Genomic DNA, 72,089 nt, shown 5'->3' with positions numbered 1-72,089 from the left:
AAGCTCCATTCTTTTGATAAAATTGATAATTTCATCAGCAGCTTCACTCTTTTGCTTTAAAAAGAATACCCAGGTGTATCTGGAATATTCATCAACAATAACCAGTGTATACTTCTTCCCACTACAGCTGGCTGTAGTGACCCGAACTTTTCCATGTTTATATATATTAATTGAGATTGATATTTACATGATTAAATGTTTCCAACATGTTAAGCAATCAAACTTTTTAAGACTTGATTAATTGAAATATGTTTCATATAGACAATTGACCACCCAAGTTGACCGGTGATTCACGAACGTTAAAACTTGTAAAAACTATATGATGACATATATATGGATATATATATATAGTTAACATGATACTATGATAAGTAAACATATCATTAAGTATATTAACAATGAACTACATATGTAAAAACAAGACTACTAACTTAATGATTTTTAAACGAGACATATATGTAACGATTATCGTTGTAAAGACATTTAATGTATATATATCATATTAAGAGATATTCATACATGATAATATCATGATAATATAATAATTTAAAATCTCATTTGATATTATAAACATTGAGTTAACAACATTAAACAAGATCGTTAACCTAAAGGTTTCAAAACAACACTTACATGTAACGACTAACGATGACTTAACGACTCAGTTAAAATGTATATACATGTAGTGTTTTAATATGTATTTATAAAATTTTGAAAGACTTCAATACAATTATCAAAATACTTCTACTTAACAAAAATGCTTACAATTACATCCTCGTTCAGTTTCATCAACAATTCTACTCGTATGCACCCGTATTCGTACTCGTACAATACACAGCTTTTAGATGTATGTACTATTGGTATATACACTCCAATGATCAGCTCTTAGCAGCCCATGTGAGTCACCTAACACATGTGGGAACCATCATTTGGAAACTAGCATGAAATATCTCATAAAATTACAAAAATATGAGTAATCATTCATGACTTATTTACATGAAAACAAAATTACATATCCTTTATATCTAATCCATACACCAACGACCAAAAACACCTACAAACACTTTAATTCTTCAATTTTCTTCATCTAATTGATCTCTCTCAAGTTCTATCTTCAAGTTCTAAGTGTTCTTCATAAATTCTACAAGTTCTAGTTACATAAAATCAAGAATACTTTCAAGTTTGCTAGCTCACTTCCAATCTTGTAAGGTGATCATCCAACCTCAAGAAATCTTTGTTTCTTACAGTAGGTTATCATTCTAATACAAGGTAATAATCAAATTCAAACTTTGGTTCAATTTCTATAACTATAATAATCTTATTTCAAGTGATGATCTTACTTGAACTTGTTTTCGTGTCATGATTCTGCTTCAAGAACTTCGAGCCATCCAAGGATCCGTTGAAGCTAGATCCATTTTTCTCTTTTCTAGTAGGTTTATCCAAGGAACTTAAGGTAGTAATGATGTTCATAACATCATTCGATTCATACATATAAAGCTATCTTATTCGAAGGTTTAAACTTGTAATCACTAGAACATAGTTTAGTTAATTCTAAACTTGTTCGCAAACAAAAGTTGATCCTTCTAACTTGACTTTTAAAATCAATTAAACACATGTTCTATATCTATATGATATGCTAACTTAATGATTTAAAACCTGGAAACACGAAAAACACCGTACAACCGGATTTACGCCGTCGTAGTAACACCGCGGGCTGTTTTGGGTTAGTTAATTAAAAACTATGATAAACTTTGATTTAAAAGTTGTTATTCTTAGAAAATGATTTTTATTATGAACATGAAACTATATCCAAAAATTATGGTAAAACTCAAAGTGGAAGTATGTTTTCTAAAATGGTCATCTAGACGTCGTTCTTTCGACTGAAATGACTACCTTTACAAAAACGAATTGTAACTTATTTTTTGGACTATAAACCTATACATTTTCTGTTTAGATTCTTAAAATAGAGTTCAATATGAAACCATAGCAATTTGATTCACTCAAAACGGATTTAAAATGAAGAAGTTATGGGTAAAACAAGATTGGATAATTTTTCTCATTTTAGCTACGTGAAAATTGGTAACAAATCTATTCCAACCATAACTTAATCAACTTGTATTATATATTATGTAATCTTGAGATACCATAGACACGTATACAATATTTCGACCTATCATGTCGACACATCTATATATATTTCGAAACAACCATAGACACTCTATATGTGAATGTTGGAGTTAGCTATACAGGGTTGAGGTTGATTCCAATATATATATAGTTTGAGTTGTGATCAATACTGAGATACGTATACACTGGGTCGTGGATTGATTCAAGATAATATTTATCAATTTATTTCTGTACATCTAACTATGGACAACTAGTTGTAGGTTACTAACGAGGACAGCTGACTTAATAAACTTAAAACATCAAAATATATTAAAAGTGTTGTAAATATATTTTGAACATACTTTGATATATATGTATATATTGTTATAGGTTCGTGAATCAACCAGTGGCCAAGTCTTACTTCCTGACGAAGTAAAAATATGTGAAAGTGAGTTATAGTCCCACTTTTAAAATCTAATATTTTTGGGATGAGAATACATGCAGGTTTTATAAATGATTTACAAAATAGACACAAGTACGTGAAACTACATTCTATGGTCGAATTATCGAAATCGAATATGCCCCTTTTTATTAAGTCTGGTAATCTAAGAATTAGGGAACAGACACCCTAATTGACGCGAATCCTAAAGATAGATCTATTGGGCCTAACAAACCCCATCCAAAGTACCGGATGCTTTAGTACTTCAAAATTTATATCATATCCGAAGGGTGTCCCAGAATGATGGGGATATTCTTATATATGCATCTTGTTAATGTCGGTTACCAGGTGTTCACCATATGAATGATTTTTATCTCTATGTATGGGATGTGTATTGAAATATGAAATCTTGTGGTCTATTATTATGATTTGATATATATAGGTTAAACCTATAACTCACCAACATTTTTGTTGACGTTTTAAGCATGTTTATTCTCAGGTGATTATTAAGAGCTTCCGCGGTCGCATTCTTAAATAAGGACGAGATTTGGAGTCCATGCTTGTATGATATTGTGTAAAAACTGCATTCAAGAAACTTATTTTGTTGTAACAGATTTGTATTGTAAACCATTATGTAATGGTCGTGTGTAAACAGGATATTTTAGATTATCATTATTTGATAATCTACGTAAAGCTTTTTAAACCTTTATTGATGAAATAAAGGTTATGGTTTGTTTTAAAATGAATGTAGTCTTTGAAAAACGTCTCATATAGAGGTCAAAACCTCGCAACGAAATCAATTAATATGGAACGTTTTTAATCAATAAGAACGGGACATTTCAGTTGGTATCCGAGCGTTGGTCTTAGAGAACCAGAAAATTTGCATTAGTGTGTCTTATCGAGTTTGTTAGGATGCATTAGTGAGTCTGGACTTCGACCGTGTTTTCTTTAAAAATGATTGCTTAACATTTTTGTTGGAAACTATATATTATTAACATGTATATATTATGTGATATATTAATCTCTTAACGCGTTTGATATTATGTGATAGATGTCTACCTCTAGAACAAGTCCCATTGACTCACCTAATAATAATGAAGAGTCAAATGTAAATTGGAATGATTCGTGGACTGATTCACAAGTTCCCGAAGAGGAACCGGAAGAAGAGTCGGAACCGGAAGAAGAATAGGAACCGGATGAAGAAATAGAACCGGTGGAGGAAATAATAAAACGGTTAAGTAAAAGAAAATCCTCAACCAACTGACCAAGGTTAATTATGGTCAATGGTGTTTCCGCCAAGGAAGCAAAATATTGGGAGGATTACCAATTCTCCGATGAATCGGATTCCGACGAGAATTCCGATGATGTTATAGAAATTACCCCAACTGAATTTAAAAAGGCAAAAGAAAATAATAAGGGAAAGGGCATAAAAATAGAGAAATCTAATTCCAACCTCGATGAACTTTATATGTATCGTTAACCCCCGAAGTCCTTAAGTTGTAACAATGACCCGGGAACCTCTAAACCACCAGGTTTTTCTAAACCAATGTGGAAAACGACGGCTCGTATTAGGGGAACATCATATATCCCTAGAAACTTGGCAAAACGAACCAAAACCGAAGAAGAAGAAACAAGCGAGTCGGAATAAGATAGTTGTATTCGTGTGGTGTAATATATATAATATAGTGTGCTTATGCTTTATGATATATGTAAAAATTGCTTGTATTAATAAGTATTTTTTTTATGAATCTAACTCTTGTCTATTTTACAGTATAAAAACACAAAATGGATAGACAACCCAATATTTTAAGAGACCTACCCGGAGACATGATTGATGAAATCTTGTCTAGAGTCGGTCAGAATTCTTCGGCACAACTATTTAAGGCGAGATCAGTTTGTAAGACATTCGAAGAACGTTCCAAGAATGCCTTGGTTTATAAAAGGCTTTCGTTCGAAAGATGGGGGATATCACATTGGGAAATCCATAAGTTACGATGTGTTTACTTTGACGCATATATTGCGGGGAACCCAAATGCTATTTTACGCAATGGGTTAATAAATTATTTTGACTCAATATATCCGAATATTGGACTTCGTGATTTAGAAAAAGTGGCTAACATGCAACATAAAGAAACATGTTATGCTTACGGATTAGTAATGTTCGCTTCTCACCAAAGTGAGAACAAGAACATCGGGCTACAACTATTAAACAAAACGTTCCCACAAGTGACGGAGTCAGTAATTGGGGTAAGAAATGAGGTTTTTAGGTTATTACGAGACTGTTGGTCATTACGTAACCCTCGTCCCTTTGACGACGTTACAACACGCTGTCTTATCAACGGCCATAACGGTTATGTTCCATAAGACCAAGGATGGGAAGTAGTCCTAGTAAAACCAGAATGCATGACTTGTTTCTGGACGTATGAATTACGTGTCTTTATTGTCTTTGCTGAACGACTTGTGTACTAGCTAGAATTATCTTCACAACTATCTTGTATCAAAGTTATTGTGTGCTATATTTCATGCTTTATGTAAAATAAGCGGTATTGTAAGTTTGTAAAATATTGTATAAAAGTTTGAACACGAAATATTATTATAATCAGTTTTTCATATAGAATTGTAGTAGTTGAATTGTATATTAGCTACTAAGTATGAACTTAATGGGTAGGTACTACCCGAATTTAAACTTATAAAATGCTAATATGAAGAAAAAGCTTTTATAAATGAGTTCATATTATGCTACGAAATACTATTAACTACTCTTAATATTCTGTATGATTAACTTGTTCCATTTGACTATTTTGAAGGAAATGGCACCGACTACTCGACACACCGTGAATATGAATGAAGAGGAATTCTGTACTTTTCTAGCTTCAAACATAGCCGCAGTACAGGCTGCGCTACATACCAACAATAACCTTGGATCTAGCAGTACATGAAATCGTGTAGGATGCACCTACAAAGAATTCACTGCCTGCAAACCTTTGGAATTTGATGGAACCGAAGGACCGATCGGATTGAAACGGTGGACCGAGAAGGTCGAATCGGTGTTTGCCATAAGTAAGTGTACTGAAGAGGACAAAGTGAAGTACGCTACGCATACCTTCACAGGTTCTGCGTTAACATGGTGGAATACCTATCTAGAGTAAGTGGGACAAGATGATGCGTACGCACTACCGTGGTCAGTATTCAAGCACTTGATGAACGAGAAGTACCGTCCCAGAACCGAGGTCAATAAGCTCAAGACAGAACTTAGAGGGTTACGAACTCAAGGATTTGATATTACCACGTACGAAAGACGATTCACAGAATTGTGCCTATTGTGTCCGGGAGCGTTCGAAGATGAGGAAGAGAAGATCGACGCGTTTGTGAAAGGATTACCGGAAAGAATCCAAGAAGATATAAGTTCACACGAGCCCGCCTCCATACAACAGGCATGTAGAATGGCTCACAAACTAGTGAACCAGATTTAGGAAAGAATTAAAGAACAGACGGTTGAAGAGGCCAATGTGAAGCAAGTTAAAAGAAAGTGGGAGGAAAACGGTGATAAGAATCACCAATACAACAACAACAGCAATTACAATAATAATCGAAACAATTATCCCAACAATCGCAACATCAATCGCAACTACAACAAACGGCCCAACAACAACAACAACAACAACAAGAAGAACAACAACAACAACAACAACAACAACAACAACAACAACAATAACAACAATAACAACAGCAACTACAACAATCATCCCAACAACAATAACAACCGCAACAACAACAACAATCAGAAGCAGCTATGCCAAAGATGTGAAAAGTATCACTCGGGATTCTGCACCAAATTTTGCAACAAGTGTAAAAGAAATGGTCATAGCGCGGCGAAGTGTAATGTCTACGGACCAGGGGTTAACAGAACGAAAGGAACAAATGGTGTCGGAATGAGTAATGGCGGAGCAAGTAGTGTCGGAGCAAGTTATGCCAATGTAGTTTGTTATAAATGTGGAAAACTGAGCCACATTATTAGAAATTGCCCGAACCAGGAGAACACGAATGGACAAGGCCGCGGAAGAGTTTTCAATATTAATGCGGCAGAGGCACAGGAAGACCCGGAGATTATTACGGGTACGTTTCTTATTGACAATAAATCTGCTTACATTTTATTTGATTCGGGTGCGGATAGAAGCTATATGAGTAGATATTTTTGTGCTAAATTAAGTTGTCCATTGACGCCGTTGGATAGTAAATTTTTGCTCGAATTAGCAAACGGTAAATTAATTTCAGCAGATAATACATGCCGGAATCGAGAAATTAAACTGGGTAGCGAAATATTTAAGATTGATTTGATACCAGTAGAGTTAGGGAGTTTTGATGTAATAGTTGGCATGGACTGGCTGAAGAAGGTGAAAGCAGAGATCGTATGTTATAAAAATGCAATTCGCATTGTACGAGAAGAAGGAGAACCCTTAATGGTGTACGGAGAAAAGGGCAACACGAAGCTACATCTTATTAGTAATTTGAAGGCACAAAAACTAATAAGAAAAGGTTGCTATGTTGTTCTAGCATACGTCGAGAAAGTACAAACTAAAGAAAAGAGCATCAATGATGTTCCCATTGCAAAAGAATTTCCCGATGTATTTCCGAAAGAATTACCGGGATTACCCCCACATCGATCCGTTGAATTTCAAATAGACCTTGTACCAGGAGCTGCACCAATAGCTCGTGCTCCTTACAAACTCGCACCCAACGAGATGAAAGAACTGCAAAGCCAATTACAAGAACTTTTAGAGCGTGGTTTCATTCGACCAAGCACATCACCGTGGGGAGCTCCTGTTTTGTTTGTCAAGAAGAAAGATGGTACATTCAGGTTGTGTATCGACTACCAAGAGTTGAACAAACTTACCATCAAGAACCGCTACCCACTATCGAGAATCGATGACTTATTAGATCAACTACAAGGCTCGTCTGTTTATTCAAAGATTGGCTTACGTTCCGGGTATCATCAAATGCGGGTGAAAGAAGATGATATTCCAAAGACTGCTTTCAGAACACGTTACGGTCATTACGAGTTTATGGTCATGCCGTTTGGTTTAACTAATGCACCAGCTGTGTTCATGGACCTTATGAACCGAGTGTGTGGACCATACCTTGACAAGTTTGTCATTGTTTTCATTGATGACATACTTATTTACTCAAAGAATGATCAAGAACACGGTGAACATTTGAGAAAGGTGTTAGAAGTATTGAGGAAGGAAGAATTGTACGCTAAGTTTTCAAAGTGTGCATTTTGGTTGGAAGAAGTTCAATTCCTCGGTCACATAGTGAACAAAGAAGGTATTAAGGTGGATCCGGCAAAGATAGAAACTGTTGAAAAGTGGGAAACCCCGAAAACTTCGAAACACATACGCCAGTTTTTAGGACTAGCTGGTTACTACAGAAGGTTCATCCAAGACTTTTCCAGAATAGCAAAACCCTTGACTGCATTAACGCATAAAGGGAAGAAATTTGAATGGAATGATGAACAAGAGAAAGCATTTCAGTTATTGAAGAAAAAGCTAACTACGGCACCTATATTGTCATTGCCTGAAGGGAATGATGATTTTGTGATTTATTGTGACGCATCAAAGCAAGGTCTCGGTTGTGTATTAATGCAACGAACGAAGGTGATTGCTTATGCGTCTAGACAATTGAAGATTCACGAACAAAATTATACGACGCATGATTTGGAATTAGGCACGGTTGTTTTTGCATTAAAGACTTGGAGGCACTACTTATATGGGGTCAAAAGTATTATATATACCGACCACAAAAGTCTTCAACACATATTTAATCAGAAACAACTGAATATGAGGCAGCGTAGGTGGATTGAATTGTTGAATGATTACGACTTTGAGATTCGTTACCACCCGGGGAAGGCAAATGTGATAGCCGATGCCTTGAGCAGGAAGGACAGAGAACCCATTCGAGTAAAATCTATGAATATAATGATTCATAATAACCTTACTACTCAAATAAAGGAGGCGCAACAAGGAGTTTTAAAAGAGGGAAATTTAAAGGATGAAATACCCAAAGGATCGGAGAAGCATCTTAATATTCGGGAAGACGGAACCCGGTATAGGGCTGAAAGAATTTGGGTACCAAAATTTGGAGATATGAGAGAAATGGTACTTAGAGAAGCTCATAAAACCAGATACTCAATACATCCTGGAACGGGGAAGATGTACAAGGATCTCAAGAAACATTTTTGGTGGCCGGGTATGAAAGCCGATGTTGCTAAATATGTAGGAGAATGTTTGACGTGTTCTAAGGTCAAAGCTGAGCATCAGAAACCATCAGGTCTGCTTCAACAACCCGAAATCCCGGAATGGAAATGGGAAAACATTACCATGGATTTCATCACTAAATTGCCAAGGACTGCAAGTGGTTTTGATACTATTTGGGTAATAGTTGATCGTCTCACCAAATCAGCACACTTCCTACCAATAAGAGAAGATGACAAGATGGAGAAGTTAGCACGACTGTATTTGAAGGAAGTCGTCTCCAGACATGGAATACCAATCTCTATTATCTCTGATAGGGATGGCAGATTTATTTCAAGATTCTGGCAGACATTACAGCAAGCATTGGGAACTTGTCTAGACATGAGTACTACCTATCATCTACAAACTGATGGGCAGAGCGAAAGGATGATACAAACGCTTGAAGACATGCTACGAGCTTGTGTTATTGATTTCGGAAACAGTTGGGATCGACATCTACCGTTAGCAGAATTTTTCTACAACAACAGCTACCATTCAAGCATTGATATGGCGCCGTTTGAAGCACTTTATGGTAGAAAGTGCAGGTCTCCGATTTGTTGGAGTGAAGTGGGGGATAGATAGATTACGGGTCCGGAGATAATACAAGAAACTACCGAGAAAATCATCCAAATTCAACAAAGATTGAAAACCGCCCAGAGTCGACAAAAGAGCTACGCGGACAGTAAAAGAAAAGATATAGAGTTTGAAATTGGAGAAATGGTCATGCTTAAGGTTTCACCTTGGAAAGGCGTTGTTCGATTTGGTAAACGGGGGAAACTAAATCCAAGGTACATTGGACCATTCAAGATTATAGATCGTGTCGGACCAGTATCTTACCAACTGGAGCTACCTCAACAACTCGCGGCTGTACATAACACTTTCCACGTCTCAAATTTGAAGAAATGTTTTGCTAAAGAAGATCTCACTATTCCGTTGGACGAAATCCAAATCAATGAAAAACTTCAATTCATTGAAGAACCCGTCGAAATAATGAATCGTGAGGTTAAGAGACTTAAACAAAACAAGATACCGATTGTTAAGGTTCGATGGAATGCTCGTAGAGGACCCGAGTTCACCTGGGAGCATGAAGATCAGATGAAGAAGAAATACCCACATTTATTTCCAGAAGATACGTCAACACCTCTAACTGCTTAAAATTTCGGGACGAAATTTATTTAACGGGTAGGTACTGTAGTGACCCGAACTTTTCCATATTTATATATATTAATTGAGATTGATATTTACATGATTAAATGTTTCCAACATGTTAAGCAATCAAACTTGTTAAGACTTGATTAATTGAAATATGTTTCATATAGACAATTGACCACCCAAGTTGACCGGTGATTCACGAACGTTAAAACTTGTAAAAACTATATGATGACATATATATGGATATATATATATATATATATATATATATATATATATATATATATATATATATATATATATATATATATATATATATATATATATATATATATATATATATATATATATATATATATATATATATATATATATATATATATATATATATATATATATATAGTTAACATGATACTATGATAAGTAAACATATCATTAAGTATATTAACAATGAACTACATATGTAAAAACAAGACTACTAACTTAATGATTTTTTAACGAGACATATATGTAACGATTATCGTTGTAAAGACATTTAATGTATATATATCATATTAAGAGATATTCATACATGATAATATCATGATAATATAATAATTTAAAATCTCGTTTGATATTATAAACATTGGGTTAACAACATTTAACAAGATCGTTAACCTAAAGGTTTCAAAACAACACTTACATGTAATGACTAACGATGACTTAACGACTCAGTTAAAATGTATATACATGTAGTGTTTTAATATGTATTTATACACTTTTGAAAGACTTCAATACACTTATCAAAATACTTCTACTTAACAAAAATGCTTACAATTACATCCTCGTTCAGTTTCATCAACAATTCTACTCGTATGCACCCGTATTCGTACTCGTACAATACACAGCTTTTAGATGTATGTACTATTGGTATATACACTCCAATGATCAGCTCTTAGCAGCCCATGTGAGCCACCTAACATATGTGGGAACCATCATTTGGCAACTAGCATGAAATATCTCATAAAATTACAAAAATATGAGTAATCATTCATGACTTATTTACATGAAAACAAAATTACATATCCTTTATATCTAATCCATACACCAATGACCAAAAACACCTACAAAAACTTTCATTCTTCAATTTTCTTCATCTAATTGATCTCTCTCAAGTTCTATCTTCAAGTTCTATCTTCAAGTTCTAAGTGTTCTTCATAAATTCTACAAGTTCTAGTTACATAAAATCAAGAATACTTTCAAGTTTGCTAGCTCACTTCCAATCTTGTAAGGTGATCATCCAACCTCAAGAAATCTTTGTTTCTTACAGTAGGTTATCATTCTAATACAATTTAATAATCAAATTCAAACTTTGGTTCAATTTCTATAACTATAACAATCTTATTTCAAGTGATGATCTTACTTGAACTTGTTTTCGTGTCATGATTCTGCTTCAAGAACTTCGAGCCATCCAAGGATCCGTTGAAGCTAGATCCATTTTTCTCTTTTCCAGTAGGTTTATTCAAGGAACTTAAGGTAGTAATGATGTTCATAACATCATTCGATTCATACATATAAAGCTATCTTATTCGAAGGTTTAAACTAGTAATCACTAGAACATAGTTTAGTTAATTCTAAACTTGTTCGCAAACAAAAGTTAATCCTTCTAACTTGAATTTTAAAATCAACTAAAAACATGTTCTATATCTATATGATATGCTAACTTAATGATTTAAAACCTGGAAACACGAAAAACACCGTAAAACCGGATTTACGCCGTCGTAGTAACACCGCGGGCTGTTTTGGGTTAGTTAATTAAAAACTATCATAAACTTTGATTTAAAAGTTGTTATTCTGAGAAAATGATTTTTATTATGAACATGAAACTATATCCAAAAATTATGGTTAAACTCAAAGTGGAAGTATGTTTTCTAAAATGGTCATCTAGACGTCGTTCTTTCGACTGAAATGACTACCTTTACAAAAACGAATTGTAACTTATTTTTCTGACTATAAACCTATACTTTTTCTGTTTAGATTCATAAAATAGAGTTCAATATGAAACCATAGCAATTTGATTCACTCAAAACGGATTTAAAATGAAGAAGTTATGGGTAAAACAAGATTGGATAATTTTTCTCATTTTAGCTACGTGAAAATTGGTAACAAATCTATTCCAACCATAACTTAATCAACTTGTATTGTATATTATGTAATCTTGAGATACCATAGACACGTATACAATGTTTCGACCTATCATGTCGACACATCTATATATATTTCGGAACAACCATAGACACTCTATATGTGAATGTTGGAGTTAGCTATACAGGGTTGAGGTTGATTCCAAAATATATATAGTTTGAGTTGTGATCAATACTGAGATACGTATACACTGGGTCGTGGATTGATTCAAGATAATATTTATCGATTTATATCTGTACATCTAACTATGGACAACTAGTTGTAGGTTACTAACGAGGACAGCTGGCTTAATAAACTTAAAACATCAAAATATATTAAAAGTGTTGTAAATATATTTTGAACATACTTTGATATATATGTATATATTGTTATAGGTTCGTGAATCAACCAGTGGCCAAGTCTTACTTCCCGACGAAGTAAAAATCTGTGAAAGTGAGTTATAGTCCCACTTTTAAAATCTAATATTTTTGGGATGAGAATACATGCAGGTTTTATTAATGATTTACAAAATAGACACAAGTACGTGAAACTACATTCTATGGTTGAATTATCGAAATCGAATATGCCCCTTTTTATTAAGTCTGGTAATCTAAGAATTAGGGAACAGACACCCTAATTGACGCGAATCCTAAAGATAGATCTATTGGGCCTAACAAACCCCATCCAAAGTACCGGATGCTTTAGTACTTCGAAATTTATATCATATCCGAAGGGTGTCCCGGAATGATGGGGATATTCTTATATATGCATCTTGTTAATGTCGGTTACCAGGTGTTCACCATATGAATGATTTTTATCTCTATGTATGGGATGTGTATTGAAATATGAAATCTTGTGGTCTATTGTTACGATTTGATATATATAGGTTAAACCTATAACTCACCAACATTTTTGTTGACGTTTAAAGCATGTTTATTCTCAGGTGAATACTAAGAGCTTCCGCTGTTGCATATTAAAATAAGGACAAGATTTAGAGTCCATGTTTGTATGATATTGTGTAAAAACTGCATTCAAGAAACTGATTTCGATGTAACATATTTGTATTGTAAACCATTATGTAATGGTCGTGTGTAAACAGGATATTTTAGATTATCATTATTTGATAATCTACGTAAAGCTTTTTAAACCTTTATTTATGAAATAAAGGTTATGGTTTGTTTTAAAATGAATGCAGTCTTTGAAAAACGTCTCATATAGAGGTCAAAACCTCGCAACGAAATCAATTAATATGGAACGTTTTTAATCAATAAGAACGGGACATTTCAGTGGCTACATTAACAGGACCAAAAAGATCCATATGAAGTAAATGAAATGGTTTCTCAACAGATAAGATTTGCTTTGATTTGAATGAGGCATGGTGATGTTTTTCTTTTTCACAACCAGGACACAATCTGTCCTTTACATAAGACATAGTGGGTAGCCCAGACACCAAACTTCTACTGGATAATTTGTGAATATCTTTGAAGTTGAGATGTGAGAGTTTCTTGTGCCATAACCATTTCAAGTTGTCTGCTGCCTTCGAATAGAAACAAGTATCAGTTGTTGTGACAGTTGTGTTCATGTCAATTTGATACATGTTTTCATGACGTTTTGCAGTCAGCAGTGGCTTCCCTGTCTTATCAAAAATAGTGCCAATTTTCCTTCTGAATTGGACTATCTTATTCTTACTTGTCAGTTGGCTTATGCTGAGTAAATTATGTTTAAGTCCAACGACATATGCAACATTTAAGAATGTGACATTCCCATTAGTCAAAGTACCAAAACCCTTTGTGTAACCCAACGAATTATCTCCATACGAAACAACTGGATCTTTTTCTTAATAGTCCATCAGCTGGGACTTACATCCGGTCATATGTCTCGAACAACCACTATCGAGATACCAGATTTGCTTGTTTTGAAAACCCTGCACAGTAGCTAAGAGATTAGTTCTTTTTGGGAACCCATCTAAGGATGGGTTCTGGAAGGGTCATCTTTGATGATCTCTTCCTGTCTACTGGTTTGCTTGAAGAAGCAGCAGCAGACGGGGTTGGGGTAAAAGGACACCGGTTGGCTAAGTGAAATTTGCTGCCACATTTGTAGCATTTTCTCACATTTGGTATTGGTGACTGGTCATACACAGAGTAAAGGGGATCGGGACGATTTTTGGTTACTGCCTCAACTAGCTGGTCAAGCTTGACTGTCATAATCTCAGTGATAAACAGCTCTTTATTTGAGTCCACTTTTGCTTTTCCCTTAAGGGCAGCTTTCTTCTTGGAACCAGTACCATAGTCATGACGTATTGCTTTGCCTTTATCATTTGACGAGCCAGCGTGGGAAGTTACTGGCTTGTCTACTGAAGCTGATGAGCTAAAAGAAGTTTTTCCTGCTGCCTTAGACTTGCCAGTATTACGTTTGACTGGCTTGTCTGCAGCTACTGGTGGACCAGTAAGTTTGTCATCAGCTGGCTCAGCATAATTGGAACTCGAACACGAAGGGGAATCAGTTGGTTTAATTTTTCTAAGATTATTTTCAGTGATTTCCCTTTTGATACGTCTTTCTTTTGAAGTCATGTAGTAGATGCTTGAGGGGCCAGTAGTCTCATCAATTGAGGTACTGGCTTCTCTTGCTTTAACTTCATCCTCCAAAATCTCTTTCATGGCAGGTGGTGGGGACACAGTAGGTCTAACAAACTTATTTATCAAGACCTTTTTACCCTTAACTATCTTGGAAAAAGTATTTGGCAAGACAGCTTCAGGATCTGTTTCAAGAATTGGGTCCATGAAAGTAACTTCTACAATAGCAGCAGCAGCAGCAGCATAGTCACCAGCAAAGAAAGCTTCAACTTAGGCAGGCACCTGCTCGTTAACACACTTTGCTGTGCGTTAAGCAGATGTACACCACGAAGCGACAACCTTTTTAAGATTATCCAGCTGGTTCTTATCTTCTGCTGCCTCAACGTGAAGAGACCTTAAAGCAAAGTTTTGTTTTTCAAGTTTGGAAATATCATCTTTCAAGATTTTAATTTCATCATTTTTGCATTTAAGTTTCTCATTTAAAGATTTGTTGTCAGTTTTCAAAACTTTTCTTCACGTTTGCTGCCTCTACATAAGTCAACTCTTAGGTAGTCAAACATTTTGGCCTTTTCATCATCAGTATAAGTTCGAAAATTATCAACCTTATACATCAATTCAGTTTTCCATTGAGGAGAATCTCTTTTCTGATCAGCTTCCCTCATATCAGCCAAAAACTTGCTACCACTATCATCCTCATCAGACTCCTTGACCTCCTTGGCCATTAAACACAGCTTCTTTTCTGGAGCATAACCAGCACCATCATCATCAGTATCACTATCAGAGGAAGACGACGAGCTGGTTTCATCCTAATCATGATGCTCAGCAACTAGAACCTTTTTTTTGGCTTTTTACCCTTCTTATCAGTCTTAGCACTTTCCTTCATCTGAGCTTTCATAGCTTTGTACTTGTTCTTGTACTTGTCAGCTTTTGAGAAAGAGTTACCATGTGAAGTTGAAGGTTTCCTGGACATGCATTCAGCAGCAAAATGTCCAACCTTCCCACAATTATAACACTCAGATTTAGGACCCTTGACTGACTTGCTGCTATACCTAGCACTCGGTTTCTTACTCCCTTTGTATGACTTACTGGTTCTATTACGATTGAACCTTTTGAACTACCTAGCCAGCAAAGCCATACCTTCAGCAAACCCTTCTGCATCACTTTCATCATCACTGCTTTCTTCAGACCCAGTACTACTATCCACATCACTCTCAGCTGACTCTTCTTCTGCCAACAACTTTTGAACCAGTAAAGCCTTTTGAGCTTTCTTTTTAGCAGCAGCAATAAGAGCAGTATCATCTGTCTTAAAAGATTTTGAAGTGGAGGGGGCAGACCTAAAGTTTTCTTTCAAGTTAAGTTCAAATTTAGCCTCTGCCTTCTCATGGTTCCAAAGTGAACTGTAGAGAGAAGACATGTTAAAGTTCTTTAGGGTCTGAGTGGTTCTTAAAGGGTCAGTAACAGATTTCCATTTAGTAGGCAGTGAATCTATGAATTTGTTTACTTGTTCAAACTCAGTATAGGTGACCTTCAAAGTGATCAGGTCAGCAATCAAGGAGTTAAACCTACTGAAGGTTTGCTTAAGGGTTTCATTCTTGTAGGCAAAGAACATTTCATATTCTCATTTTAAAGCAATCATTCTGTTCTGCCTAACTTCTCTCATACCCTCATAGGTAACATCTAGATAGTTCAACATAAGCTTGGCATTTTCTTTTCCCTTAATTAGTTTGAACAGTGGGTTAGGCAAAGTTATAGCTAACAAGGTTCTGATTTTAGGGTCAAGTCCAACACGACGTTTATCCTCAACATCCCATCTAGAAGGGTGAGAATAACCTCTCTGCCAGGAATAGCAGGAGTGTCAGCTGTAGCTGGTGCACTACCAATAGTCTCAGTAGGTACAAATGGACCATCTGTGGCAATACCGAGCATGAGTGTGTCAATAGACTTAAGGTGAAGCATGAATCTTGCCTTCCAAGTTTCATACTCATCTTCATCAAATTTGGGTGGTCTATTGGATAAGCCATTTTCAAGGTAAGCTGTATTAGAATATGCAGCCATGAGAGAATTCAGATCCAAGATATTAATTATCAAGACTGAAGCTCTGACACCAGTTGTTGGTCCCTTGATAACAACAGGAGTATTGTAGAGGGGGGGTGAATACAATTTCTTTTAAAATAACTTAACAGTTAAACTCGATTAGTATTCAAGCATGCAAATAAATAGAGTCACAGGTAATTTTCAACAGTTATTCTTTATTGATTGAATCACAAAGAATCACAACTATCCTTGGCGGAATGATAGTTGGTTGATACAGATTACCTAGATTATAGCTAAGAGGTAAACTAACAGCTATTACACGTTTTAACTCTATAAAAATAAACCCACACCACTAGTTGTTACAATAGTGGATACAACAATTTATAGTAGTCCTATTATCCGTGTAATGGTTCTATTGTCCACTAGTACATAGGATGTCTGTACTTGTGGGGACAACTATATCAGAGAGCATGCTCCCCTCTTTCCTCTTTGGTAGCTATTTGCAGGAACACCCCAATTCGGTTTGGCACCACTATTTGATTATACAAATAGAATGTTGTGTTCTCTAGGTGTTGACAAAGTATAACCCATGTCTGCACATGCGTTAAACTTCTGCATTCCTACGTGGTCTTGTAAGGTCACTTGTCAGCCGCCGACGTGTGTCCTTTTCTGTTCAACTTTGTCTTAGACTTCTATTGAATAGTACCATAGATGTAGACCACTCAGGAAACTACTATGCTTATAATGGAGCATAGCTGTCTTGTGTATTAAGTTGCATTCCAGCTGTGCTGGTTCTTCATTGTTGAGCCACTTCATGTTCTTGATTTGCTGAGCACACATCCTGTGCTGATTGAAGAACACTGTCTACCTTGTGCTCATAGACTGAGCAGCAAACTAAACACTCGACACAGTAATATCTGCTGTCTATACATCAACAAACTTGTGCTGAATGCACATAACATTTTAGTGCAAATAAATTACAGTTTTGTAATAATTAAATCCTTAATTATTTTGGGGACTCAACAACGCCTTCTAAACTTAATCCTAATTTCAATCGGTAGACTCCAATCCCATCCACTCCTCCAAATACGACTATAACCATCGATCCTCCCAACCATCTGGATCCAAATACCCTAATGCAACAAACCTTAACTCATCATCCAACCTTATTTACAATCGATTCAAGCAGCGTGAACATGCTCCCAATCTGGTTAGACAAAACGATAAATCCAATTCCTATCCAACCTCGACCCGGATTGATAATAAACGAATCACCTCCTACATGTTTTATAATTTCCCATACAATTGGACATCGGTGGATTTTTGGGCCATCTTTAAGAAATATGGTGACATCAATGAAGTTTACATACCCAAAAGAACCCTAAAAATGGAAAAAGATTTGGATTCGTTAGGTTTATTGACGTCCCAGAATATCATAAAGAATCGATGGCTAGAAGGCTCAGTTTAATTATTGCTGGTGACAACCTTCTTAAAGTTTACAAAGCATGGGACAGAATGGAAACCAAAACAAGCCAGACTGTAGCGACCCGACAAAATCTCATTGACGGTGCCATTAACTTAGGTCCCGTTGCGTGGTCATAGACCCTATATGAGACGCGTTTGACCAAAATTATGTCGCATTCATTTGAAACGTACAAGACTTACAAAGTTTAGTTTACCAAATGGTTCGACAACAAGTTTAAGTTTACAAAAGTTGTAAAGTATAAATGAAATAACTTGCGACATAATAAGTTGAAAATCACGGTTGCTATAAATAGCGTAAGTATGTATGCTAAGTTTGAATCCAAAGGTGCTATCACTAGCGTATGCATGTATGCTTGACTTCAAGCAAGTAATCAAAGTGTATGCATGTATGCTTGACCCCAAGCAAGTATGAGTGTACGCGGAAGCATGTATCAAATAGCCATTCATGAACCTGAGAAACATAGAGAAAACTGTCAACGAAAAACGTTGGTGAAATCATAAGTGTATTAATAAACGTTGTTTTTGAACCACAAGATTTTGTATTTCCATAACGTTGATTATCCAAATCGTTTGTATTCCAAAAGTATGTTCGCGAGCACCCAATTATCAAGACTTAACTTTCCTTCCATATAACCCCATCACAATAGTGTTAGAATATACACTGTTTCTCGAAAATATATTTCATCCGCATAACGGTAGCGAACCGTCCGAATGAGGGTTTGTCAAACCCGTATGGCCATACAACATAATTTCTCGCTTACACTCGGCAAGTGTAACTAATGATAATCGAATTGAGGATTTTTGTTCAAACTCGCTGTGGAATGTTTGTTTCTTCGTACTTGTGTTCAAAGTATAAAGTATATAGTATAAAACCGTATATGTTTCTCATCCCATGATTTAAAAGTATAAAAGTTATTGAAAGATGGGACTATGATCTCACCTCGAGTGCACGAGTATAAATGTACTTCACAAAGTAAACGTGTGCATGAAAGTTGTTTAGCCTTGACCTAAACAAGTAAGTTGTATCAATTAACCGGTTATGACACACGGTCGGGCGAAATGTGTTCAATTAGTCCTATGGCTCGTTATGACTAGAATATCATAGCATGTGAATCACGTTGTCAAGTTTCATGTAAGAATCAAGTATAAAGGTACGTTAGAACGATCGCATAAGTGTTTTGTTAAGTTTAACTAAAACTCAAACTTGGTCAAAGTCAACGGGGTCGGGTCGGGTATCCGACAATTTTTCTTCAATTAGTAATCATATATAAACATGTTGGCCAAGTTTCATGTTAATCGGAGTTGCGAGTAAGCGGGGATGAATTTGTGAAAACACAAAATAAGTTGGTCTACATTTTCAGCACGGGAGCGGCGCACCAAAACCAGGAGCGGCGCTCTTGAGGACCAGAAGCGGCGCTCTTGTTTTCAGGAGCGGCGCTCCTGATATCTGATGAAAAACTCCACAAAAAGGCCTACCAGGAGCGGCGCTCTTAGTTCAGGAGCGTCGCTCCTATACCTGGGAAATGTTGTTTCTGAGTTTTATCAAGTGCACGAACCAAACTTCAAACAAGCATAACTCATGAACCGTAAACATTCAAAAAAAGTATCTTATATCGTTGGAAAGGTATTTTGACAAGGAACACAACTAAACATATTTCATCAAACAAGTTCATCATTTACCACAACAAAAACCTCGTTGAATGATCTTTAAATGTTCATAATCAAAGTTTCAAGTTCTAGAAAATACATTTCTTGACTCGGGAATCCAATTTACACATACGATATGCCGTTTTGAAGGTAATGAAACATACATTACAACTAAACACTTACTGATAACATTTCATGGCATTTAAAGCATCAAAAGTTCATTTTAAAGGCTATCAAACCCTAACCAAGAATCACAAAATCAATAATCATGTTAGTGATGTTTTCCAAATCAATCTACACATCAAATTGAAGCTAATGATGCTAGTAACACTTTTAATACATGAACTTTAGCATTTAAACAACATTTAATCATCCAAAATCCAAGATTAAGCAAACCCATTTCAAGTGTTCAAACTAGTTACTTAAAATAACAAATCGAGCAAACTAAACTCATATTCATATTAGACTTGAACCATAGACACTAATTAACACCATTTCAAGTATATAAAACGAATTTAGAGAAATCTAGTATTTTAGAAATGTTACCCAAATGTGATGAAATTGGTACCAAAATGTAGAGGATGAAGAGGGGATCACGAATATGTAATTTGTTTTGATGTTTCCTTCTTGATTCGGATTTGGATGATGAATTAATGAAATGGGTGTTTGAGTCCAAAAATGGAAGAGAGAAAAGAGAGAAGAGATGAGGAGGTTGAATGAGTGGTGGGGATGAATGGTTGACTAGTTGACCTAGTCAACTAGTTTGTCTCCTAGCCAGTTTTGGTCCCTCAAGTTTCAAAGCGAGTGCGGGAATTAACCAAACGAATATTTTAGATACGCGAGAGTAAACAAGAAATGTTGTAATCGAATAACGGAATTATCAAGAACATTAGTTAACGAAAGGCACAAATTTAGATAACAAAAGATATTATCTAAAAAAAAAGACGGTGTTAAAAATTAATTTAACGGAAAAACGCGGGATGTTACATTACCTACGCCTTAAAAGAAATTTCGTCCCGAAATTTAGTTGGAAGTAGTAGTCGTTGTTTCGTCCTCGAGATCTTGCGTTGCCAATTCTACGAATAGGTGAAGGTACTTCCTTGGGCATTTCAACTAACTTTGACAGTCGGGATTTTTACGTCGTTTTAAAGTTGGGTTTCATGATCCATAATTTCAACCGGTTCTCCTAGGAAGTGGAGTTCATCATCGATAGGAAGCTCGTCGAAGAGGATAACAAGTTCTTGTTTCGCAAGACACTTCTTCAAGTTTGATACACGGAATGTAGGATGAACGAAGCTCAAATGAGTCGGAAAATCTAAACGGCTAGCAATGGGTCCAATACGCCCCAAGATTTCAAAAGGATTAATGTATCGTGGATTTAGCTTTCTACGTTTCCCGAAACGGATTACGCCTTTTCAAGGTGCGACTTTTAACGTTACACAGTTACCTAAATGGAATTCGAAAGGTTTACGTCTAACATCGGCGTAGCTCCTTTGGCGACTATGGGCCGTCTTGAGTCTTTCTTGGATTTGAACAATTTCTCGGTTGTTCATGATAAATCTCAGGCCTGATGAATTGATCATCATTTACTTGGTTTGACAAAAGGAGAATGACGTTTCCGGTCACATAAGGTTTCAAAAGGTGTGACGTTAATATACTCGAATGAAACTCATTGTAGTAAAGGAATTCGGCTAAAGGCAAATACTTTTCTCAAGTAGATTTGAAGTCGATAACATTAACTCGTATTATGGTTTCCAAGGTTTGAATTGTATGTTTGTTTGGTCCTTCAGGTTGTGGTTGATGTGTTGTACTAATATCTAAACGTGGTCCCGAGGCTTTTTGTAAGGCACCCCGAAATTTAGAAGTGAAACGAGGATCTCGATCCGAAATGAGGTACAGTTCTTTTAGGATACATTTGAACAAGCTTGTTAGGACCTGAAAACATTTGTTGGAACAAGTTTCTGTTTCTCAAGAATTTCCCGTCGCAGAAGATTTATCGGTTTCTGAAAACGTTTGCTAGAGCAAGTTTCTTATCGGGTTCTGAAATCGTTCATTAGGACTACTCACCCTCGTGGTGAATACTAGTATAACCTGAAGAGTCTCTCTCTCCATTGAGAATTTAGAATAAAGATTTCCTTAAACGAAAGTACTAGTGTAATGCGAGAGAAGTTTCTGCCTCGAAGTGAGCATAACAAGCATATTGTAGTTCGTCGATAAAACTGTAAGAAAACGAGATAGTATACGCGTGTAACACATGTTTGAAGTTGAAAGAATTTGTCATTCATTCGGAAGCATAAATATGGTTCGACAATAATTGTAGGTGTATCCTTGGTTTGGTTGTTATCAATATTCTCGGAGTTTTCGGATGTCCAACAAGAAAAATAAAGTCATGTAACATGGCACATGGTGGTGATTAGGTTGATCGAGTCCAATCACCATCACGTGTCATTAGAACTTTGGTATGACTTACCGTAATATAACTACGTTGATCAAGTGACGTTATATTACGCTAACTTATACCTCCATTCCCACATCACTCCATAGATTCAAGTTCGTGTAATCGTGAAAATTTAAAATGAACAAAGTGCAACGACGTCTCAAACGTGACTCGTATTGGATAGAAAGAATTTGTGCAACTCTGTAGATGCGTTCCCCGAGGGAAGTGTATAAATGATTGTTCACGTCAATGCGGTTCAAGTCAGATAATAATGTCTTTAGGCACTAAAGAGTAACAAATTATGATAATAAATAGTACACAACCGTAGTGATAAGTAGTGATGACGATACTCATCTAAAGTAGTGGTGGAAATTTTACAACACTTGTGGATAGTAAACTGGGACTGTGACGAATAACAACCGAGGAGACAGAGTTCCCGAACTAGTGTGACTAATGAAGTCGTTGTCATCCTTACGCGTATGAATCTTGAATTTACGTGTGTTACCAGAAAGTGGTAGAATACGGATTCGTATGATGAAAGTTTGGTACCATTAAGAAGTTTACCTAAGAAAGGTTTAAGTATAATGCACTAGTAGTCAAGTAAGTGCTATCTATAGCAAATGCAAGTCAGGATTCAATGATTAACTATCCGGTTGTAGTCTAGATTCACTAATGCGTCCTAACGACTCTGTCAGACACACTAATGCACATCCTAGTTCCCTACAACCAACGCTCTGATACCATCTATAGCGACTCGACAAAATCGTCATTGACGGGCCGTTAACTTAGGTCCCGTTGCGTGGTCATAGTCTCTATATGAGACACGTTTGACCAAAATTATGTCGCATTCATTTGAAACGTACAAAACTTACAAAGTTTAGTTTACCAAACGGTTCGACAACAAGTTTAAGTTTACTAAAGTTGTAAAGTATAAATGAAATAACTTGCGACATAATTAGTTAAAAATCACGGTTGCTATAAATAGCGTAAGTATGTATGCTAAGTTTGAATCCAAAGGTGCTATCACTAGCGTATGCATGTATGCTTGACTCCAAGCAAGTAATCAAAGTGTATGCATGTATGCTTAACCCCAAGCAAGTATGAGTGTACGCGGAAACATGTATCAAATAGCCATTCATGAACCTGAAAAACATATAGAAAACTGTCAACGAAAAACGTTGGTGAAATCATAGGTGTACTAATAAACGTTGTTTTTGAACCACAAGATTTTGTATTTCCATAACGTTGATTATCCAAATCGTTTGCATTCCAAAAGTATGTTCGCGAGCACCCAATTATCAAGACTTAACTTTCCTTCCATAGAACCCCATCACAATAGCGTTAGAACATACACTATTTCTCAAAAATATATTTCATCCGCATAACGGTAGCGAACCGTCCAAATGAGGGTTTTTCAAACCCGTATGGCCATACAACATAAGTTCTCGCTTACACCCGGCAAGTGTAACTAATGATAATCGAATTGAGGATTTTTGTTCAAACTCGCTGTGGAATGTTTGTTTCTTTGTACTTGTGTTCAAAGTATAAAGTATATAGTATAAAACCGTATATGTTTCTCATCCCATGATTTAAAAGTATAAAAGTTGTTGAAAGATGGGACTATGATCTCACCTCGAGTGCACGAGTATAAATGTACTTCACAAAATAAACGTGTACATGAAAGTTGTTTAGCCTTGACCTAAACAAGTAAGTTGTATCAATTAACCGGTTACGACACACGGTCGGGCAAAATGTGTTCAATTAGTCCTATGGCTCGTTATGACTCGAATAGCATAGCATGTGAATCACGTTGTCAAGTTTCATGCAAGAATCAAGTATAAAGGTACGTTAGAACGATCGCATAAGTTTTTTGTTAAGTTTGACTAAAAGTCAAACTTGGTCAAAGTCAACGGGGTCGGGTCGGGTATCCGACAATTTTTCTTCAATTAGTAATCATATATAAATATGTTTGCCAAGTTTCATGTTAAACGAAGTTGCGAGTAAGCGGGGATGAATTTGTGAAAACACAAAATAAGTTGGTCTACGTTTTCAGCACAGGAGCGGCGCACCAAAACCAGGAGCGGCGCTCTTGTTTTCAGGAGCGGCGCTCCTGATGTCTAATGAAAAACTCCACAAAAAGGCCTACCAGGAGTGGCGCTCTTAGTTCAGGAGAGTCGCTCCTGTACCTGGGAAATGTTGTTTCTGAGTTTTATCAAGTGCACGAACCAAACTTCAAACAAGCATAACTCATGAACCGTAAACATTCAAAACAAGTATCTTATATTGTTGGAAAGGTATTTCGACAAGGAACACAACTAAACATATTTCATCAAACAAATTCATCATTTACCACAACAAAAACCTCGTCGAATGATCGTTAAATGTTCATAATCAAAGTTTCAAGTTCTAGAAAATGCATTTCTTGACTCGGTATCCAATTTACACATACGATACGCCGTTTTGAAGGTAATGAAACATACATTACAACTAAACACTTACTGATAACATTTCATGGCATTCAAAGCATCAAAAGTTCATTTTAAAGGCTATCAAACCCTAACCAAGAATCACAAAATCAATAATCATGTTAGTGATGTTTTCCAAATCAATCTACACATCAATTTGAAGCTAATGATGCTAGTAACACTTTTAATACATGAACTTTAGCATTTAAACAACATTTAATCATCCAAAATCCAAGATTAAGCAAACCCATTTCAAGTGTTCAAACTAGTTACTTAAAACAACAAATCGAGCAAACTAAACACATATTCATGTTAGACTTGAGCCATAGACACTAATTAACACCATTTCAAGTATATAAACCGAATTTAGAGTAATCTAGTGTTTTAGAAATGTTACCCAAATGTGATGAAATTGGTACCAAAATATAGAGGATGAAGAGAGGATCACGAATATGTAATTTGTTTTGATGTTTCCTTCTTGATTCGGATTTGGATGATGAATTAATGAAATGGGTGTTTGAGTCCAAAAATGGAAGTGAGAAAAGAGAGAAGAGATGAGGAGGTTGAATGAGTGGTGGGGATGAATGGTTGACTAGTTGACCTAGTCAACTAGTTTGTATCCTAGCCAATTTTGGTCCCTCAAGTTTCAAAGCGAGTGCGGGAATTAACCAAACGAATATTTTAGATACGCGAGAGTAAACGGGAAATGTTGTAATCGAATAACAGAATTATTAAGAACATTAGTTAACGAAAGGCACAAATTTAGATAACAAAAGATATTATCTAAAAAAAAGACGGTGTTAAAAATAAATTTAACGGAAAAACGCGGGATGTTACACAGACCACCAAACACCCTACCCATAACGACACCAACACGCTCCCTAAACCTATCTTGAACAAATTTGTTGATGAACGTTGTTTCGCTGATGTAATCCACAATAAACAGCCTGGTACTACACCGCCCTTGTCAGAATGCAATACTCCTACGATTAAGGTTAATACTAATGAAGCACTTATTGACTTGCTTGGGCATACTGTAATTGGTAAGGTCAAAGACCTAGAATATCTTGAATACTATAGTGAGATTTGTAACAGTGAAAACTTAAGCTGTTTTACTATCAAATATCTTGGCGGTCACGATCTTATGCTTATATACGACGATAAACGAATTGCTCTAGAGATGCTTAACAACTCACAACACCCGCTTTGGAATTGGTTAGAGGACATTAACCCATAGGACCCTGCTGAGTACACTTTGTCAAGTCGTCTTGCTTATATCAACATCTTTGGGGTCCCAACGACTTGTTGGTTGGAATCAACTTTTAAAGATATAGCTAGCAATTGGGGTTAGGTGATCGAAACTTTTAATTGCTCCATCACAGATGAGGACAATCAAGATTTATCACATGGGTCGGGCCTATTATCATCAAAATGAAAAGCTTTAACCCGATCAACACCCAAACTATTATCACTCACGAAGACTCCAAACAGGTCAAAAAATTTATCACGGAAGTCCACAATTTTTCTATGTTTAATTTTCATGAAGATTTCTCCTCCGAGTGGGATGTTGAATCACAATTAGAAGAAACTATCTCCGACAAAGAATCCCATATGGATGGAGAACAATCCGTTGAAGGTAACTGTTGGTCCCTTAATTAACAACAGTAGTATTGTATAGGGGGTGAATATAATTCTTTTAATTAACTTAAGTGTTATCACAGTTTAGTATTCAAACATACAATTTAAATAAGAGTCAAATGTAATTTTCAACGTTTATTCTTTATTGATATGAATCACAAAGAATCACAACTGTTCTTGGCGGAATAATAGTTGGTTGAATACATATTACACCTAGATTATAGCTATAGAGGATATCTTAACTATTACACGTTTTGGAATCTATTTAAATAAACCCACACCACTAGTTGTTACAATAGTGAATACTTCTATTTATAGCAATCCTTTTATCCGTGTAATTGATCTATTGTCCATTGGCACATAGGATGTCTGTACTTGTGGGGACAACTGCATCAGAGAGCGTGCTCTCTTCTTTCCTCTTTGGTAGGTATTTGCAGGAACACCCCAATTCAGTTTGGCACCCCTATTTGAATAAACAAATAGAATATTGGGTTCCCTAGGTGTTGAAAAAGTTTTACACATGTCTACACATGCATTAAACTTCTGCATTCCCACGTGGTCTTGTAAGGTCACTTGTCAGCTGCCGACACGTATCCTTTTCTGTTCAACTTTGTCTTCGACTTCTGTTGAATAGTACACTTGATGTAGACCACTCAAGAAACTACTATGCGTGTAATGGAGCATAGCTGTCTTGTGTTGTATGTTGCTACCAGCTATGTTGGTTCTTCTATACTGGTTCACTTGATCTTCATGATTTGATGGGTGCTCATCCTGTGCTCAATGAAGAATACTGCCTACCTTGTGCTGGTATACAAAGCAGCATACTAAAACACTCGACACGGCAACAATTGTTGTCTATACATAGATAAACCTATGATGGCTGCACATAACATTCTAGTGTACATAATTGTTGTTTTGTCATAATTAAATCCTTAACTATTTTGGAGACTCAACAATCTTCCCCTATTTGATGATGACAAAACCTATGACATATAAAGAAAATACTAAAGCCGGCACTAAGGGACCTAATGAAAATAAGCAGCAAAAAAAAATGTCCCTTTTAGGTTTGTTTTGGGATCTTTTTCTGAGTTATCTATATCTTATAAATTGATATGATTTTTGAAGATTAACTCATATCACATTCATTGTATGAAATATATAAAATAATTACAAACCAGTACAATGAAATATGAAATATTAAAAGATACATTTTCAATAACAGAAGGTTATCTGTCTTTATCTTTTTCCTTTTCCTTTTCTTCATCCGATAGCTCTTCTTCTTTTACCTTAACAGCTGCCCAGGCTTCAGGGAATAGCTCAGGCAAGTCTTCCATCTTGAATACTAGAATTTGAGAAGGAAAGATAATTGGATCTCTTCTGCGTGGGCCAGCACCAATAGATTTCTTACTTTTAGATTTTTGAGCCAGTACTTCTTCTACATTCACCACTGGTGCATTCCCATACTTGGCTGCTTTATTAAATAGATCTTGTAACTCAAGTTTCAGTGTATCTCTGAGATTACTTCGACCTTTACCAATGAAGTACTGCAGCATCTCCATCCATTCACTAAATCCAAAAGTTCTCATATTTGTGTACTCTACCTTTTCATAAACATTATTATCTCTACTGATACTGAAGGTCCTCTTTGTTCCTTTATGGCACTTGATAATCTTACCAGGGTTAGAACTTCTGGTCATCACATCTACATATTTGCTCCTGAAGAAATGATCAGTTAATTCTCTTGTTCTTTTAGTTTCTTGTGGAGCTTCTGTAGGTACCTTCTCAGTAGCCTCAAGTTTATCAAAGGTCTTGTCTTGAGCTTTAACTATGTCTTTAGCTAATCTAAGTGATTCAGCTTCCTGAGCTCTATCAGCAGCCAGTTTAGCTTCTTGTTCCCTAAGGCTCAATCTTTCAGCATATTCAGCATCATCCATTCGTTGTTGTTCTAGTTGAACGCTTGTAATATAATCATTGATTGTAATGTTCAGGAATTTTGCTACTGCTATCAATTGCCTGCCCTCATCAGTAACCATAGCATTACAATGTTGTTGTAAATCCATACCCAGTTGCACAGCCTCATAAAAGAGTGTCTTTTCCTCATCATTGTGGAGTCTTTGGCTGCTATTCGTTAAAAATACACCAATATCAATGTTGAAATCCATAGCATCAATGTAGAATTGTTGGTCAAGAGGATGATACATCATTCTAATTTGGCAAATTCTCTCTGTCCTCCCTGCTGCATGTATGCTTAGCAGCTCATCAACAGAAATTTCAAGCCTATAAGCCTCCCTTTCATCTGGATTCATCTTTCTAGGATCAGGCTTCTTGTGTGCAACTGGTTCAAGTAGTATGTTTATCATTTTTTTTTTGAGAAAGATGGAGGATATTGATATGGTAGTTCTACTATACCAGAAGGACCCACTAGTTCATAGAAATGGAGATCACCTAGTGTCCTATCAAAATGAGTACGAATGTCTGCTGGTAGTGGAGATAGCACAAAGGTTGAGTTGCCACTACCCCAGACAGTAAAGTCAGCAACAGTAGAATCATCAGCAATGTTAACTCCCAGCTCATCCTCCTTTGATGGATCTTCAATTCTTCTATCACCCAGCAGCAGACTACTGGCTAGGTCTTCTATCACATCACTCCTTGTTGTGTCTTCGTTACCAGGTGACTGATTAGTATCAGCTGGTACAACAACTGCCACATTACCTTCATCAGCTGCCTCGAATAAGGGCTCTTTCCTTAGGGGTTGGTTATCCCTAGGGGCAGATTTTACCATTTATTTATCAATTGGCTTGGGTTCAGCTGATGGTTGTTGTGTTGATACTGGTTCTTGTGTAGGCAATAGGGGAGTTATAACATGGTACTCCCCCTCAGTAGCAGACAGATCTGTCTCCACTGGCTTCTCTTCATCATCATCGTCATCGAGATGAACAACTTCTACTAGCTTTGATTGTGTAGCTGGCAGAGCAGGAACTGATTGAGAGGACTGGCTGGATTTCATCATACCAGCCAGCCATTGTAAAAATATATTTGCCCTTTCTCCCTCTGACTTGTCAGAATCCAAGTACCTTTTAATACCTTCAGGGGTGATGTTCCTTATTCTTTCAGCTCGCTTAGCATATATTTTGGCTTTCTTCTTGTCACATTTCACCATAAACTTTGCATTTCTTTTTTGTTCAGCTTTCTTGTGTTGATCAATGCTAAGTATCTAGTTGTGAATTTCAAGAAGCATACCAGAGAGACCTCTTCTATGCTCAATCATGTGCTTCTTCTTCTCAGCATAGGCCTCAAACCTAGCATTAAAGGCATCATTTATATCCTGCTTGCTTCTTCTAGTGTCTCTCCAACTTTCATTTTAACTTCTTTTCAATGGATTGAGAAACAACAAAAGAATCATCCAAAGCTAGTTCAGACACAATATCACTGGGCTTACTGCCAGTACCAATATCATCCACAGATGTGGCAGGAATGCTGAGATGAGATTTACCAGCACCCTTAGCACATCACCATCATCACCACCACCATCTCTCATCTGCTACTTTGGATCCTTCTCATGCTCATGCTCCCCCTCAGATTGTTTTCTTTTCTTTTGACGTTTATATTTCTTTTCCCCCTTTTTGTCATCAGCAAGGGCAGAAGTGGAGCCTGGGGGAACAGAGACATCAAGGTCACTATCAGATTCAGGCATAGAGTATGCAAAGTTGTTCCATGCAGCATCAGTAGGAGATAGATTTGCACCAAGGTTAACACCATACTGTTGAAGACAAAGGTTGGACGTTCTAACTTCATTTCGAGCTACACCCATGTAATTTGATTTGCACTATCTCGTACATCAGCTTGAAGATCAACCATTCAGTGCATTGTCTCAACCAGTCGAACATAAACAGCAGCATGAATCATCATAGCAATTTGGTGTTCATATGACTCCACCCTCTCTTCCAACATTCTGTTCTCATCATTCAGGAATCTATTCCTTGATCTCTCAAGATCCAATTCAGCTTGTAGATGGGTGATACGATCAGTATACTCGTTGTGAGAGATGATTCGCTGCTTCAGTTCTTCTTCATCTTCATAATGATGCCTGATAGCATCAACTGCTAAGTTAGCAAAGGCGTATGTCTGATGTATCTGGGTTTCGATAGCCGAGGTTGGAAATACAGCCAGCACGTCGAATTGCTTCAGCAACATTATCAATGATGGTTTCCTTGATGGTCCTTGTAATACCAGGGGTGATTCTTGCCACTGTACTGTAGACAGCAAGGGTATATAACACTTCCATTTCAGAAACATCAAATGCAATGGTTGATGGTTGTGCAGTAGCAGTAAGGATAGGAGTACCACTGTGGGGTGGTGGAGGTGGAAGGTCAGAATCTGACTCATCACCATGATCACCATCATTTTTACCTTCATCCTAAGGCTTAGAACCACTAGTATCCTTTGCAGTAGAATCAGCTGCATCAGTATCAAGATCCATTAGTTTGTCTTTGGAGCCAGTAGCATTATCAGGAACTACTGGCTCTTCCTTACCAGTACCTTTATCAGCATCACCATCAGAAGAATAAGTTGATGAGGAAGAAGCTGATGAATCAGAAGGTACTGGCGAATCAGGAATATCTTGTATAACAACCTTACCAATATCTGGACCATAGATGAACTTGAGAGGCCTCCATGAACCAAGCCATGGGGAGGCAGCAGGAGCCATACCAAAGAAGTGGTAGTATGGCTGCTCATTAAAGTTATCAAGCGTAGCTAGCCTCTCATACAATTCTTCTCTTGCTGGCTTATCCAGCTAGTAAAGTACCTGTGCTAGCTCCTCATCAGGCAGCTTGTTTGCTGCAACTAAGGCACTCTATGAATCAATAGTCAGCTGGTCCACCAGGAGGACAATTTTAGGAGCAATGGATACTCCTTTATAGATAAATTTAGATACAACCTCCTCTGGATCTGATACCTTACAAACATACTTAGGCTTTTCAGCAGAAACATCAGTCTTAGAAGATTCAGTAATGGCAGTAGAGTCGGTACCAGCATCCACTTGTGTTACTTGGGAACCAGTAGTAGCAGATAACTGTGTAGTAGGTGGAGCAGTAGTAGTAGTAACATCTGAAATACTAATAGTGCCAGTAAGATCAGTAACCATAGCCTCCTCAGGAAAACTAACATTAGCAGCATCCTGAGTACCACCAGAAATGGTAGTATCAACAACCCTGTCAACAATGACTTCATTAACAGCAGGAGGAGGTTCAATAACCACATCATCAACTATATCAGAAGCACTAGTTGAAGCAGTAACAATGGGGATTGGAGGAGGAATAACAGAGTCATCATCAATAGCCATATCCTCATTAACAGTAGGAACAGTGGAACCAGCATCCACTTCATCCCTAGTATCACCAGCATCATCAGATTTATCAGGACCAGTACCAGTAACAATAGAAGGCTCTCCAGTACTAGCCACAACACCAGTAGAAACAATATCAGTTGCCCTGCTAAGATCTGAAACAATGGAACATTTTATGTTAACAATAGTAGAATCAAATAAATTTGACTCAAAAATTGCATCTGTTGTTGGTCTCAGGAACAAACGTGTGTTTTAGTTAGCCCTTCGATTGAGACAGATTATGGTATCTGTAAGTACAGCTGTGACTCTGGTAACTCATTGGCAACACATGATGACTCGGATGGTGTAAGAGTTTTAGTTGGTTTATATAAGTTAGTGCGACTCTTATCATAATCCAAATTGCAAGTTACCTGTGCAGTAGCTTGAGCTGGTTCAAAACGATGAGGACCCAACTCAAGTCTGCTTTGGGAGTCAAGTATGTTCTCTGCTGGTTGTACAGTCAGCAGATGATATTTCTTGAAGTATAATTTTGAAAAATGTGGAAGTGCCTGGTTAGAAGAGTATGGATTGCTACTCCTCTTAACACTAGTTTTAAAGCCAGTAGCGTTGGAGCAAAGGTTAAACCTTCAACTCCACTTTCAACATTTAAGTTAGCAGATAAAATATTGTCAATTATGTTAGTAATTTCTGCTATTTGGTCTAGAGACGCACTATGTTCCATAGCAGCATCCCTTTCAGGAGCAGCAGTTGAGACTGGTGCTTTCTCCCCTTTGGCCTGCTTAGAGCCAGCTTTTGATCATTTAGCTTTACCTATACCAAGAAATGGATGAGCAACGTATTCCAAAACTAGAGGTGGGTAGCCAGTTTATAAGACTAGGGCTGTTCTTTATGATCAGAGAGCACTAGATTCTAATACAACTACTGCTTTACTCGTTTCTACGATGGTAGCTGTTCTAGTTGTGGTAGCTGACTGCTTGCATTTTCTAGCTGGCTTTTGCTGAGATCCCTCCCCCTCAGCTGGTGCAGGACCAGAGGCAGTCACTTGGGTAGCTCCACCCCGAGTAGCAAGATACTCGAGCATTCCTGGCGACAGACCAGTATGTGGAGCGGTTGGTGCTTCCTACGTCATTCCCCCTTATTTTAATGGCAGGTCGATCGAGGGGTCGGTAATGTTCTTGTAAGCATCACCCAACTCATTTTCAAAAACGAGGTTTAAGAACCTTTGGAAGGGGATCAAATCACTTCGTTTAGGTGCAACAACCATTTCCCTTAATCTCAAATATATTTCAGTAGCATAATCAATGTTTCGATTGAAGATCAAGGCATGACCAAATTTGAGCTCAAAATATGAGCATTCATCAAAACTACCAGATTTCTGACTCATACACTGAGTCAGTATACCAAAGAAATAATACCACCACAAGGGTGGCATGTGTATCCTCAATGGGCTGTGGGACACCTGGCCAGCATAGTTGATGAATTCTAGCACCTCCCTTCTAAAAACATCACTAGTGGGTGAATCAATCAATGGTCCACCGGGCAGTTGAAGAGCTCATCGGATGGAATCGGCCGTGATAGAGATAGTTAGGGTTTAAGTCACCATGTCTTGAATGCATGGAATACCCTCAGCAGTGGCTGCAAGACGTGCAATGTACCAGAATCTGCCTAAACAGGCTGGATAAAATCGTGAAGGAACACCGGTGATGGATCTAGCAATTGGGGATTTCCTCACATAATTGATCATGGTGTCATAGCCCATGTTAGCTTTGAATTTTGGAATAGAAAGTGAATGAGCAGCATTGCCTCTAGAAAGGCGAAGTTTATCATGATCTGGTGCAGGTGCAGCCTTAACCAGGCTTGGATGAAGAGAAAACAATAGTTCCGGTTCATTGTGATTTTCTGGTGCAGTTTGTGGTTGTTGATGCTGATGTGGTGGTTGTTCTGGTTGCTGTTGTTGCTGTAGTTGTTCCTCCAGTTGTTTTACAATTAGTTGTGGTTGTTGTTCTGCCATTGTTGAAGATTGAAGATGAATGTTTTGAAAGTTTGAAGATTTGGGGATTTTGAGAGAGAATGGGAATTTTGAAAGTTTAATAACCGAAGGTTATTATGAAACATGGATCACCCTATTTAACCTTTCGGATTGGTGGAAAAATTGCAGGAGAGAGAAAATGACAAATGTCATCTACAGGCGCGTGGGCAGATTTTACAGACTGGCATGTTTTCGAGGGAAATCAGACTGTTGACATGACGTTTAATCGGCTTGGACACTCATCACTCCCATTAGGCATTAAATGCAATAGGTTTTAATTCAAAATTGAAGTTAAAGACCACAAAATAATTTTTGTATTAGCTACAAAAATTCCTTTGTTACATTTAATATGTCATGTATTTAATTTAAATCTTTAGAATTAAATGAGGTCCATTTTTAAGGTATCAATTGAATCTTGTGAGCTATTAATTACTTCATTTTACACATAGTATAACTATTTATTAAAGATCTTGTTGTGCTGAATGTTTTGCATATAGGCAGTAAACAAAAGATTGTGTCTTACTGGTTTGCCCTATTGAAATGTCCCGTTCTTATTGATTAAAAATGTTCCATATTAATTGATTTCGTTGCGAGGTTTTGACCTCTATGTGAGACGTTTTTCAAAGACTGCATTCATTTTAAAACAAACCATAACCTTTATTTCATCAATAAAGGTTTAAAAAGCTTTACGTAGATTATCAAATAATGATAATCTAAAATATCCTGTTTACACACGACCATTACATAATGGTTTACAATACAAATATGTTACAACAAAATAAGTTTCTTGAATGCAGTTTTTACACAATATCATACAAGCATGGACTCCAAATCTTGTCCTTATTTAAGTATGCGACAGCGGAAGCTCTTAATAATCACTTGAGAATAAACATGCTTAAAACGTCAACAAAAATGTTGGTGAGTTATAGGTTTAACCTATATATATCAAATCATAATAATAGACCACAAGATTTCATATTTCAATACACATCCCATACATAGAGATAAAAATCATTCATATGGTGAACACCTGGTAATCGACATTAACAAGATGCATATATATAAGAATATCCCCATCATTCCGGGACACCCTTCGGATATGATATAAATTTCGAAGTACTAAAGCATCCGGTACTTTGGATGGGGTTTGTTAGGCCCAATAGATCTATCTTTAGGATTCGCGTCAATTAGGGTGTCTGTTCCCTAATTCTTAGATTACCAGACTTAATAAAAAGGGGCATATTCGATTTCGATAATTCAACCATAGAATGTAGTTTCACGTACTTGTGTCTATTTTGTAAATCATTTATAAAACCTGCATGTATTCTCATCCCAAAAATATTAGATTTTAAAAGTGGGACTATAACTCACTTTCACAGATTTTTACTTTGTCGGGAAGTAAGACTTGGCCACTGTTGATTCACGAACCTATAACAATATATACATATATATTAAAGTATGTTCAAAATATATTTACAACACTTTTAATATATTTTGATGTTTTAAGTTTATTAAGTCAGCTGTCCTCGTTAGTAACCTATAACTAGTTGTCCACAGTTAGATGTACAGAAATAAATCGATAAATATTATCTTGAATCAATCCACGACCCAGTGTATACGTATCTCAGTATTGATCACAACTCAAACTATATATATTTTGGAATCAACCTCAACCCTGTATAGCTAACTCCAACATTCACATATAGAGTGTCTATGGTTGTTCCGAAATATATATAGATGTGTCGACATGATAGGTCGAAACATTGTATACGTGTCTATGGTATCTCAAGATTACATAATATACAATACAAGTTGATTATTTTATGGTTGGAATAGATTTGTTACCAATTTTCACGTAGCTAAAATGAGAAAAATTATCCAATCTTGTTTTACCCATAACTTCTTCATTTTAAATCCGTTTTGAGTGAATCAAATTGCTATGGTTTCATATTGAACTCTATTTTATGAATATAAACAGAAAAGTATAGGTTTATAGTCTGAAAAATAAGTTACAAGTCGTTTTTGTAAAGGTAGTCATTTCAGTCGAAAGAACGACGTCTAGATGACCATTTTAGAAAACATACTTCCACTTTGAGTTTAACCATAATTTTTGGATATAGTTTCATGTTCATAATAAAAATCATTTTCTGAGAATAACAACTTTTAAATCAAAGTTTATCATAGTTTTTAATTAACTAACCCAAAACAGCCCGCGGTGTTACTACGACGGCGTAAATCCGGTTTTACGGTGTTTTTCGTGTTTCCAGGTTTTAAATCATTAAGTTAGCATATCATATAGATATAGAACATGTGTTTAGTTGATTTTAAAAGTCAATTTAGAAGGATTAACTTTTGTTTGCGAACAAGTTTAGAATTAACTAAACTATGTTCTAGTGATTACAAGTTTAAACCTTCGAATAAGATAGCTTTATATGTATGAATCGAATGATGTTATGAACATCATTACTACCTTAAGTTCCTTGTATAAACCTACTGGAAAAGAGAAAAATGGATCTAGCTTCAACGGATCCTTGGATGGCTCGAAGTTCTTGAAGCAGAATCATGACACGAAAACAAGTTCAAGTAAGATCATCACTTGAAATAAGATTGTTATAGTTATAGAAATTGAACCAAAGTTTGAATATGATTATTACCTTGTATTAGAATGATAACCTACTGTAAGAAACAAAGATTTCTTGAGGTTGGATGATCACCTTACAAGATTGGAAGTGAGCTAGCAAACTTGAAAGTATTCTTGATTTTATGTAACTAGAACTTGTAGAATATATGAAGAACACTTAGAACATGAAGATAGAACTTGAGAGAGATCAATTAGATGAAGAAAATTGAAGAATGAAAGTGTTTGTAGGTGTTTTTGGTCGTTGGTGTATGGATTAGATATAAAGGATATGTAATTTTGTTTTCATGTAAATAAGTCATGAATGATTACTCATATTTTTGTAATTTTATGAGATATTTCATGCTAGTTGCCAAATGATGGTTCCCACACGTGTTAGGTGACTCACATGGGCTGCTAAGAGCTGATCATTGGAGTGTATATACCAATAGTACATACATCTAAAAGCTGTGTATTGTACGAGTACGAATACGGGTGCATACGAGTAAAATTGTTGATGAAACTGAACGAGGATGTAATTGTAAGCATTTTTGTTAAGTAGAAGTATTTTGATAAGTGTATTGAAGTCTTTCAAAAGTGTATAAATACATATTAAAACACTACATGTATATACATTTTAACTGAGTCGTTAAGTCATCGTTAGTCGTTACATGTAAGTGTTGTTTTGAAACCTTTAGGTTAATGATCTTGTTAAATGCTGTTAACCCAATGTTTATAATATCAAATGAGATTTTAAATTATTATATTATCATGATATTATCATGTATGAATATCTCTTAATATGATATATATACATTAAATGTCTTTACAACGATAATCGTTACATATATGTCTCGTTTAAAAATCATGAAGTGAGTAGTTTTGTTTTTACATATGTAGTTCATTGTTAATATACTTAATGACATGTTTACTTATCATAGTATCATGTTAACTATGTATATATCCATATATATGTCATCATATAGTTTTTACAAGTTTTAACGTTCGTGAATCACCGGTCAACTTGGGTGGTCAATTGTCTATATGAAACATATTTCAATTAATCAAGTCTTAACAAGTTTGATTGCTTAACATGTTGGAAACATTTAATCATGTAAATATCAATCTCAATTAATATATATAAACATGGAAAAGTTCGGGTCACTACAGTACCTACCCGTTAAATAAATTTCGTCCCGAAATTTTAAGCTGTTGAAGGTGTTGACGAATCTTCTGGAAATAGATGCGGGTATTTCTTCTTCATCTGATCTTCACGCTCCCAGGTGAACTCGGGTCCTCTACGAGCATTCCATCGAACCTTAACAATTGGTATCTTATTTTGCTTAAGTCTTTTAACCTCACGATCCATTATTTTGACGGGTTTTTCGATGAATTGAAGTTTTTCGTTGATTTGGATTTCATCTAACGGAATAGTGAGATCTTCTTTAGCAAAACATTTCTTCAAATTCGAGACGTGGAAAGTGTTATGTACAGCCGCGAGTTGTTGAGGTAACTCAAGTCGGTAAGCTACTGGTCCGACACGATCAATAATCTTGAATGGTCCAATATACCTTGGATTTAATTTCCCTCATTTACCAAATCGAACAACGCCTTTCCAAGGTGCAACTTTAAGCATGACCATCTCTCCAATTTCAAATTCTATATCTTTTCTTTTAATGTCAGCGTAGCTCTTTTGTCGACTTTGGGCGGTTTTCAACCGTTGTTGAATTTGGATGATCTTCTCGGTAGTTTCTTGTATAATCTCCGGACCCGTAATCTGTCTATCCCCCACTTCACTCCAACAAATCGGAGACCTGCACTTTCTACCATAAAGTGCTTCAAACGGCGCCATCTCAATGCTTGAATGGTAGCTGTTGTTGTAGGAAAATTCTGCTAACGGTAGATGTCGATCCCAACTGTTTCCGAAATCAATAACACATGCTCGTAGCATGTCTTCAAGTGTTTGTATCGTCCTTTTGCTCTACCCATCAGTTTGTGGATGATAGGCAGTACTCATGTCTAGACGAGTTCCTAATGCTTGCTGTAATGTCTGCCAGAATCTTGAAATAAATCTGCCATCCCTATCAGAGATAATAGAGATTGGTATTCCATGTCTGGAGACGACTTCCTTCAAATACAGTCGTGCTAACTTCTCCATCTTGTCATCTTCTCTTATTGGTAGGAAGTGTGCTGATTTGGTGAGACGATCAACTATTACCCAAATAGTATCAAAACCACTTGCAGTCCTTGGCAATTTAGTGATGAAATCCATGGTAATGTTTTCCCATTTCCATTCCGGGATTTCGGGTTGTTGAAGTAGACCTGATGGTTTCTGATGCTCAGCTTTGACCTTAGAACACGTCAAACATTCTCCTACGTATTTAGCAACATCGGCTTTCATACCCGGCCACCAAAAATGTTTCTTGAGATCCTTGTACATCTTCCCCGTTCCAGGATGTATTGAGTATCTGGTTTTATGAGCTTCTCTAAGTACCATTTCTCTCATATCTCCAAATTTTGGTACCCAAATCCTTTCAGCCCTATACCGGGTTCCGTCTTCCCGAATATTAAGATGTTTCTCCGATCCTTTGGGTATTTCATCCTTTAAATTTCCCTCTTTTAAAACTCCTTGTTGCGCCTCCTTTATTTGAGTAGTAATGTTATTATGAATCATTATATTCATAGATTTTACTCGAATGGGTTCTCTGTCCTTCCTGCTCAAGGCATCGGCTACCACATTTGCCTTCCCCGGGTGGTAACGAATCTCAAAGTCGTAATCATTCAATAATTCAATCCACCTACGCTGCCTCATATTCAGTTGTTTCTGATTAAATATGTGTTGAAGACTTTTGTGGTCAGTATATATAATACTTTTGACCCCATATAAGTAGTGCCTCCAAGTCTTTAATGCAAAAACAACCGCGCCTAATTCCAAATCATGCGTCGTATAATTTTGTTCGTGAATCTTCAATTATCTAGACGCATAAGCAATCACCTTCGTTCGTTGCATTAATACACAACCGAGACCTTGCTTTGATGCATCACAATAAATCACAAAATCATCATTCCCTTCAGGCAATGACAATATAGGTGCCGTAGTTAGCTTTTTCTTCAATAACTGAAACGCTTTCTCTTGTTCATCATTCCATTCAAATTTCTTAACTTTATGCGTTAATGCAGTCAAGGGTTTTGCTATTCTGGAAAAGTCTTGGATGAACCTTCTGTAGTAACCAGCTAGTCCTAAAAACTGGCGTATGTGTTTCGGAGTTTTCGGGGTTTCCCACTTTTCAACAGTTTCTATCTTTGCCGGATCCACCTTAATACCTTCTTTGTTCACTATGTGACCGAGGAATTGAACTTCTTCCAACCAAAATGCACACTTTGAAAACTTAGCGTACAATTCTTCCTTCCTCAATACTTCTAACACCTTTCTCAAATGTTCACCGTGTTCTTGGTCATTCTTTGAGTAAATAAGTATGTCATCAATGAAAACAATGACAAACTTGTCAAGGTATGGTCCACACACTCGGTTCATAAGGTCCATGAACACAGCTGGTGCATTAGTTAAACCAAACGGCATGACCATAAACTCGTAATGACCGTAACGTGTTCTGAAAGCAGTCTTTGGAATATCATCTTCTTTCACCCGCATTTGATGATACCCCGAACGTAAGTCAATCTTTGAATAAACAGACGAGCCTTGTAGTTGATCAAATAAGTCATCGATTCTCGGTAGTGGGTAGCGGTTCTTGATGGTAAGTTTGTTCAACTCTCGGTAGTCGATACACAACCTGAATGTACCATCTTTCTTCTTGACAAACAAAACAGGAGCTCCCCACGGTGATGTGCTTGGTCGAATGAAACCACGCTCTAAAAGTTCTTGTAATTGGCTTTGTAGTTCTTTCATCTCGCTGGGTGCGAGTCTGTAAGGAGCACGAGCTATTGGTGCAGCTCCTGGTACAAGATCTATTTGAAATTCAACGGATCGATGTGGGGGTAATCCCGGTAATTCTTTCGGAAATACATCGGGAAATTCTTTTGCAATGGGAACATCATTGATGCTCTTTTCTTCAGTTTGTACTTTCTCGACGTGTGCTAGAACAGCATAGCAATCTTTTCTTATTAGTTTTTGTGCCTTCAAATTACTAATAAGATGTAGCTTCGTGTTGCCCTTTTCTCCGTACACCATTAAGGGTTTTCCTTTTTCTCGTATAATGCGAATTGCATTTTTGTAACAAACGATCTCTGCTTTCACTTCTTTTAACCAGTCCATACCGATTATCACATCAAAACTCCCTAACTCTACTGGTATCAAATCAATCTTAAATGTTTCGCTAACCAGTTTAATTTCTCGATTCCGACATATATTATCTGCTGAAATTAATTTACCATTTGCTAATTCGAGTAAAAATTTACTATCCAAAGGCGTCAATGGACAACTTAATTTAGCACAAAAATCTCTACTCATATAGCTTCTATCCGCACCCGAATCAAATAAAACGTAAGCAGATTTATTGTCAATAAGAAACGTACCCGTAACAAGCTCCGGGTCTTCCTGTGCCTCTGCCGCATTAATATTAAAAACTCTTACGCGGCCTTGTCCATTCGTGTTCTCCTGGTTCGGGCAATTTCTAATAATGTGGCCCGGTTTTCCACATTTATAACAAACTACATTGGCATAACTTGCTCCGACACTACTTGCTCTGCCATTACTCGTTCTGACACCATTTGTTCCTTTCGTTCTATTAACCCCTGGTCCGTAGACCTCACACTTCGCTGCGCTATGACCATTTCTTTTACACTTGTTGCAAAATTTGGTGCAGAACCCCGAGTGATACTTTTCACACCTTTGGCATAGCTGCTTCTGATTGTTGTTGTTGTTGCGGTTATTATTGTTGTTGGGATGATTGTTGTAGTTGCTGTTGTTGTTGTTGTTGTTGTTGTTGTTGTTGTTGTTGTTGTTGTTGTTGTTGTTGTTGGGCCGTTTGTTGTAGTTGCGATTGATGTTGCGATTGCTGGGATAATTGTTGCGATTATTGTTGTAATTGCTGTTGTTGTTGTATTGGTGATTCTTATCACCGTTTTCCTCCCACTTTCTTTTGACTTGCTTCACATTGGTCTCTTCAGCAGTCTGTTCTTTAATTCTTTCTTCAATCTGGTTCACTAGTTTGTGAGCCATTCTACATGCCTGTTGTATGGAGGCGGGCTCGTGTGAACTTATATCTTCTTGGATTCTTTCCGGTAATCCTTTCACAAACGCGTCGATCTTCTCTTCCTCATCTTCGAACGCTCCCGGACACAATAGGCACAATTCTGTGAATCGTCTTTCGTACATGGTAATATCAAATCCTTGGGTTCGTAACCCTCTAAGTTCTGTCTTGAGCTTATTAACCTCGGTTCTGGGACGGTATTTCTCGTTCATCAAGTGCTTGAATGCTGACCACGGTAGTGCGTACGCATCGTCTTGTCCCACTTGCTCTAGATAGGTATTCCACCATGTTAACGCAGAACCTGTGAAGGTATGCGTAGCGTACTTCACTTTGTCCTCTTCAGTACACTTACTTATGGCAAACACCGATTCGACCTTCTCGGTCCACCGTTTCAATCCGATCGGTCCTTCGGTTCCATCAAATTCTAAAGGTTTGCAGGCAGTGAATTCTTTGTAGGTGCATCCTACACGATTTCCTGTACTGCTAGATCCAACGTTATTGTTGGTATGTAGCGCAGCCTGTACTGCGGCTATGTTTGAAGCTAGAAAAGTACGGAATTCCTCTTCATTCATATTCACGGTGTGTCGAGTAGTCGGTGCCATTTCCTTCAAAATAGTCAAATGGAACAAGTTAATCATACAGAATATTAAGAGTAGTTAATAGTATTTCGTAGCATAATATGAACTTATTTATAAAAGCTTTTTCTTCATATTAGCGTTTTATAAGTTTAAATTCGGGTAGTACCTACCCGTTAAGTTCATACTTAGTAGCTAATATACAATTCAACTACTACAATTCTATATGAAAAACTGATTATAATAATATTTCGCGTTCAAACTTTTACACAATATTTTACAAACTTACAATACCGCTTATTTTACATATAGCATGAAATATAGCACACAATAAATTTGATACAAGATGGTTGTGAAGATAATTCTAGCTAGTACACAAGTCGTTCAGCAAAGGCAATAAAGACACGTAATTCATACGTCCAGAAACAAGTCATGCATTCTGGTTTTACTAGGATTACTTCCCATCCTTGGTCTTGTGGAACATAACCATTATGGCCGTTGATAAGACAGCGTGTTGTAACGTCGTCAAAGGGACGAGAGTTACGTAATGTCCAACAGTCCCGTAACAATCTAAAAACCTCATTTCTTACCCCAATTACCGACTCCGTCACTTGTGGGAACTTTTTGTTTAATAGTTGTAGCCCGATGTTCTTGTTCTCACTTTGGTGAGAAGCGAACATTACTAATCCGTAAGCATAACATGCTTCTTTATGTTGCATGTTAGCCGCTTTTTCTAAATCACGAAGTCCAATATTCGGATATATTGAGTCAAAATAATTTCTTAACCCATTGCGTAAAATAGCATTTGGGTTCCCCGCAATATATGCGTCAAAGTAAACACATCGTAACTTATGGATTTCCCAATGTGATATCCCCCATCTTTCGAACGAAAGCCTTTTATAAACCAAGGCATTCTTGGAACGTTCTTCGAATGTCTTACAAACTGATCTCGCCTTAAATAGTTGTGCCGAAGAATTCTGACCGACTCTAGACAAGATTTCATCAATCATGTCTTCGGGTAGGTCTCTTAAAATATTGGGTTATCTATCCATTTTGTGTTTTTATACTGTAAAATAGACAAGAGTTAGATTCATAAAAAAATACTTATTAATACAAGCAATTTTTACATATATCATAAAGCATAAGCACACTATATTACATATATTACACCACACGAATACAACTATCTTATTCCGACTCGCTTGTTTCTTCTTCTTCGGTTTTGGTTCGTTTTGCCAAGTTTCTAGGGATATATGATGTTCCCCTAATACGAGCCGTAATTTTCCACATTGGTTTAGAAAAACCTGGTGGTTTAGAGGTTCCCGGGTCATTGTTACAACTTAAGGACTTCGGGGGTTGACGATACATATAAAGTTCATCGGGGTTGGAATTAGATTTCTCTATTTTTATGCCCTTTCCCTTATTATTTTCTTTTGCCTTTTTAAATTCAGTTGGGGTAATTTCTATAACATCATCGGAATTCTCGTCGGAATCCGATTCATCGGAGAATTGGTAATCCTCCCAATATTTTGCTTCCTTGGCGGAAACACCATTGACCATAATTAACCTTGGTCGGTTGGTTGAGGATTTTCTTTTACTTAACCGTTTTATTATTTCCCCCACCGGTTCTATTTCTTCACCCGGTTCCGATTCTTCTTTCGGTTCCGATTCTTCTTCCGGTTCCGACTCTTCTTCCGGTTCCTCTTCGGGAACTTGTGAATCAGTCCACGAATCATTCCAATTTACATTTGACTCTTCATTATTATTAGGTGAGTCAATGGGACTTGTTCTAGAGGTAGACATCTATCACATAATATCAAACGCGTTAAGAGATTAATATATCACATAATATTCACATGTTAAAAATATATAGTTTCCAACAAAATTTGTTAAGCAATCATTTTTCAAGTAAACACGGTCGAAGTCCAGACTCACTAATTCATCCTAACAAACTCGATAAGACACACTAATGCAAAATTCTGGTTCTCTAAGACCAACGCTCTGATACCAACTGAAATGTCCCGTTCTTATTGATTAAAAACGTTCCATATTAATTGATTTCGTTGCGAGGTTTTGACCTCTATATGAGACGTTTTTCAAAGACTGCATTCATTTTAAAACAAACCATAACCTTTATTTCATCAATAAAGGTTTAAAAAGCTTTACGTAGATTATCAAATAATGATAATCTAAAATATCCTGTTTACACACGACCATTACATAATGGTTTACAATACAAATATGTTACAACAAAATAAGTTTCTTGAATGCAGTTTTTACACAATATCATACAAGCATGGACTCCAAATCTTGTCCTTATTTAAGTATGCGACAGCGGAAGCTCTTAATAATCACTTGAGAATAAACATGCTTAAAACGTCAACAAAAATGTTGGTGAGTTATAGGTTTAACCTATATATATCAAATCATAATAATAGACCACAAGATTTCATATTTCAATACACATCCCATACATAGAGATAAAAATCATTCATATGGTGAACACCTGGTAACCGACATTAACAAGATGCATATATAAGAATATCCCCATCATTCCGGGACACCCTTCGGATATGATATAAATTTCGAAGTACTAAAGCATCCGGTACTTTGAATGGAGTTTGTTAGGCCCAATAGATCTATCTTTAGGATTCGCGTCAATTAGGGTGTCTGTTCCCTAATTCTTAGATTACCAGACTTAATAAAAAGGGGCATATTCGATTTCGATAATTCAACCATAGAATGTAGTTTCACGTACTTGTGTCTATTTTGTAAATCATTTATAAAACCTACATGTATTCTCATCCCAAAAATATTAGATTTTAAAAGTGGGACTATAACTCACTTTCACAGATTTTTACTTCGCCGAGAATTAAGACTTGGCCACTGTTGATTCACGAACCTATAACAATATATACATATATATTAAAGTATGTTCAAAATATATTTACAACACTTTTAATATATTTTGATGTTTTAAGTTTATTAAGTCAGCTGTCCTCGTTAGTAACCTACAACTAGTTGTCCACAGTTAGATGTATAGAAATAAATCGATAAATATTATCTTGAATCAATCCACGACCCAGTGTATACGTATCTCAATATTGATCACAACTCAAACTATATATATTTTGGAATCAACCTCAACCCTGTATAGCTAACTCCAACATTCACATATAGAGTGTCTATGGTTGTTCCGAAATATATATAGATGTGTCGACATGATAGGTCGAAACATTGTATACGTGTCTATGGTATCTCAAGATTACATAATATACAATACAAGTTGATTAAGTTATGGTTGGAATAGATTTGTTACCAATTTTCACGTAGCTAAAATGAGAAAAATTATCCAATCTTGTTTTACCCATAACTTCTTCATTTTAAATCCGTTTTGAGTGAATCAAATTGCTATGGTTTTATATTGAACTCTATTTTATGAATCTAAACAAAAAAGTATAGGATTATAGTCAGAAAAATAAGTTACAAGTCATTTTTGTAAAGGTAGTCATTTCAGTCGAAAGAACGACGTCTAGATGACCATTTTAGAAAACATACTTCCACTTTGAGTTTAACCATAATTTTTGGATATAGTTTCATGTTCATAATAAAAATCATTTTCTGAGAATAACAACTTTTAAATCAAAGTTTATCATAGTTTTTAATTAACTAACCCAAAACAGCCCGCGGTGTTACTACGACGGCGTAAATCCGGTTTTACGGTGTTTTTCGTGTTTTCAGGTTTTAAATCATTAAGTTAGCATATCATATAGATATAGAACATGTGTTTAGTTGATTTTAAAAGTCAAGTTAGAAGGATTAACTTTTGTTTGCGAACAAGTTTAGAATTAACTAAACTATGTTCTAGTGATTACAAGTTTAAACCTTCGAATAAGATAGCTTTATATGTATGAATCGAATGATGTTATGAACATCATTACTACCTTAAGTTCCTTGTATAAACCTAATGGAAAAGAGAAAAATGGATCTAGCTTCAACGGATCCTTGGATGGCTCGAAGTTCTTGAAGCAGAATCATGACACGAAAACAAGTTCAAGTAAGATCATCACTTGAAATAAGATTGTTATAGTTATAGAAATTGAACCAAAGTTTGAATATGATTATTACCTTGTATTAGAATGATAACCTACTGTAAGAAACAAAGATTTCTTGAGGTTGGATGATCACCTTACAAGATTGGAAGTGAGCTAGCAAACTTGAAAGTATTCTTGATTTTATGTAACTAGAACTTGTAGAATATATGAAGAACACTTAGAACATGAAGATAGAACTTGAGAGAGATCAATTAGATGAAGAAAATTGAATAATGAAAGTGTTTGTAGGTGTTTTTGGTCGTTGGTGTATGGATTAGATATAAAGGATATGTAATTTTGTTTTCATGTAAATAAGTCATGAATGATTACTCATATTTTTGTAATTTTATGAGATATTTCATGCTAGTTGCCAAATGATGGTTCCCACATGTGTTAGGTGACTCACATGGGCTGCTAAGAGCTGATCATTGGAGTGTATATACCAATAGTACATACATCTAAAAGCTGTGTATTGTACGAGTACGAATACGGGTGCATACGAGTAAAATTGTTGATGAAACTGAACGAGGATGTAATTGTAAGCATTTTTGTTAAGTAGAAGTATTTTGATAAGTGTATTGAAGTCTTTCAAAAGTGTATAAATACATATTAAAACACTACATGTATATACATTTTAACTGAGTCGTTAAGTCATCGTTAGTCGTTACATGTAAGTGTTGTTTTGAAACCTTTAGGTTAATGATCTTGTTAAATGTTGTTAACCCAATGTTTATAATATCAAATGAGATTTTAAATTATTATATTATCATGATATTATCATGTATGAATATCTCTTAATATGATATATATACATTAAATGTCTTTACAACGATAATCGTTACATATATGTCTCGTTTAAAAATCATTAAGTGAGTAGTTTTGTTTTTACATATGTAGTTCATTGTTAATATACTTAATGACATGTTTACTTATCATAGTATCATGTTAACTATGTATATATCCATATATATGTCATCATATAGTTTTTACAAGTTTTAACGTTCGTGAATCATCGGTCAACTTGGGTGGTCAATTGTCTATATGAAACATATTTCAATTAATCAAGTCTTAACAAGTTTGATTGCTTAACATGTTGGAAACATTTAATCATGTAAATATCAATCTCAATTAATATATATAAACATGGAAAAGTTCGGGTCACTACACCTATATGGTGTTGAACCAGTACACGAACAAAGTTGTCTTTTATTCTTAGAGTTCAAACATACTCAGCTCAGAGATGAAGTAGTTAAAACGTTTCTCATCTAAGGGCTTTGTGAAAAGATCTGCTAATTACTGGTCTGTTGAAATGAAGTGAAGCTCCACATCTCCTTTTTGAACATGATCCCTTATGAAATGATATCGAACATCCGTGTGCTTTTTCCATGAGTGCATCACAGGATTGTTAGTAATGGCAATTGCACTGGTGTTGTTACAGTAGATTGGAGTTTTTGTAACATCAACACCATAGTCCTTCAGCTGACTTTGCATCCATAGTACTTGAGCAGTATAACTACCAGCAGAAACATATTCTGCTTCAGCAGTAGATATGGACACAATATTTTGCTTTTTGCTGGTCCAGCTGACTAGCCTACCACCCAGTAACTGGCAACCACCAGTAGTACTTTTCCTGTCTATTTTACACCCTGCAAAATCAGCATCTGAATACCCAATTAGTTTGAAATCCTAGTCTTTGGGATACCAAAGACCATGTTTAGCAGTACCCTTTAGATACCTAAATATCCTTTTTACCAACAACAAATGTGACTTTTTAGGATCAGCTTGATATCTAGCACATAGACATGTGGCAAACATAATATCTGGTCTGCTGGCTGTGAGATAAAGTAGGGACCCAATCATACGTCTATATTCAGTGATATTGACTTTTCACCATTGGGATCAACATCTATTTTGATGGATGATGTTATTGGAGTCCCTTTGTCTTTTAAATAGGTTAGACCAAATTTCTTTAACATATCATTGATATATTTATCTTGACTTATAAAAATACCATCATCAAGTTGTTTAATTTGCAATTCAAGAAAGTATTGCAAATCTCTTTGTAAACTCATTTCATATGTCTTTGACATAAGTTTTGAAAACCTTTGACTTTTAGAACCATAAATGATATCATCCACATATATCTGTACCAGCAAGAGATCACCATCTATCTCCTTTGAGAATAGAGTAGTATCAATTGTTCCAACTTTAAAACCTAAACCAGTGAGATACACATGAAGTGTCTCATACCATGCTCTAGGTGTCTGTTTCAGGCTATAAAGAGCTTTGTCTAACTTGTAGACATGGTCTGGATGTTTACTGCTTACAAAACCAGGAGGCTGTTTGACATAGACTTCTTCTTGCAGCTTCCCATTTAGAAATGCAGATTTAACATCTATCTGGAATACTCTAAAGTTCATCATAGCAGCATAAGCTAAGAACAATATGATTACTTCCATCCTAGCCACTGGTGCATATGTCTCTCCATAATCCAACCCTTCTTCCTGTCTAAACCTTGAGCTACCAATCTAGCTTTGTTTATGACCACAATCCCATCTTCATCCATCTTATTCTTAATTACCCACTTGGTACCAATGATTTTATTTGTTTCATCATCAGGTTTGGGTACCAAAGTCCATATTTTATTCCTATCAATTTGGGAGATCACTTCTTGCATAGCTCCTGCCCAGCTTGTATCTTTCATTGCTTCTTCAGCACAAGTAGGTTCAATGATAGACACAAAATTCACAAGCATACAAAAGTTGCCGGTTACATGTCTCCTTGTCCTAACACCACTAGCCAGATTACCAATAATCAGCTCAACTGGATGCTCCCTGGTCCATCTGGTGTTATGAACAGGTGACCTTATCTTAGAACACACAACATCTTTATCATTAGCTGGTTCATCTGTATATACAGCAATAGAAGACAGCTGTTCATTATTAGTGGAACTAGTATCAGCTTGTGATCCTTCAGAACCAGTAGACCTCTGCTCAATTTGTAGAACTTCAGTAGAGCCAGCAGGTCCACACGGTTTAGACACAGATGGAACAGAATATTCCATCTCATCTTAGAGAACCCAGCAGCATTGATTGGAGAGGGAATGGCTGCTGGTTCTTCTTTATCATCAAGAGCTTGCTGAGTAGGCTCTTCAAACAATAACTCCTCATCTTCTTGATTAGAAGATGAAGTGTGGACAGTTTCATCAAATGTAACATTAATGGATTCTTCGAAACAACCCATTCTTTTGTTGTTGACCCTATATGCCTTTGACATGTTGGAATATCCAAGAAATATTCCTTCATCGGCTTTAGCATCAAATTTGCCAAGCTGGTCCCTATTGTTTAGAATGTAACAAGGAGTACCAAATACATGAAGAAATGAGATTGAGGGTCTTCTTCCTTTGAAAACTTCATAAGCAGTTTTCTGATATCTTTTCACTATTAAAGATCTATTCTGGGTAAAACATGCAGTATTCACAGCTTCTGCCCAATATGAATTCTTCAACCCAGACTCAGCCAACATAGATCTTGCTGCTTCAATGAGAGTTCTGTTTCTTCTTTCTGCAACACCATTTTGTTGAGGTGTTCTCATAGCAGATAAGTTTTGTGAAATACCTTTGTTAGCAAAAAAATTCTTCCAATGTTGCATTTCTGAATTCTGTACCATGATCACTTCTCAGCTGCTTCACTAACTTCCCATTCAATAATTCCATTCTTTTGATAAAATTGATAATTTTATCTGTAGCTTCACTCTTTTGCTTCAACAATAACCAATGTATACTTCTTCCCACTACAGCTGTCCACATTAACAAGACCAAAAAGATCCATATGAAGTAGGTGAAATGGTTTCTCAACAAAAGGAATCTGCTTTAACTTGAATCATGCATGATGATGCTTCCCTTTTTCACAACCAGGACACAATCTGTCCTTTACATAAGACATTGTGGGTAACCCAGACACCGAAGTTTTACTTTATAATTTGTGAATATCTTTGAAATTGAGATATGAGAGTCTCTTGTGCCATAACTACTTGAGGTTGTCTGCTGCCTTTGAATAAAAACAAGTATAAGTTATTGTGACTGATGTGTTCATGTCAATTGATACATGTTTCATGTCTTTTTGCTGTTAGCAGTGGCTTCCATGTCTTATCAAAAATAGTGCCAATTTTCTTTCTGAATTGGACTATCTTACTTTTGCTTGTCAGTTGGCTTATGCTAAGTAAATTGTGTTTAAGCCCAACGACATATGCTACATTTAAAAATGTTACATTTCCATTTGTTAAAGTACCAAAATCCTTTGTGTAACCCAACAAAATATCTCCATATGAAACAACTGGACCATCTTTTTCCTGATAGTCTATTAGCAGGGACTTACATCCGATCATATGTCTCGAATATCCACTATCGAGATACCAAATTTGCTTGTTTCGAATGTCCTGCACAGTAGCTAAGAGATTAGTTCTTTTTGAGAACCTATTAGAGGATAGGTTCTGGAAGGGTCATCTTTGATGATCTCTTCCTTTCTGCTGGTTTGCTTGAAGAGGCAGTAGCAGATGGGGATTGGGTTACACTAGGTGGCCAAGTGAAACTTACTGCCACATTTGTAACACTTTCTCACTTTCGGTCTTGTTGACTAATCATACATAGATTTGATAGGTGCAGTAAGATCAGGCCTACTTTGGGATATAGCTGATATGAGCTGGTCAAGTTTAACAGTCATTATCTCAGTAATAGACGACCCAGCACATGATTCCACAATTTAGTCCACTTTAGCTTTTTCCTTAAGGGCAGCTTTCTTCTTGGAACCAGTACCATAATCATGGTATACTGCTTTTCCTTTGTCATTTGACGAGCCAGTATGAGAAGTTACTGGCTTATCTGCGGATACTGGTTGACCAGTATGAATTTTGATTACTGTCTTAGATTTGCGTGTATTTCATTTTACTGGCTTGTCTGCAGTTACTGGTTGACCAGTACGATTTTCATCAGCTGACTCAGCATTAGTGGAACTCGAACATGAAGGGGAATCAATTGATTTTAACTTTCTTCGATTGTTTTCAGTGATTTTCCTTTTTATACGTCTTTCTTTTGGAGTCATGTAGTAGATGCTTGAGGGGTCAGTAGTCTCATCATTTGAGGTACTGGCTTCTCTTGCTCTTTCTTCATCCTACATTATCTCTTTCATGGTAGGTGGTGAGTTAGCAGTAGATTTCACAAACTTATTCGTGAAGACCTTATTACCATTAACTATCTTAGAAAAGGTATTTGACAAGATAGCATTAGGATCAGTTTCAAGAACGCGGTCCATGAAAGCAACTTCAGCATGAGCAGCAGCAACATAGTCACGAGCAAAGAATGCCTTAACTTGGGCAGGCACTTGCTCACTGATGCACTTGGCTGTGCATTGAGCAGATGTACACCAAGAGGCTACCACCCTTTTAAGGTCAGTAAGCTGGTTTTGGACTACTGCTGCATTTGAGTGAAGAGATTTTAAAGCATAGTATTGTTTTTCAAGTTTAGAAATTTCATCTTTCAAAATTTTAATTTCATCAGATTTGCATTAAAATTTTTCATTTAAAGATTTAATTTCAGTTTTGATAACTTCTTCACGTTTGCTGTCTCTGCTTAAATCAATTCTCAGGTAGTCAAACATTTCAGCCTTTTCATCATCAGTATAAGTTCAAAAATTATCAACCTTATACAACATTTCAGATTTTCATTGAGGTGAATCCCTTTTCAGGTTGAAACTTCGGATTTGGCAAAACCGAAGTTCCAAACTTCGATTTTACCATTTTTGTAAAAAAAAAAAAAAACGATTTTTCCATTTTCGCAAAAAGGTTAAAAAAAATTACTATTTTAAAAAAAAAAATCAGGGCTTATGGGATATAAATAGTCAATAAGAACAAACGTGCAGCCTTTTTTGATAACCAATTAAGTCAGTCCAAATTTTGTTAGCTGCCTCACTTTTATTTTTTTCAATACAACCGGCCCAAAATTTGTTTACTCATGTCTCACCGCTTCAAGTGAACTTCGCAATCGCGTAACATGGCCTCGTGGGCATGAAAACATTAAAACATCATGATTAGCTTTTTTTTCTTCTAACCATAATTTTGGTCCATGATCTATTGTTTCCTCTTAGCAACCCTAACTCCGTTTTCAATTGTTTGTCGAACATCTTTGTCTTAACGTCGTTTGAGTTGAAATCTCGCCAAAGTTGCAACAAAGTCCCATGACCCCATCAACCACTTTTTGAACACAAATCTCCATTTTACTCTCTTACGAACTAAAAGTCATCAAAAATCATTCATAATAATAATTAATAAAGGCGAGAACCGATAACGCATCTAAAATTATGTATAAATGGGGCATTATCACTTCTATTTATAGCAATCCTTTTATCCATGTAATTGATCCATTGTCCATTAGTACATAGGATGTCTGTACTTGTGGGGAAACTACATCAGAGATCGTGCTCTCTCCTTTCCTATTTGGTAGCTATTTGCAGGAACACCTCAATTCGGTTTGGCACCACTATTTGAATAAACAAATAGAATGTTGGATTTCCTAAGCGTTAACAAAGTATTACACATGTCTGCACATGCGCTAAACTTCTGCATTCTCACGTAGTCTTGTAAGGTCACTCGTCAGCCGCCGACACGTGTCCTTTTCTGTTCAACTTTGTCTTCGACTTCTGTTGAATAGTACACTTGATGTAGACCAATTAGAAAACTACTATGCTTGTAATGGAGCATAGTTGTCTTGTGTTGTATGCTGCTACCAGCTATGCTGGTTCATCTATACTAGTTCACTTGATCTTCATGATTTGCTGGGTGCTCATCCTGTGCTCAATGAATAATATTGTCTACCTTGTGCTGGTAGAGAAATCAGCATACTAAAACACTCGACACAGCAACAATTGCTGTTTATACATAAATAAACCTATGCTGGCTGCACATAACATTCTAGTGTACATGATTGTTGTTTTGAAACAATTAAATCCTTAATTATTTTGGGGACTCAACAGTAACGGTCCCAAAAATTGTTCAAAAATTTTAGATGAGCCGGCTGAACCTCCGACCCAAAAGAACAATATTTCCGGTTAGTTTTTCGGCAATAATCCATCGGAAAACCAAACAACCCCTAGATCATCAAAGCGTATGGGGACCACCTACTTCCAACCACCACACATTAATTGCTCTGTTTCTCCTAACTGTTCACAATCCAACGGCTCGCATGATATTAATGATAGAAATAATGACCATGAAAAGGTATCTGAATCGACATCCCATGTTCAATATTACATGCCCAACATATTTGAGCCCAATGATAAACCCAACTCACCTTTTACTACATCCGCCAGCCCATCATCTAACCCTCCTGAAGTGGACTCTCCTTGCGAACCCTTACTTAAGCCCTATACCCAGCCTGTAAACCCACTTAACAGCCCGCCCACCATTTCTATTAAAAATCCAAATTCACAACAAGGTACTTCTGACCCTCACCCCAACTCACCGATTGACTTCATGCCTGATCATCATCCGGTACATACCTCGATCACCTCCTCAGACCCCTTCAACCTAAATGATTTACTTAACATTGGCCAAGCTAAAGCTAAAAAGAAACAAACTTCCAAAAATAATAATAAAAGCATCCCAATTCTTAAAGTTAAAGATCACCCTTTCAAAAGATCCATAAATGATGACATCCTTAAAGCTAAACATACTTCCCAACCCACTATCGAAAATCCTCAAAACATAATCAAAAAAAGACCTCGTTCGAATATTCTCCACAAAAAACAACTCGCACGTAGTGGTCAAAAGCTTAGATTTTCGCAACTCACCAAACATAACTGATCTTCTCTTCTTACCAGCGGGAATAACCAGAATGGTGCTCGTGTTACTGGCTCTGCAACAGTTAAAAGTAAGCCTAAGGCCCCGACGGGTAATTCATACACTAATAGTGTAGACACGAATGAATTTGGGCAAAGCATCGGGATTCGTTGGAATAACAAATAATCCACTCCATCTGACTCTTCGTCTTTCAGTAAGTTTTCTTTAATGTGTATGATCTATCTTAATATTCGGGTTATTGGGTAAAATTACTTGGTTTAACGTATTTGCAACATTGAAAAACCTACAATTTTAGGTCTACAAGAAACCAAGTGTGGACAAACCTGTGACACTTTTATTGAATCTTTTTGGGGTAGTTCAGATTTTAAATTTGTTCAAAAGGAATCGGTTGGTGCTTCGAGTGGTATCATACTTATTTAGGATTCAAATATTTTTTCCATCGACTTCGCAATTGAAGGGGAATTCTTTTTGGCAATTAAAGGATCATGGACGGGTTATGATTCTGAAATCGCCTTCATTAATGTGTACGGCCCCCACTCAAATAACAAAAAACTAAGGTTATGGAATGAACTAACCTCCCTTATAAATTCCCTTAATACTCCGTTCATTATTTTTGGTGATTTTAATGAGGTCAGAAACAAATCCGAGTGTATGAACTGTGAATTTAATCAACATTGGGCCGATAATTTTAATAACTTTATAAACCAAACTGGACACATTGATTTACCCCTCAGTGGCAAGAAATTTACTAGAATCTACGAAAAAGTATGAAAATCAGTAAACTAGGTAGATTCCATATTTCCGACGATATCCTTAAGATTTGGCCCAACATCTCATCTAAAATGCTTGACCGCGACCTTTCAGATCATTTTCCCATCATCCTTAGAAATACATTTGTTGACTCTGGCCCGAAACCTATTCGGGTTTTCAATGCTTGGCTCGATCTAAAAGATGCTGACACAGTGATCAAAAATGCTTGGTCGATCCCAATTAGTGGTAACCGTCCTGATTACATTCTATGTAATAAATGGATTGGGAAGCAACCGCTGAATCCAGATCTTTAACTGAATCAGAACAAAATAAATGGATTGAAGAGAAAATGCTCCACATTGAAAAAGAAAAAAAGAAAACTAGAATGTTAAAACAAAAGTCGCATATTAAATGAACGCTAGAAGGTGATGAAAATTCTAAATACTTTCATAACTTTATCAAAAGACGATCCAATAAAAATAACATCCATTGCATCTCAATTAACGGTATATGGACCGAAGATCCTAACATCATTAAACACGAAACCTACCTTTATTTCAAATCCATCTTCAAAACTAAAAATCTTAAGAATAAGTGCCCTTTTGATAATGAACCACATCTTGAATACATCTCTCCACAAGATAATGTAATACTTGAATCCGAATTCACCGAAAAAGAAATCTGGGACGCACTAAATGATTGTGAAAGCTCCAAAGCACCTGGTCCCGATAGTTTTAATATGAAATTATTCAAAAAATATTGGGATCTAATCAAAATAGACCTCCTTAAAGCTCTTAAATGGTTTTGGTCCAATTCCGAAATCTCCAAAGGCTATAATGCTTCTTTCTTCACTCTCATTCCCAAAAAACCCAATCCCATTGGTTTAAACGAATATCGTCCTATATGTCTCATAGGTAGTTATTACAAAATTCTAACAAAAATCCTTTCTAATCGACCCGCAAAAGTCATCCATAAGGTAATAGGGTGTGAACAGACTGCTTTTCTAAAAGGACGTAACATCCTCGATAGTGTTCTCATTGCAAATGAAATAATTGATGAACTTAAACGTAAAAAATTACAGGTCTCGTTTTCAAAGTTGACTTCGAGAAGGCATTCGATTGTATTGAATGGGATTTTCTTTACTACATGGGTTATGGTCCCAAATAGATTAGTTTCATTCGTGCAGGTCTCTCATCTTCTTCAATTTTTGTCCTCGTTAATGGCTCTCCTACAAATGAGTTTACACCTGAAAGGGGGATCCGACAAGGTGATCCCATTTCCACTTTCCTATAACAACCCTCATTTTTCCATTCTGAAATGACCAAAATGCCCTTGGGGTTTTCATTTGTTCTTCTGTGTATTCAATTTAGGGTTGTTATCCGTTTATGATTAATGAACTATAATTAATACTTGTATTAAATGATCGTATTTATTACTTAAGCACTAACCCTAAATATTAAATATAAACCCTAACCCAAGTATTTATTAAGCTATAGTAATTATTAATATTAACTGGAACCATATAATCATTTTAACTCACTACAAAAATATATAAAATTATATATTTAACTTTACAATTAAAACTATAGTGTTCAATATAAGACTTGAAGTAATAAAATAAATAAAATGATAAATAAATAAAAAGAGAAAATATATAAGATATATATATTAGTATAATGCCGAAATATATATATATATATATATATATATATATATATATATATATATATATATATATATATATATATAATATAAATAATAAATGCCGAAATAAATAAAATAAATATACATGTTAATAAAAAATAGGCTAGCATGATTAATAAAAGAAAAACTTAATTACTAAGTAAACTACAAACCTAGCCTAATCCTAATTCTTAATCCTTTCTCTTCAAGAAAATCTTGAACACCAAGTAATTCCTAGTAATCCTAAGGTGTTCATGACTCTAAAACTCAACTATATAAAGGACCCCTAGGCTTATTCTCTTCATTCACAAATCAATCAAAACCCCCTCTCTTCCCTCATTGTTTGCGACGCAAGAACACAACCACCACCCTCTCACCTTCAGTTTTCAACAACCAAACCACACCACCACCTGTTGCCATCGTTGCAGCCTAACACAATCACAAAACCACCTCTTTTGTTGCTGCAAACCCCAGGAAAATATCCCATATTGCTGCTGCTGTGATCGTGACCCAAAAACCCACCAAAACCGATCCATATTGCTACCTTCTTGGTTTGATTTGCTGCTGCTGCTATTCTGCTCGATCACCACGTTAAACCTTCACATAATATTAATCTTAACAACCCTAAGGTACCCCTAGATCTAATCTTGTTCATACCTTCATTAGTTTCAATTTTATAAAAAAAAACTATATATATATGTATTCATGTATGCATATATGCATGGATAGTCTATATATGTATCTATGTATTTAATATATGTATATAAGTATGTATGATGAAGTATTATATGTAATTATGAAGTTAAAAAGAAAAGAAACGATTTTTATACAATCATTAACATTATCGATATAGATATATACGGTTAAATCGTTTTAAATTGTTTTAAATACTTAAAATTGGTTATTATAATTTTCACAGAGGTTATTACACTTATAAAAATTAATGGATGAGAAAAATTAATTAATATAACATTATATATAATTATTCTATAATTAATGGTATTATTATATGGTTTTAATGTATAAAATGAATTTAAATTGTATTAAATATTAATATCAATAATATTTTCATAGAAATTATTTAGAACAGTAATATATCATATAAAAATAATTATAATGATTTTTGGAATATTAGTTATAATTAAATATGAATTATTTATTAATTAATCCTGAAATAAGGTTATAATTCGTAATAAATATATATAATAATAATAAAAATATATATATAATTTTTCTGAGTTTTATAAACTTAAAGAAGTCTGTAAAAAATAGAAATATATTTATTTGGGTTTATTTATTAATTATGTAGATTTAAACTTGTTTTGTGAACAAATTAAGGGTAAAAACAAAAATAAATACAAAAATAAAATAAAAACATTTTCTTAAATTTTTCTACTCATCTATATGATTAACTAAGTCTATAAAAATTATGTATATGATTTTTAGATATTTTATTAATTATTTAGACATTTATGGATAATGTTTGATTAATAAAACCCTATTATTTTTGAAGTAATTTAGGTATTTATTTAATGGTAATTAGAAGTAATTAGAATAATAATATTATTACTATAACTTGTAAACTTATCTATATGGTAACACCTTAATTACACTAAGTTATATTATCATATATAATCGTTAAGTACATTAATAATTCGTTGTATGTTTACACCTTTAACGTGAAGGTTATAATTAATAGATAACGTACGATTTATACAAAACTCACCACTACTTATGGCCTAGGGTGGTCCTTGTTGCCTTATGGGAACCGCTTGTGGATCTCGAATGCCAAGACTTAGACTCTGGTCAAGAGTCCTGGGCGCCCGATAACAACAGATCATCAGAGTGACTTATCTGATAGCAACGGGGTTTGGGAAAAGTTGTACAACGTCTTTGTAAAGAATTACAACCCGAACATACTAAAACTAGAAACTTACTATAAGTGGAAGCTTTCCATAAATAGTAGGTTTCCGAAAATAGAAACTTTTGAGAAATAGGAACTTTTCTCGAAAACCATCACTGTTAATATAGTTGCTATATTAATAAACAAACTTTATGACTGTTAGACATTAACTAATCAAAGATTATATCTCTAGGTTGAGATCTCCGATTACATACTCCGTTCATACTACTTGTGTGGAATAACTTACTTGCTACTAAGGTGAACTTCATAGCCCCTCTTTTTACTATTTCTTAACTGTTTTATAAACTTTGGGGTGAGACACATGCTTGCTTTTAAACTATTTTATGATTAGACACAAGTACTCAAACTTGATTAGTTCAAACTGTGCTATGACATGCTTTGTTTCATGCTAAATTCCTGCCATGATATCGTTAATTGCTACTTTGAAACGCAAACTTAGTTATTGTGAGTATACCTACTGAGAGTGATGTCTCTACCCATTGGCGTGATCGTCAAGGGGGTACATAATAATGATTTCAACGACACTGACAGTTCAAGGTATCATAGGGTAACTTTGTTTAGTCTCGATATCATACACCTCAACACTACTAACAAACTGATAAAACTTTATAACTAAATCTTGTGGTCTGAAACTTTATTGATTATATAAACCTATGATGTTCACTCAACCATTGTGTTGACATTTTAAGCATGTTTGTCTCAGGTGAAGATTAGCTTATGTGCTGCCCTATGATGCTTAGCTAGCTGATGCATTGTAGTCCACATATTAGAACTTATCATTTGTTATTTACATATGAATTTCATTATGTAAAACATTATTACGTTTCCATTGCAAATCAAATTTTGTTTTATTAAAACGTCTCATTTAGAGTCGTTATCGCTTATATATACTGGTGTTGTGATATTGTGAAGTCATATTTACCCCGGCCCTATTTAGGGGTATGACAGAGTGGTATCAGAGCCAGGTTGTTATAGAGAACCAGAATTGCATTTTATGTGTGCCTTATGTGCTAGATAGGTGCCTTAGTAATCCATAGGTCTATAACCTTTCCTAACTTAAGATTTCTAGTGCCTTTCCTATGCATTTTATTTCGTGCCTATATGTCTGCCTTAGAACCTACCTAATCATCCCTCTTTCTTTTCATTTAGGATGTCTCGCCGTAACCCGATCGTCATTTCTGACTCCGAGGGATCCGACTCAGAAAGATCTGTCCGCACACTAACTTATGGACTCGTTTCTCCACCAACATCACCAGTTTACCAACTGGCTACTTCACCCGCATCACCGGTCTACCCGCCTGCTACTCCACCATACTCTCCTCTTATGGAAGAATCCCACACTAATACTAATTATGATGGGGATGATGAAGAGGAAGAGGTTATGGAAGAAATTATTAAGGAAGAGGAGCTCGAAGAAGAGACCCAGCCTAAGCCAGAACCCCCTGTTGTCATAGCTCCTTCTTTAAAAAGAAAGGAACCCGAGACATCAGATACCAAGAGTTCAAGTTCATCTAAAGAACCCCATCTTACCACTGTTCCCGTGTTTTGCACCAACTCTGTTGAACATGCTATGGTAATGAGTGATTTACATGAAGTGAAGACAAAGTTTGGTAAGTTAATGGAACTTATTGATGGTCACTTTAGTACGCTTGAAGACCAACAAGAGGAATTATCAACATACTCATATGATGTGTATAACATCTTCAGAAAGACTGCTATGAGACATGATAGAGAAATTGAGCAGCAAAATCAAAGGATTGAGGAACTGGAGAAGGGTATGCAGTTTCTCAAGGATCTTCTGTGGGAAAAATTCAAGACCCAACCCCCACGTCCTAAGAAGAATTAGATCTTAGGATTTCTTTTTCTATTTTCGTATTAGTTTTCATTCATTGTAAAGGCTTTGCCTAAAACTCTATCCTTGTTTCGTTTCGTGCTTATTCTTGTTTTGTTTCGTGTTTGATAAAAGATGTTAGTTATCTTTGTGATGTTTAATGAAATTCAAGTGTTTTTAATACATCTCGTTGTTTTCCCTATCCATCCTTTTATGCGTTGTGTGAATCTTGCACATTTAATTAGCAAATTTATAATTTACTAGCACCATTAACTCTTCGACTAATACTATTTTATGTATTGAAGATCAATGGCTCAATAAACTCGCGGTGCTACCAACGCTCTTCCAAATGTTACTTTGACCCCGCACAATTTCAATAACTGCTTGCTGCCGCTCAAGGCAACAATAATCGAGGGAACAACTAAGGAAATCAACCTACATCATGCACCTATAAGGATTTTATGAACTGTAAGCCTCCATCTTTCAATGGAAATGTTGAAGTAGTCGAGTTGACTCGTTGGTTCGAAAAACTCGAATCAATCTTTTGCATATGTAACTGTGCAGATGTCGACTGAGTGACGTATGCCACTCATACACTAAGTAGTCTTACTTTGACTTGGTGGAACACTTATACCCAAACTGTAGGGCTAGATGCTGGTAATGCCATTCCATGGGCCGTCGTAAAATGGATGATGACTGAAAAATTCTGTCTAAGGAACCAAATTCAAAAGCTAGAGGTTGAGTTTTGGGAATTGAAGGTCAAAGGTACTGATATTGGAGCTTATACCAACAGGTTTATAGAGTTGGTTTCATTGTGCCCAGACATGGTACCAAATGAACAGAAGAAGATAGAGCAATACATGGAAGGTCTTCCTGACGAGATTCAGGGAAATGTTATTGCTGCAAGTAAGGAGACCTTAGATGGGGTGATACTGATGGCCCAGAACCTCATTATGGCTAAAAGGAGAAAGGCCACGGCAAATAAACAAGCCGAGGCTAAGACTAGTGAAGGCAAAAGGAAATTTGAGCCTACTCAGGAATCAAACTAAGGTTCAAATAAGAAAGTTGCCAAAAATTCAAGAGGAGGTTATTCTGGAAAACAACCTTATTGTAAGCATTGTGAGAGACACCATTCTGGGTGGTGCAAGGCAGAGTGCACCAAGTGTAAGAAGATTGGTAATATAGCCAAGAATTGTAGGGTCGCGGTTCCTTCCACTAATACATCTGCAACAAAAGCCAACGCAATTGTTCCTACATGCTATGACTGTGGTGAAAGAGGGCATTTTCGCAACCAGTGTCCAAAGAAAAAGGATAACACGGGAAATGCTAAAAGCCGAGCATTTTTGATGACTGCCGAGGAAGCTCATGATGATGAGGAAGAAGGATGAAGAGGCACAATGAAGAGTTTTTTTGGCAACTACAAGAGTCATTTAAATTTCTCATTTCCATAGTTTTCTTTATGTTACCATTTAGAACTTCTATATTTTGGAAGATTTTGTTAAGCTTCTGTAATACTCTGGTTATTTTCTTTTAAATGAATGAATGATGTTATTTTCTTTTCTTTCATTTTCCATTGAACCATCTGATATTGACTAGATGACATTAGTAGTAACTTTATGGGGTGATAAAAGTATGATTTAGTATAATATAATGACGCATGATCAACATTGTTATATTATGATAAGTCGTGCAAAACAAATCCTAATGGATCATGATGGAAATAAGGTCTGATCAACCTTAGGACCATTGTGTACCGTTACCTACTCCTTATCTCTATATTTTCAACTAAAAATATCAACCTTAGATATTATATTATCTTTTGCTTTCAAATTATCCACGCCCGGAGCTGCACCTATTGCAAAAGCACCATACCGCTTAGCTCCATCCGAAATGAAGGAATTATTTAAACAACTCCAAGAACTTTTAGAGAAACTAACCATCCAGAATCGTTATCCACTCCCGCGTATTGATGACCTGTTTGACCAACTGCAAGGGTCAAGTATCTATTCGAAGATTGATCTTAGGTCGGGTTATCATCAATTGAAAGTCAAGGAAGCTGATGTTTCTAAGACTGCTTTCTGAACTCGTTATGGACACTATGAGTTTCTTGTCATGCCTTTTTGTTTAACCAATGCTCCTGCTGTATTCATGGATCTTATGAACTGTGTATGCAAACCTTATCTTGATAAATTCGTGATCGTTTTCATTGATGACATCTTAATCTATTCCAAGAGCGAGAAAGAGCATGAACAATATCTGCGATTGATTCTAGAGCTCTTAAAGAAGGAACAACGTTATGCCAAGTTTTCCAAGTGTGAATTTTGGCTTCGAACCGTACAATTTCTTGGGCATGTAGTTAATAGTGAAGAAATACATGTCGATCCTATAAAAATCATCGCTATTCAGAAATTTTCGAGAACTAGTCTTGGATGAAGTACATAAGACTAGATGTTCTATTCACCCAGGCTCTTTTGGCTGAATTTTCTTACAATATCAGCTATCACTAAAGTATTAAGGCTGCACCATTTGAGGCCTCATACGGACAAAAATTTAGATCCCCACTGTAATTAAGTGTAAACTTTGCTTTAACAAAACGTTGACCGAATGGTAATTTTTAGACAACACTTCCTGTTAATTAAAGTTCATACATTTCACATCTCGAATCTTAAAAAGTGTCTTGCTAATGACACACTTGTTATTCCATTGGATGATCTCCACATTGATGATAAAAAGCATTCTGTTGAAGAACCGATAGAGGTTATGGATCGTGAGGTTAAAGGCTTGAAATAAAGCACTATTCTTATTGTTAAGATCCGTTGGAATTCACAGAGAGGCCCCGAGTATGCCTGGGAACGTGAAGACCAAATGAAACGGAAATATCTCCTTCTCTTCTCAACCGCTGATGCATCCGAGAAGTCCATCTGAAACTTCGGGACAAAGTTTAAATCAACGGGGAGGTACTATAACAACCCTTATTTTTCTGTTCTAAAATGACCAAAATGCCCTTGGGGTTTTCATTTGTTCTTCTATGTATTTGATTTAGGGTTGTTATCCGTTTACGATTAATGAACTATAATTAATACTTGTATTAAATGATCGTATTTATTACTTAAGCACTAACCCTAAATATTAAATATAAACCCTAAACCTAGTATTTATTAAGCTATAGTAATTATTAATATTAACTGGAGGCATATAATCATTTTTACTCACTACAAAAATATATAAAATTATATATGTAACTTTACAATTAAAACTATAGTGTTCAATATAAGACTTGAAGTAATAAAATAAATAAAATGATAAATAAATATAAAAAAAGAGAAAATATATAAGATATATATATTAATCTAATGCCAAAATAAAAAATATATATATATATAAATAAATGCCGAAATAAATAAAAAAATAAAATAAAATAAATATACATGTTAATAAAAATCGGCTAGCATGATTAATAAAAGAAAAACTTAATTACTAAGTAAACTACAAACCTAGCCTAATCCTAATTCTTAATCCCTTCTCTTCAAAAAAAACCTTGAACAACAAGTAATCCCTAGTAATCCTCAGGTGTTCATGACTCTAAAACTCAACTATATAAAGGACCCCTAGGCTCATTCTCTTCATTCAAAAATCAATCAAAACCCCCTCTCTTCCCTCATTGTTGGCGACGCAAGAACACAACCACCACCCTCTCACCTTCGGTTTTCAATAACCAAACCATACCACCACCTGCTGCCATCATTGCAGCCTAACACCACCACGAAACCACCTCTTTTGTTGCTGCAAACCCCACAAAAATAGCCCCTGTTGCTGCTGCTGCTGCTGTGATCGTGACCCAAAAACTCACCAAAACCGATCCATATTGCCACTAAAGTGACCCGAACTTTTCCATGTTTATATATATATTAAATGAAATTGTTATTTACATGATTAAGTGTTTCTAATATGTTAAGCAATCAAACTGGTTAAGACTTGATTAATTGAAATAGGTTTCATATAGACAATTGACCACCCAAGTTGACCGGTGATTCACGAACGTTAAAACTTGTAAAAACTATACGATGACATATATATGGTTATATATATAGTTAACATGATTTTATTATAAGTATGTATCTCATTAGGTATTTTAACAATGAGTTATATACATAGAAATGAGACTATTAATTTAAGAAACTCGAAAACGATATATATAACGATTATCGTTATAACAACGTCTTACTAGGTACATTTGAATCATATTAAGATATTGATACACTTGGTTAATTATGTTAAATGATAAGTAAATATATTATTAAGTGTATTAACAATGAAATACATATGTAAAAATAAGACTACTAATTTAATGATTTCGAAACGAGACATATATGTAACGATTATCGTTGTAACGACATTTAACTGTATATATATCATACTAAGATATATTATATATCATAATATCATGATAATATAACAATATAACATCTTGTTTGTTATAATAAACAATGGGTTAACAACATTCAACAAGATCGTTAACCTAAAGGTTTCAAAACAACATTTACATGTAACGACTAACGATGACTTAACGACTCAGTTAAAATGTATATACATGTAGTGTTTTAATATGTATTCATACACTTTTGAAAGACTTCAAGACACTTATCAAAATACTTCTACTTAACAAAAATGCTTACAATTACATCCTCATTCAGTTTCATCAACAATTCTACTCGTATGCACCCGTATTCGTACTCGTACAATACACAGCTTTTAGATGTATGTACTATTGGTATATACACTCCAATGATCAGCTCTTAGCAGCCCATGTAAGTCACCTAACACATGTAGGAACCATCATTTGGCAACTAGCATGAAATATCTCATAAAATTACAAAAATATGAGTAATCATTCATGACTTATTTACATGAAAACAAAATTACATATCCTTTATATCTAATCCATACACCAACGACCAAAAACACCTACAAACACTTTCATTCTTCAATTTTCTTCATCTAATTAATCTCTCTCAAGTTCTATCTTCAAGTTCTAAGTGTTCTTCATAAATTCTACAAGTTCTAGTTACATAAAATCAAGAATACTTTCAAGTTTGCTAGCTCACTTCCAATCTTGTAAGTGATCATCCAACCTCAAGAAATCTTTGTTTCTTACAGTAGGTTATCATTCTAATACAAGGTAATAATCATATTCAAACTTTGGTTCAATTTCTATAACTATAACAATCTTATTTCAAGTGATGATATTACTTGAACTTGTTTTCGTGTCATGATTCTGCTTCAAGAACTTCGAGCCATCCAAGGATCCGTTGAAGCTAGATCCATTTTTCTCTTTTCCAGTAGGTTTATCTAAGGAACTTAAGGTAGTAATGATGTTCATAACATCATTCGATTCATACATATAAAGCTATCTTATTCGAAGGTTTAAACTTGTAATCACTAGAACATAGTTTAGTTAATTCTAAACTTGTTCGCAAACAAAAGTTAATCCTTCTAACTTGACTTTTAAAATCAACTAAACACATGTTCTATATCTATATGATATGCTAACTTAATGATTTAAAACCTGGAAACACGAAAAACACCGTAAAACCGGATTTACGCCGTCGTAGTAACACCGCGGGCTGTTTTGGGTTAGTTAATTAAAAACTATGATAAACTTTGATTTAAAAGTTGTTATTCTGAGAAAATTATTTTTATTATGAACATGAAACTATATCCAAAAATTATGGTTAAACTCAAAGTGGAAGTATGTTTTCTAAAATGGTCATCTAGACGTCGTTCTTTCGACTTAAATGACTACCTTTACAAAAATGACTTGTAACTTATTTTTCCGGCCATAAACCTACACTTTTTCTGTTTAGATTCATAAAATAGAGTTCAATATGAAACCATAGCAATTTGATTCACTCAAAACAGATTTAAAATGAAGAAGTTATGGGTAAAACAAGATTGGATAATTTTTCTCATTTTAGCTACGTGAAAATTGGTAACAAATCTATTCCAACCATAACTTAATCAACTTGTATTGTATATTATGTAATCTTGAGATACCATAGACACGTATACAATGTTTCGACCTATCATGTCGATACATCTATATATATTTCGGAACAACCATAGACACTCTATATGTGAATGTTGGAGTTAGCTATACAGGGTTGAGGTTGATTCCAAAATATATATAGTTTGAGTTGTGATCAATACTGAGATACGTATACACTGGGTCGTGGATTGATTCAAGATAATATTTATCGATTTATTTATGTACATCTAACTGTGGACAACTAGTTGTAGGTTACTAACGAGGACAGCTGACTTAATAAACTTAAAACATCAAAATATATTAAAAGTGTTGTAAATATATTTTGAACATACTTTGATATATATGTATATATTGTTATAGGTTCGTGAATCAACCAGTGGCCAAGTCTTACTTCCCGACGAAGTAAAAATCTGTGAAAGTGAGTTATAGTCCCACTTTTAAAATCTAATATTTTTGGGATGAGAATACATGCAGGTTTTATAAATGATTTACAAAATAGACACAAGTACGTGAAACTACATTCTATGGTTGAATTATCGAAATCGAATATGCCCCTTTTTATTAAGTCTGGTAATCTAAGAATTAGGGAACAGACACCCTAATTGACGCGAATCCTAAAGATAGATCTATTGGGCCTAACAAACCCCATCCAAAGTACCGGATGCTTTAGTACTTCGAAATTTATATCATATCCGAAGGGTGTCTCGGAATGATGGGGATATTCTTATATATGCATCTTGTTAATGTCGGTTACCAGGTGTTCACCATATGAATGATTTTTATCTCTATGTATGGGATGTGTATTAAAATATGAAATCTTGTGGTCTATTGTTACGATTTGATATATATAGGTTAAACCTATAACTCACCAACATTTTTGTTGACGTTTTAAGCATGTTTATTCTCAGGTGATTATTAAGAGCTTCCGCTGTCGCATACTTAAATAAGGACGAGATTTGGAGTCCATGCTTGTATGATATTGTGTAAAAACTGCATTCAAGAAACTTATTTCATTGTAACATATTTGTATTGTAAACCATTATGTAATGGTCGCGTGTAAACAGAATATTTTAGATTATCAATATTTGATAATCTACGTAAAGCTTTTTAAACCTTTATTGATGAAATAAAGGTTATGGTTTGTTTTAAAATGAATGCAGTCTTTGAAAAACGTCTCATATAGAGGTCAAAACCACGCAACGAAATCAATTAATATGGAACATTTTTAATCAATAAGAACGGGACATTTCAGTTGGTATCCGAGCGTTGGTCTTAGAGAACCAGAATTTTGCATTAGTGTGTCTTATCGAGTTTGTTAGGATGCATTAGTGAGTCTGGACTTCGACCGTGTTTACTTGAAAAATGATTGCTTAACAAATTTTGTTGGAAACTATATATTTTTAACATGTGAATATTATGTGATATATTAATCTCTTAACGCGTTTGATATTATGTGATAGATGTCTACCTCTAGAACAAGTCCCATTGACTCACCTAATAATAATGAAGAGTCAAATGTAAATTGGAATGATTCGTGGACTGATTCACAAGTTCCCGAAGAGGAACCGGAAGAAGAGTCGGAACCGGAAGAAGAATCGGAACCGGAAGAAGAATCGGAACTGGATGAAGAAATAGAACCGGTGGGGGAAATAATAAAACGGTTAAGTAAAAGAAAATCCTCAACCAACCGACCAAGGTTAATTATGGTCAATGGTGTTTCCGCCAAGGAAGCTAAATATTGGGAGGATTACCAATTCTCCGATGAATCGGATTCCGACGAGAATTCCGATGATGTTATAGAAATTACCCCCACTGAATTTAAAAAGGCAAAAGAAAATAATAAGGGAAAGGGCATAAAAATATAGAAATCTAATTCCAACCCCGATGAACTTTATATGTATCGCCAACCCCCGAAGTCCTTAAGTTGTAACAATGACCCGGGAACCTCTAAACCACCAGGTTTTTCTAAACCAATGTGGAAAACAACGGCTCGTATTAGGGGAACATCATATATCCCTAGAAACTTGGCAAAACGAACCAAAACTGAAGAAGAAGAAACAAGCGAGTCGGAATAAGATAGTTGTATTCGTGTGGTGTAATATATGTAATATAGTGTGCTTATGCTTTATGATATATGTAAAAATTGCTTGTATTAATAAGTATTTTTTTTTATGAATCTAACCCTTGTCTATTTTACAGTATAAAAACACAAAATGGATAGACAACCCAATATTTTAAGAGACCTACCCGGAGACATGATTGATGAAATCTTGTCTAGAGTCGGTCAGAATTCTTCGGCACAACTATTTAAGGCGAGATCAGTTTGTAAGACATTCGAAGAACGTTCCAAGAATGCCTTGGTTTATAAAAGGCTTTCGTTCGAAAGATGGGGGATATCACATTGGGAAATCCATAAGTTACGATGTGTTTACTTTGACGCATATATTGCGGGGAACCCAAATGCTATTTTACGCAATGGGTTAAGAAATTATTTTGACTCAATATATCCGAATATTGGACTTCGTGATTTAGAAAAAGCGGCTAACATGCAACATAAAGAAGCATGTTATGCTTACGGATTAGTAATGTTCGCTTATCACCAAAGTGAGAACAAGAACATCGGGTTATAACTATTAAACAAAACGTTCTCACAAGTGACGGAGTTGGTAATTGGGGTAAGAAATGAGGTTTTTAGATTGTTACGGGATTGTTGGACATTACGTAACCCTCGTCACTTTGACGATGTTACAACAAGCTGTCTTATCAACGGCCATAACGGTTATGTTCCACAAGACCAAGGATGGGAAGTAATCCTAGTAAAACCAGAATGCGTGACTTGTTTCTGGACGTATGAATTACGTGTCTTTATTTCCTTTGCTGAACGACTTGTGTACTAGCTAGAATTATCTTCACAACCATCTTGTATCAAATTTATTGTGTGCTATATTTCATGCTATATGTAAAATAAGCGGTATTGTAAGTTTGTAAAATATTGTGTAAAAGTTTGAACGCGAAATATTATTATAATCAGTTTTTCATATAGAATTGTAGTAGTTGAATTGTATATTAGCTACTAAGTATGAACTTAACGGGTAGGTACTACCCGAATTTAAACTTATAAAACGCTAATATGAAGAAAAAGCTTTTATAAATGAGTTCATATTATGCTACGAAATACTATTAACTACTCTTAATATTCTATATGATTAACTTGTTCCATTTGACTATTTTGAAGGAAATGGCACCGACTACTCGACACACCGTGAATATGAATGAAGAGGAATTCCGTACTTTTCTAGCTTCAAACATAGCCGCAGTACAGGCTGCGCTACATACCAACAATAACCTTGGATCTAGCAGTACAGGAAATCGTGTAGGATGCACCTACAAAGAATTCACTGCCTGCAAACCTTTGGAATTTGATGGAACCGAAGGACCGATCGGATTGAAACGGTGGACCGAGAAGGTCGAATCGGTGTTTGCCATAAGTAAGTATACTGAAGAGGACAAAGTGAAGTACGCTACACATACCTTCACAGGTTCTGCGTTAACATGGTGGAATACCTATCTAGAGCAAGTGGGACAAGACGATGCGTACGCACTACCGTGGTCAGCATTCAAGCACTTGATGAACGAGAAGTACCGTCCCAGAACCGAGGTCAATAAGCTCAAGACAGAACTTAGAGGGTTACGAACCCAAGGATTTGATATTACCACGTACGAAAGACGATTCACAGAATTGTGCCTATTGTGTCCGGGAGCATTCGAAGATGAGGAAGAGAAGATCGACGCGTTTGTGAAAGGATTACCGGAAAGAATCCAAGAAGATATAAGTTCACACGAGCCCGCCTCCATACAACAGGCATGTAGAATGGCTCACAAACTAGTGAACCAGATTGAAGAAAGAATTAAAGAACAGACTGCTGAAGAGGCCAATGTGAAGCAAGTCAAAAGAAAGTGGGAGGAAAACGGTGATAAGAATCACCAATACAACAACAACAGCAATTACAACAATAATCGCAACAATTATCCCAACAATCGCAACATCAATCGCAACTACAACAAACGGCCCAACAATAACAACAACAACAACAACAGTAACTACAACAATCATCCCAACAACAATAATAACTGCAACAACAACAACAATCAGAAGCAGCTATGCCAAAGGTGTGAAAAGTATCACTCGGGGTTCTGCACCAAATTTTGCAACAAGTGTAAAAGAAATGGTCATAGCGCGGCAAAGTGTGAGGTCTACGAACTAGGGGTTAATAGAACGAAAGGAACAAATGGTGTCGGAACGAGTAATGGCGGAGCAAGTAGTGTCGGAGCAAGTTTTGCCAATGTAGTTTGTTATAAATGTGGAAAACCGGGCCACATTATTAGAAATTGCCCGAACCAGGAGAACACGAATGGACAAGGCCGCGGAAGAGTTTTCAATATTAATGCGGCAGAGGCACAGGAAGACCCGGAGCTTGTTACGGGTACGTTTCTTATTGACAATAAATCTACTTACGTTTTATTTGATTCGAGTGCGGATAGAAGCTATATGAGTAGAGATTTTTGTGCTAAATTAAGTTGTCCATTGACGCCTTTGGATAGTAAATTTTTACTCGAATTAGCAAATGGTAAATTAATTTCAGCAGATAATATATGTCGGAATCGAGAAATTAAACTGGTTAGCGAAACATTTAAGATTGATTTGATACCAGTAGAGTTAGGGAGTTTTGATGTGATAATCGGTATGGACTGGTTGAAAGAAGTGAAAGCAGAGATCGTTTGTTACAAAAATGCAATTCGCATTATACGAGAAAAAAGAAAACCCTTAATGGTGTACGGAGAAAAGGGCAACACGAAGCTACATCTTATTAGTAATTTGAAGGCACAAAAACTAATAAGAAAAGGTTGCTATGCTATTCTAGCACACGTCGAGAAAGTACAAACTGAAGAAAAGAGCATCAATGATGTTCCCATTGCAAAAGAATTTCCCGATGTATTTCCGAAAGAATTACCGGGATTACCCCCACATCGATCCGTTGAATTTCAAATAGATCTTGTACCAGGAGCTGCACCAATAGCTCGTGCTCCTTACAGACTCGCACATCACCGTGGGGAGCTCCTGTTTTGTTTGTCAAGAAGAAAGATGGTACATTCAGGTTGTGTATCGACTACCGAGAGTTGAACAAACTTTCCATCAAGAACCGCTACCCACTACCGAGAATCGACGACTTATTTGATCAACTACAAGGCTCGTCTGTTTATTCAAAGATTGACTTACGTTCCGGGTATCATCAAATGCGGGTGAAAGAAGATGATATTCCAAAGACTGCTTTCAGAACACGTTACGGTCATTACGAGTTTATGGTCATGCCGTTTGGTTTAACTAATGCACCAGCTGTGTTCATGGACCTTATGAACCGAGTGTGTGGACCATACTGATGTCAAAGCTAAGGTATACCAAATAGTTTATATTTTACTAGGAAAAACTATTAAATACGATACAATTTTACACAAGATATTTATTTATTTATAGAATGGATATACTTAAACCTTGCTACAACACTTATAGGCAGTGTACCTAATCGTACAGTAGTGTAGTTTTTAGTAAGTCCGGTTCGTTCCACAGGGAAATCTTTAAACAAAGCTTAATGCTATATTAATTTACTTTTATAAAAATACAAACATATATCTAAGTAATTTTATTAT

Source organism: Rutidosis leptorrhynchoides, chromosome 10, assembly GCF_046630445.1.
Source record: "Rutidosis leptorrhynchoides isolate AG116_Rl617_1_P2 chromosome 10, CSIRO_AGI_Rlap_v1, whole genome shotgun sequence".
In the NCBI taxonomy this organism is placed as follows: Eukaryota; Viridiplantae; Streptophyta; class Magnoliopsida; order Asterales; family Asteraceae; genus Rutidosis; species Rutidosis leptorrhynchoides.
This window is presented reverse-complemented; position numbering follows the sequence as displayed.